This window comes from Phyllobates terribilis, unplaced genomic scaffold, assembly GCF_046119375.1.
Source record: "Phyllobates terribilis strain yellow unplaced genomic scaffold, ASM4611937v1 Scaffold_5__5_contigs__length_657084704, whole genome shotgun sequence".
NCBI classification, from domain to species: Eukaryota; Metazoa; Chordata; class Amphibia; order Anura; family Dendrobatidae; genus Phyllobates; species Phyllobates terribilis.
This window is the reverse complement of record NW_027362765.1, coordinates 95,860,797-95,927,623: the sequence shown is the minus strand read 5'-3', so window position 1 is coordinate 95,927,623 and position 66,827 is coordinate 95,860,797. Positions and strand designations below refer to the sequence as shown.

General features: G+C 44.4%; 1 protein-coding gene across 1 annotated transcript; it reads right to left on the bottom strand.

Annotated features, from left to right (window-relative positions):
- Positions 1 to 30,513: 30,513 nt before the first annotated feature.
- Positions 30,514 to 51,424, bottom strand: GPRC5C (G protein-coupled receptor class C group 5 member C). Its single transcript, XM_073682558.1, has 5 exons — positions 51,249 to 51,424; positions 42,390 to 43,416; positions 40,825 to 40,919; positions 40,113 to 40,244; positions 30,514 to 33,250 (listed from the first exon to the last, which is right to left on the bottom strand). Exons 2-5 carry the CDS (start codon positions 43,411 to 43,413, stop codon positions 33,221 to 33,223), a joined length of 1,281 nt encoding a protein of 426 aa, XP_073538659.1. The 5' UTR covers positions 43,414 to 43,416; positions 51,249 to 51,424; the 3' UTR covers positions 30,514 to 33,220.
- Between the last annotated feature and the right edge of the window lie 15,403 nt (positions 51,425 to 66,827).

Genomic DNA, 66,827 nt, shown 5'->3' with positions numbered 1-66,827 from the left:
CCTAGTCTATGCAGCTATTGTGTCTGACTACATACATAAAAATAGGCTGGCGAGAGCCCCGTCAATTATGCTTGCTGTCAGTGAATGGAAACATTCGCTGAGGTTTGATATCAGACTTAAAGGGATTGTCCAGTCTATAATGACAAGTCTGTGGCTTGACGTTTTAGACCGGACAACCCCTTTAATACCGGTGAAGCTTGGCTGGTCTGGGCGGTCATCCAGGGGCCAAAAGTCAGGACTCCTCAATGATACAACATCCTCAGGAAATTGCAGTAAATGACCACAACTTGGACTGTAGGAAACAATGGCGTCATAGGAGGCCGAACTAAACAGTCTGGACTTGGACTGACACCTTTTTTACCATTTCAGCTCAGCTTTATGGATTTTTTTGCCCATTTGATGAAAACAATCCTGTTTCCATTCACTGACATCATGCAGAGATGTTGAGACACAATACATATTTATCAACTCCCTGCTGAAGTGCTGGCTGTGAAATCTGCTTATTAAATGGGTCGCTGTGACACTGGGGAAAATAGGAGTCAACCTGCTTAATGGAAATTAACTGGAAAATCTACTTAAAAGATGAATTTCCCTTACAAAAAAAGTGGTTTCCCACATGCAAAATATTTTTGCCAGTCATGATACCCGTGTCTGGGCCCTCTGCCAGTTTACAGAATACAGACCGAATAATGATTCATTTTAATCAGCGCTGTGTAGTACCACATTTCTCCTGAAGTGGCAACTGCAGTTCGACCCATGATGACAGCCAATCACTAAGGGTTTCTGCTCCTGGACATGTGGCGACCCTTCAATGCCCTTATTAGAAAAGGGGTCTTGTACAAGCCCTTTGGTTAGAAGGGTTCCCCAACTATAAACAGATCAAAACTGATTGGGGAGACCTGTCGTCAAGGGTTCAATTTCTCCACAGCACCATCACAGAATAAACCGAGAATTGCAGTGTTCCCATTGAAATCAATGGAGTTAGTGTAATCTACAGCTGTAGATGTTGTGTGTTTACAAGGGAATTGCTATTCATGCAGTTACCTCATATATTTAAGTTGTATTTATTAACTGCATGTATAATTAATCCCATATTTGTATGTTAGATGACTATATTGACTCGTGCTGCGACATAGTCAGCAATATAGACTCCGTTTCCGTATGTGCTGCAGCCCCCTTCATCTTAGAGGGAAAGATTGTGCATTCAACTTCTTAAATAAAAGCCCCTATTGATCAGAGGACCTAAGAAGAAACAAGACGTTGTTTGGGTGGGAACACGGTATAGATGATTTCTTTACGTTGCTGAGTGAGAGCTGATTGAGTAGGAGGAAGTCGTTGATTTTATCGTTTCCTAGGGGGTGTATGTGTATATAAAATTTTTTTTTATAAATATATATTTTTTATACCGACCCAGAAAAAGTGCAAAATTATTTGTCAACCTCAAGATCTTTAATTGGAAAACATGAAATATCGTAACTGTGTAGTCTACTATGGATGCTCCAGATTCAGCCTCGCTTCAGTTTCTGGTTCAGGAAGCCATATAAGATCTAATGTGACTGCTTTTATGTCACCCAGTCACTTAGGCTGTTTTCACAAGCAGCTTTTTTACTTTGATTTTTCCGCAGCCAATATCTGTTTTCTTGGCAGTAAAAACACTGCATTTAAAATGCCAGTTTTCATTATTTAAGTGGCGTTTTTAGCAACGTTTTTGCCACTTTTTACATAGCTTTTTTCTGGTGTGCAGTACATGTGATTTGCTTATAGTACATGTTTAATATTTAGTTTTCTTCACCAAAAATGCCACGAAAACTACCATTGCGTTTTTTTTGTTGCAGCGTTTTTTTCCCCCATAGCTTTCTATGGATGAAAAAACTGCTGAAAGAATTGACATGTTGCAGATTTCAAAACACTGGAGTTTTCCAATTCAGTCCGGATAAAAAAAAACAAAAAACAAGCATGTGCATGAGATTTCTGAAGGTAGTGTAAAAAGTTTTTAATTGGCATGAAAAAAAATCCGCAAATAAATGCAATGTTTGAACATAGTCTTAGAGATTTCTCAGCTTTCCTCTTTTAGCTCTTCCGGCTGTCAATCACAAAGTTGAAACCTTCCTTCTTTGCTAAAGACCCCCATGTATAGCGGGACAGCCGCTGATACGTGGCTTGTGGTGAGATGAGCGCCAACCTAGCAGTTACCCAGAGCCGCCACAAGGGGAGATCACTGCATACAAATTTGTACGGACCCCATTGAGTTCAAAAGTGTCTGCTGGGTGGTCCAAGAAAGTCTTTGTCCTGATTAATTCTTTTTTTAAGCCCACCCATTGATTGAGGTAGAGGTAAAAAGCAGTGCCGAGAGTTACCCCATGTGGTCAGAGTATTTATTATTTGCTCGCACATCTATTTGTTCCAAACTAATTTCTAAGACAATGGAACGGCACATGCTAAAATTGCAACACACTGCGCATGTGCCAGGCAATAATGGCTACTCTTCTAGCACAAAGACCAAACACAATGCGCATGATCTGACTAATATTGATTATTCTACTAACAGGCGCAAATGCTGCGCACACCCCAGAATATATTGGTTACTTTGGTAATTCGAGCAAATAGTGCACATGCGCTGGAGAGTATTGGCTATTTTCCTAACACAAGCGCAATCATTATTTGCATGCTCTGCTCAATAACGATTACTCTGTTAACACTAAAGAAAACACTGTACCCCCACTGGCCAATATTGGTTATACTCTTAACACAAGAGCAAACACTCTGTGCATGCGCCGGCCGGTAATAGTTACTCTGTTAGCACTGTGGTCAAACAATCCGCGAATGTGCAAGCAAATAACAATTGCTCTTCTAGTACAGAGTCAAACAGTCAGCGCTTGCACCGGCCAATATTGGTTATTCTCCTAATACAAGGGCAATTTGTGCATGTGCCAGCCAATATTGGTTACCCTGCTAGTACAAGAGACAAACATACTGTGCATGGTCTGGTCACTAGTCATATCTCTACTCACAAACATACTGTGCATGGTCTGGTCACTAGTCATATCTCTACTCACAAACATACTGTGCATGGTCTGGTCACTAGTCATATCTCTACTCACAAACATACTGTGCATGGTCTGGTCACTAGTCGTAACTCTACTCTCAAACATACTGTGCATGGTCTGGTCACTAGTCGTAACTACTCACAAACATACTGTGCATGGTCTGGTCACTAGTCGTAACTCTACTCACAAACATACTGTGCATGATCTGGTCACTAGTCGTAACTCTACTCACAAACAGTCCTGCTCTGCGCATGTGTTTGCCAATGTTTGTTGCTCTCTGCACATGCGCCAGAGAATATTGCTTACTATGCGACTGTGGTGTGACTTGAAGCTTGCTGTCAAAAATGCAAAATTCCCAACAGGTACTCCAACCATCAAGGGTCTTTAATAGTATTGGTCTCTCATATGGGTCCAACTAAACTTTTTGGACCCCTTAGGCTCTCGGGTTTGGGTGCAACTGCAGTTCCTGTGCCTCTACTCGTTCTGTTTATGCATTGTTTTTTTTAGCTTTAACATGCAAGCACAAGATTTGATGCCATGTTGGGTGACACATCAATCAGGTCACTGCTTACAGTAGGGGTGGGACCCATTATGTGTTTTACACGTGCATGGCTTCTAACGATCTTGATTAAATCTGTACTTGCAGAGTGGGAATCAGAGCCATGTACCAGTTACTGTATGTGTACACAAAACATTTGCATAAAGTTCTGTATCTCTAGTGTACTTTATTCTTGGCTCAGGGTCCTGCACCTGTTCTGCTTTTTCCATTCTGCAATCTCAACTCCAAATGTATTCATCTATTTTATTTTAACCACGATAAGGGGAATTTGTGTGATAATTTTTGGACATTTATATGACACATTTATAAGGCACTACTGACAAGGAGCTGAATTATAAATAATGGTGAACCAGATATTACACTTCCCTTTTAGTGAAGTGACTTATTGGAAAAGGTCTCATTTAATAAATGTGTCGTGGGTACCACATCCATTCTGCTGCGCAAAATCTGATACTGCCAGGTAAGGTGGAGAATCATCACGTTATCGAGTAAATATAATATAAATATCCCAGACATTAGACAGCAACAGAAAAATTTGTGCAAAATTTTTACACTATATTGTAATCTCACCTCTATCTAATATACGGTATATTATCTATCCAAAAGTCCAAAAAATGGAGGCTGCACTCCAAATTTTTAGGGTAGAAAAATATTTTTAAATTAGCCAACGCGGCTACGTTTCAGTTCAAAATGATGGAGCTTTTCTCAAGCAATTGATAGGAAAATGGATTTTATTTCGTCCTTGTGATGACTTGCTTGAAAAAGGCTCCATTATTTTGATCCTTTGTCACATGGGCTAATAAAAATCTATTTTTTGTACTATCTAACTTTGGAGTGCTGCCTCCATTTTGGAGGATTTTTATGTATGTAGAGGTTTTTGGAAGTTTTGTACCCACTTATGCTTGAAAGCGTACGGCTTAGGTTTATCTACTCTATCTATATTTTGGCGCTTTCAGTCCCAGTTGTGAAAGAGTTAGTTTGTTGACGCTGGATTAACTTGTCAGACAGGATTTAGGGTGATGTTTGTAGGAAAAATCCACTATGGGTCTGAGTAAACTAAGAGTAAAGTGTTGGTTTTGTTCCTTAAGTGTTGACAGGTCCATGTCATCACCTAAAGAAACTGGCTTTAAGTTCCAGGTGTGAGGTATCGGGTGGCATTACCACATTGTGCCAGGGGGTAAGGCTATTGGAGGCCAAATACTGGAAATCACTATCATTGTGGAGATAGTCCTGTCCCTTGAGAATGACCCTCTCATCAATTGTTGAGATACGTGGGTGGTCACTTGTCAGATCAGATCCAAGCACTTCCTAATAGGGTACATCTGTCAGCACCATTGTCTTCTTTAAATTAAAGCATTTTCACAGGTATTCTGGGCTCAATTGTGCCGAATGTTAGTTGCCCTTTAGAGCTCCTGGGCCTTGATGCAAAATCTGTATCTGGGTCTTCACCGATCATAATAATGGTGATCTAAAAGAGCGGGCAAATCTACAACGCTGCACTCTCTTGAAAACATACACATGACGTAATTTTCGAGTGGATTCCGCCTGGTACTGTACCTGCCTGAAAGAGCGCTGAACAAACACCAAAAACAATGAATATATATACACAACAATCTCAAAACGACCTGCTGTGCATAAGTTCCGTCTTTTGTAACTTCTATTAATCGCTTCTGTCTTTGAAAGCCGCGAAATGGCTAAAAGAAGTAACCGGTCCATTATTCTGGTGGCTACTCTACTGCTTGGAAGCTGCCACTATATTATATATGTAATTAAAAAAAAATGCCAGTGGCAAAAGACGTCCGAAAATACATCAGAACGCTTCAGTAAAACGCCTTCTTCAAAAACAATGCGGTTACGCAGGTGTCTAAAAGGTGCTGTGTGCACCTACCCAAAGGGGTCCGGTTTGGGGTCTGTACTTGTATAGGGCAGCTGATGTGAGTTCTGTATTTGGGTGGTCAGGTCTAGGGTTGATATTTATTCAAGACGTCTGTATTTATTTAGGGATTCTGGCCTAAGGTCTGTGGTCTTGTCTGGGATCTCAGCCTTGGGGATCTGGTCTCTTATTCATTTGGGGGGTCCGGTCCAGTATCTTCTATTTTTAAATGGATCAAATATGGGGTCTGTATTTATTGTATTCACAGAAGAGAGTATGTCTGTATTAGTTTCGCGTGTCTCTTAATTGGTCGGGTCGGGTCTGGGGTCTATTTATTTAGCCAGTATTGTCGAAGTACTATATTTATTTAAAGGGTCTAGTCTGAGGTCTTTATTAATTTAAGGGGGAGTGATATGGGGTATAGATATATTTAGGGGGGTCTGGTTCTGTGGCTCTGTTTTAGTGTAGTGAATTTTTCTGTGTAGTCTATATTTTTCTTTAAAGGGTTTTGTATAAATTTAGGAGATCTTGTCTGTATTCGTTCTAGTCTGGGGACTGCATTCATTTTGGCTGTGATAAAGGGACATATTTCACTTTGTTATTCTAGCGTTGTGGATTGAGGGTCTGTCCTATGTAAATGGGTGGGACATAAGGAAAAACATTTTACCAACGCCCTATAGACACTCTGCTTTAAATACTTTTATGGGTTCCAGTATATTGCACCCCCTTTAGCTGTACCTTACCTTTTTGGGGCCAAGCAAGGGGCCGGTCAACCCCAGTCCACCTCTTCTAATGATTGAATGTGGTGACTTCTTTTACCTCCAGCAAGGAGTCATGGGAGTAAGGATGCAGGAGATACATGTGCTATTTTTTGGCCCATTTCACTGGCACTTTTGGTGCCCACTAGCAAACATATGCATTGAAACTCATCTAAAATCCTATGAACATTTGATGTGTATAGGCCTAGTATTGAGGACCCCATGACCATTACAGTCCCATGACCACGTGGTCTGTCTCCTCAGCAGAAAGACATGTAAATAAGCTCATACAGTCAGCGCAGATATGTGAGGAATGCTGCAGCTCTCGTATGTGTGGCGTCATGGGTATATATTTGCTTCACCTGGTGATCTAGAACAAAAGACGTTCTGTGTGACTTGGGGCCAAGGAATGCTCGAGGCCCAACCCCAGAAGCCTGGTAGATGTGTATCTGGCTCCACTCAATCTTGGCAGAATGATCGCTGTCACTCTATATATTGGTTGTGTGAAAAGTATTTCCCCCTGAGATACTCTGAGACATTCAAGCATTTGGGCCAAGTCATCTCCATAGAAGGAAAGAGGTTCCATGCATTATTAGGCTAAAGTTTTATCCCTGTGTCATCCATTTGGAGTCATTACAAGGCATCTGGGTTGTTTCTTTACACTTTTGACCCCTTAGTTCCCACCTATGAATATTTAATGTGTACGGCCTGCTAAGATGTTCATGAGATCCTCCATGGTGGCAACCAGAATTGCAACTTAAAGCAAATCAATGAAAAATCGGAACCAGAGCTAGTGCCATTGAATTGTTTCTATACACGTTTAATCTCATAAGAACCACTACAAATATCTACTGTGTATGGCCTCCATGGTGCCAATCAGAAGCACAATTTGAAGCTCCTAGGCCTCAATGCAAAATCTGAACCAGAGACCCCACCTACCACATGCCATTGAGTGGTTTCTATCCACATTTGACTCAATAGGATCCACCTACAAATATCTAACGTCAACTAAAATGTTCATGAGGTCCTCTATGGTGGCAACCTATGTCCCAATACAAAATGTGTACAAACAGCCCCCACATACCATGTGCCAATTATAAAACTGGTGTCTTCTTATAGGGTGGGTACCTGGGCCTAGCTGCCTCTGTTACCACCTCAAGCCCTATAGATAGTCCTCTGTGTCCATCTCTTGATTCACGAAAATGTCAGAGATGTGAATGAGTGTAATATGGTTTTGGATTAGTCAATGATCAGTAGCAAGATATGTATAATGTGACAGGGGCCATCTATACCTCCATTGGATTGGTGTAGATTAACTTGGAGGGGGGAATCTAAGAAAGCCCTTTAAAGGGGTTGTCCACACCCAATATACTGATGACCCATCCATAGGATAAGTCATCAATATTAGATCGGTGGTGGATCAACACTTTCACGATCAGTTGATATTTGCTCCAATAACGGCTGAATATAAGCATTGTACACAGCAGAACACCTACGGATATACCTAAGTGTCCATGTTACAGGGGTTGTCACGGGGAAACAAATTCAGAATCTTTCCCTACAGGAAACTTCCGGTGACGAGACAGATATTTTATAATCCATAGGCAGGTGTGAAGGCAGCCTCCGGTATGAAGGAGACCATTGTTCTGCTCTGCACTTGTGGCCTGCTGTGCTGTGAGTCACATATCTTCTGGCAGTGGCATGGTTAAACTGCAGCTAGGTTCCTGGTTGTGTTTGGACTTGTTGTCAGCTTTCCCTTCAAGAAGCAGTTTTACAGAATTAATTGGCCCCCAGGCTGCAGAGAATAAGCTTCATTATAGTGGGTGGGGTCCCCAGAGCAGCGCTCCTCAGGGAGTCATGTGTCTTCATTAGAGGAGAGCCTGTTAAGTGCTATAAACAAACACACAAGGCAAATATGGAAACATTGGAAAGATCTCAAGAGTGAGAGGAATGAGCATTCATGGCGTCAACACCCCCATACAATTAAGGTGCCCCTACACCTTCATTAGCTGTCTGCTGAATGCTATTCTTCCCATCCCCCATGTACACTTTCCTCTGTTTCCAGTGGAAAGGCGGGAATAAATATTCCAAATATTTCAGGCAGTAGAGTTAGTACGAATTGATTCTGAGGACCTGGTCCATCAGCCACGTTAGTAATATGTGGCCGCTGGACAGGAGCCCTAAGAACTGCCTCTTACATGATGGCATCCTTTGCTCTTTTTCTGATTAGCCGGCCTGGCGCTGGTGCGACATCACATCTGACATTGCGCCAGGCTGGCTAATCGACAGAGGAACCGTGGATGTCTTCATATAAGAGGCTATTTATTCTCAGGGCTTCTATGCAGTGGCCACAAATTACTGAAGTGGTCGATAGCCCGGTTCCTGTGAATCAATTCACACCAACTCTATATGGTAGTGATTTATCTCCCATAAGAACAAAAGGATTGGGCATTAAAATTCAACATGTCCAATCCTTCTTTACCGCGACATAATCTGTTGGGTAAGAGTATTCAGGCCCCAATACACGAACCATAGTCTTCTGGTTCCTCCAAAATCAGCAGGTTTAAGGAAGTTCAATCTAGTATGCATGGAGGCTTTATGATGTGGACCGCCATACTGGATGGGAGGAGAATCTGAAAACTACTCTCAGGGCTGGCACCAGGACCATTTACAGAGCCCAACCCCACATCATCTGTTGGGTTGGAGTCCAGGGGCTAGTCCTGTCAAAACTGACCAGTTTAGCCGTCTTTGCCCTATGGTGTAGGGCACTTTTAGTTTTGGTGTAATTGAATGCCATTTTTCCTTTTTCTCATTGGAAACACGGGGCAGGTGGTGTTCAGTGAAGTGATGTGTATTTTTTTGGCAATGCTCCTAACCCTCAGTTCTGAAGTGGTCAATGATTTCACCTTGAGGACTGATGCACATAGAATTACCCTCCAGACTCGAATAATCAATATTAACACTTGTCAATAGATCAAAATATTCCGGATGTAAGATCCTTTCACCAGAAACCCATTGTTGTACCTCATGGACTTGTATAGTTGGCCCAGGTTCATTCTACCTTGATGTTCCTCATAGCGTGATTAAAAGCAGACACAAAATCAGGGGAGAAAATTAGGATAAAAAAATGTCCAACTTTGTCAGTACAGCACCAAACATAAGCTCATAAACTGATATATCAGCCCTGGAGGGTCCATGTCCCAAAATGCAACTCTTATTGGCCTGGTGGTGCCTCCATGTCTCGTGTAATAAAGGATTGGGCATGGTTAATTTCACCATATCCAATTCTCCTTTCTACCGATATCTTCTGTTGCGAGAGAACGGGAGCTCCATACACAATGGATGGTCAGTTGGCCCCTCTAAAATCAGTGAGTTCAACCATTCATCTAATGTTAAAGGTCACATTAGGTCCTTATGAGGAATGACAGCAAATGCATGTGAGTGGTCAGGGACTATAGAGGGATAATCATCAAATTGTTCAGAACTAGAGTGCCCCATAATAGAGTTGGCAACAGAGATGCCATGTAACAGTTTGTTCCCCATAATACAGACAGTCACACTGCCTCCATTCTAGGATCAGGCAGCGTGCCCATATAAAAAAAAATGGCCTACCAAAATGCCAATATAACAAAGCCTGCTACATGGTTACCATTACAGGACCTGTCACAGAGCCCATATAAACGAGCCATCCCACAACAGTGCCCCTAGAACCAAACTTATCCATTGGTTCCACTATGTGATCAGCCACAGTGCCATTAAAGAAGGGTTGGCTTACAGCAGTGCCCTATAATTCTAACTCATTGCTTCCATTCCAGCGGCAGTCATAGTGCTTATATACAAGAGTGCCCTGATGATAGAGCCTTTATACAACAGTGCTACAATAATAGAGCCATTATACAAGAGTGACCTAATTATACAGCTGTTTTACAATAGTGCTCCAATAATAGAGCTATTATACAAGAGTGCCCCAACAATAGAGCCAATATACAAGAGTGCCCCAATGCGAGCCTTTATACAAGAGTGCCCTAATTATACAGCTGTTTTATAATAGTGCCCCAATGATAGAGACTTATACAATAGTGCCCCTCTAATAAAGCTGTTATACAACAGTTTCCCAATGATAGAGCTGTTATACTACAGTTCCCCAATGATAGAGCTGTTTTACAATAGTGTTCCAATAATTGAGCCGTTATACAACAGTGCCCTAACTGTACAGCTGTTTTACACTAGTGTCCCAATGATACAGACTTATACAATAGTGCCCCTATGATAAAGCTGTTATACAACAGTTCCCCAATGATAGAGCCGTTATACTACAGTGCCATAATTATAGAGCTGTTTTACAATAGTGCCCCAATGACATAGACTTGTACAATAGTACCCCTATGATAGGGGCACTGTTATATAATGGCTCTATTAAAATACTTGTAACATTTCTTTCATTGCAGTGCCAGCCACAGTACCTCTATATAAGAGAGTCATCAGCAACAGTGCCCCCATAAAACAGCTTATAACATTATCATTACAGCACGGACCACTGTGCCCCTATAACAGAACCTATCATTGGCCATGGTGCCTCTATATAAGAGCTGGCCCCTCACAGTGTTCTTATAACAGAGCCTGCCATTATCCATAGTGGTCCTACGTAAGAGCAAGGTTGCAACAGTGCCCCTATGAAAATTGGAATATTTCCCCATACTATCCATCTTATCTTTCACCTGTCTGCTCCCTGCATTAAAACATATGAAAGCCTTTGCAGAGGAGCTTGCTTAACTACCTCTTAGAAGGCATGTGGGCTGTTATGTGGCCATACCGTTCCGCTGTTTCTATGATTTCTATGATGGCTATTGACTTTGTAGGGATGGCCAATGAGGGCTTATGGCTGGAGTACCCTTTTAACAGATTTGAAGAGGGTAAGGGGAAAAGTGAAGTTAAGTGTCTGTGTGTATTGGCATGTAGAGAAGTGACTGGGTGACCAAAGATAACGATCCATAGCCTCCAACATGGATGTCAGTAGTTGTTCATGGAATTTTTATTTTTACTCAGGGTGGAGGGACACTTTAAGAAACTTGTTTGAGTCCCTTCAAAGCCGAGTTTGTTTTCGTAACCCAATCTTTTTATCACGTAAGATGGAGATAAAGAATATTATGGACTGAAGACACTCAGCAGCCGAGACTGGTGAGCCGAGGCTGTATCTCTGGTGGATGATACCGCGGAGTTGAATTCAAGCTTACTAAGCTTTGTTCTGTAATACAATGCAAAAATCAATGACCTTTCCCTCCTCCATCTCAGCGTCAAGGACAAATCTGGGATGTGAGGGGGCCGCCGACAACTGTGAGAAGTTAATAAAACCAATGTTTTGTATTAAGCCACAAAATCAGAAAATAGTCAGGAAATTTAACTTTATGAGTGGTCAGGTTCTATTCTATACCTTTAGGCCACATTCACACGTTCAGTATTCGGTCAGTATTTTACGTCCATATTTGTAAGCCAAAACCAGGAGTGGAACAGTTAGAGGAAAAGTAACAGACAACCGTAGAGCCTATATAAGACTGAAAAACACAGTGACCCATAACAGACTCCGGTGTCCGGTACTGTGTATACTGGCCAGGACGAGCTATCTCCAGCTCCAGTCGCTGGCTCCTTGCTCCTTCATGTCCTACTTGACTCCTCACACTGAACTTAGACTCAGACTGACTAACCCCGCCTCCAGATCCAGTTATAAAGGGCATGATCCTCCCCTTTCTGGTCTGGGGCAGGAGGTGTTGCATGTAATGTGTTCCTGACCAGGAAACTCCTGTTTTGCTCCCAGACATGGTATTACTACCACTGTGGCAACCAGACCCTCTGGGGTGCCACACAAGCGCTTTCCAAGCGATTTTAGCATCACTTGGAAAGTGCTTGACAACTTGGTCACACTATATAAATCCATGCAAACGGCATGGATTTATATAGTGTGACCGAAAGAATGGTAAAAAATAAAAAATAAATATATACTTACCTTCTGATGGCCCCCGGTGTCTTTGTCTCAGTTTGTCGGCAGCTCGCGGTAGACTAAAGGACCTGCCGACGTCCGCGGTCGCGTGACCCGTCACATGACTAAATGACGTCACCGCAGGTCCTTGAGTCCACCGCGAGCTGCCGGCAAGCCGAGACAAGCAGACCAGGGGCCATCAGAAGGTAAGTATATATTTATTTTTTTATTTTATTCTTTTTTTTTTACAGGTTCTATGGTACCCGGGTTCGGAGGAGAGTCTCCTCTTCTCCAAAGCCGGGTACCATCCGCACATTGAAACGCATGGAATCCGCATGTACAGATGCAGTGATGCGGATTCCATGCATTCCAATGCAAGTCAATGGCGGCGAAAATGACGCGCTTCCGCAAAATAATTGGTAGTGCTGCGGATTTTTCCGCAATGATAACCCGCAGCGGAAATTTCCGCAGCATGTGCACAGCACATGCGGATTATCATTGGGGAACATTGCAGACCTTCTACCAAGGAATTGCTGCTGCGGAAAAGCTTAAAAAATGCATAGTGGGCACACAGACTTACAGACCACCATAGAGCCTACATAAGACTGTGTCCCCATAACACAGCAAGTAAAAAAAAAGAGACATAACCTTAGCCCCTATATAAGTGTAAATAGCAAGGCCAATCAAAATAAACTAAAAAGATAACCCACTATAGAGCCTATACAAGAGTAAGCCACAAAGTGTCACCATATCTGAGCCAGTAAACTTAAAACAAGAAAGAACTATAAATACTACATACCGTAAGTCTTTCGGCCACAGTGCCCCCATAACAGTGGCAGCCACAGTTCTCCCATAAAATGGGGGCAATCATTACAAAGATAACCACATTTCCTCTATCAGTACCTCCTATTCTAGTAACCCTATAATAGAATCAGCTATGATTTCCATATAATACTGACAACCACAGTGCCCCTATAACAGTGACAACTGCATTGCAACCAACAGCCGAAGAGTGTAATTGCTACAAAAAGCCCATAATTTAGTTCTCACATAACACAACTAGCCAAAGTGCAATACATTAGTGTCTATCAAAGGTCCCCCGTAACAGAGCTAGACAAGTTGTAAGTGTAACATTGATGTCCACAGTGTACCCATAACAGTGCATATCATAGTACCTCCATATCAGTGCCTGTTCCAATAAACCTATAACAAAACCAGCTATGGTTCCTATTTCATATTTACAACCACAGTACCTCCATAACTGAGCCAGCAGCCAAAGTGCCTTTATGCATAAGCGACTACTACAATAAGCTCATAATATAGTCAACTATAGTGCCTGTAAAGCTGTTATAGAGCCTCACATAGAACGAGTTATAGTGCCCTATCTTAATGCCTTCCACAGTTACCCCATAACAGAGCTGGATGTGTAACACTAACAGTAACAACAATCCAGAGAAATAGAACCAGTGACTATGGTGGCAGCTAATTTCATGCAGAGTCTCCTTTTACTCCTTAACACTTGTAACTAAGAGCGTAACTATTGCAACCACCACTGGGCCCATGCAGGAGGGCAGCCTGCTGACATTAGAGCCTAAATCAGCGGGATGCTGAAATGTATTGTGGCACAGAGACCCGCCAGCTCCCTGCACTTGCAATACACGCCACCAGCCAGCTGACATGGGGAGGGGGGGCATCAAGGGTGGCGCATGGCAGTGAAGTCATGCATCGTGGCGGGCAAGCCGAAGTCAGCTGCCAGCTCCAGCGTCCGCTATAGAAGAGGACGTAGCACGACATGGGTGTGGAGGAAAGTGAGAATAATTGTTTATTTTTTTAAAAATGTGTTGGAGAAGAACAAGGAACACAGGGGGTCCAGGATGGGGACATTATACCAGGAAGAGGCTCAGAATGGGGGAAATTATACCAGGAAGGGGAACATTATACCAAGAAGGGGCTCAGGATGGGGAACATTATACCAACAAGGGGCTCAGAATGGGGAACATTATACCAGGAAGGGACCCAGGATGGGGGACATTATACCAGGAAGGGGTCAAGGATAGGGGACATTACTATAGGAAGGGGGCAGGATGAGGGACATTATTATAGGAACGGGCCAAGGATGAGGGACATTATGCCAGGAATGGGCCAGGATGGGATACATTATTATAGGAAGAGGCTCAGGATGGTGAACATTATACCAGGAAGGGGCCAGGATGAGGGACATTATACCAGTAAGGGGCCCAGGTTGTGGGACATTATAACAGGAAGGGGCTCAGGATGGGGGAAGTTATACCAGGAAGGGGCCCAGAATGGGGGACACTATATCAGGAAGGGGTCAAGCATAGGGGATATTATTATAGGAAGGCGGCAGGATTAGGGACATTATACTAGGAAGGAGCCCAGAATGGGAGACATTATACCAGTAAGGAGCACAGGTTGGGGGACATTATAGCAGAAGGGGCTCAGGATGGGGAACATTATACCAGGATGGGGCTCAGAATGGGCGACAATATGCCAGGAAGGGGTCAAGGATAGGAGACATTATTATAGGAAGGGGGCAGGATGGGGTACATTATTATAGGCAGAGGCTCAAGATGGGAACATTATACCAGGAAGAGTCTCAGCATGGGGAACATTATACCAGGAAAGTGCCCAGGATGGGGGACATAATTATATGGGGGGTGAACACATGTCTTTATAGAATCTAGAACGGTACATAAGCCCATACATCAACAACATGCAGATGGGGACCAGACTCAAATTTTGCACCAGGGCCCATCGGACTATAGTTACGCCGCTGCTTGTGACGTAGTATGCAGGTCTACACCTTGCCCCAGTCTTATACCAATGTAAAAATGTTGGAAGGAAATTAGAGCGCAAAATAGGTCTTTAATTGATAAAACCAGTGTCTATAAGAAAGGTTTTAAACTCACCTTTATAGGTTGCCTCCTGCAACCTTATGTATGCTCATACCAGCAGCTGCACACCGCAGATCAAAGGACCAAAGGAAAAAGACAAGTGGCTTTCAAAGAGTTTTCCTGCGCTGCTGGTACACCACGTGGAGAGAACATCTCAGGAATCCAGAGTTTCCATTAAGGATTTTATTTCTGTTTGTCACACTGTTAAAATAGCCCCAGTCTTGACTCTTAGCAGATGAATATTTAATATTTTCCTGTGACTTGAAGGGTCACCATTAAAGCCTCAAACAATTCGGGAGGAAAAGTTGAAACCTGACGGAAACTAGAAATAATTGGAAAACCCTCCCAAGAACCAGGAATGGAGAAGTTCTGAAACATTTATTCCATTCTGGAGTCATGAAAGTGGACGAGGAAGAGGCATTGTGGGGGCATTTAGAGGGAGAGGCCTAAGAAAATGGAATGTCTGAAAATTCCATTGGTATCCATCCGGAAGGGCATGCTGAAACGTTGGCAATTATGCCCTTCAATGGTTTGGTGATGATGAGGCATCTGGGCTCTGTGCCACCTCTTCTTGAAGGGGTGTTCCCATCTACAACAAATTCACATACTATATTTTGGGGATGTAAGTGGACTTGGAAACCTTCCAAACATCTTCAGAAAACCACCAAAACCTCCCAAAAATCTCAAAAGTAGAGCTTCTAGAATAATTTCTTCCGTTAACAAAGCGTGAAGGTGGACGAGGAAAAGGCAAGAAGAAGGAAGTGTGGACGGGAAGTGGCCTGAGAAAGGGGCATGTCCTTGAAAAAATGCATTCGAATGGTTGAGGTGGAGGGCATCAGTAATGTCTCCACTGAACTTTATGCCAACTTGACACCTCTCCTGTCACTTGGTCAAAAGTGGCCAGTTTTAATTCCCGTTATTTCATTTTTTTTAAATTTATTATTTTAAAATCCGCCATACAGTTTTATAGATATGGGCCTTTTTATTTAGAGCTAAGTCTATGGTCTTTACCAAGAGGGCGTGTCTTTAATCAGCTCTGTATAATTATCCTGTGAGCCACACCCCCTTAAAAAAAAACAAAAACATAAAACCAGCACTTAATAAAAAGGCCCATATGTCTAAAACAGTATGGCGGATTTAGAAAAAAAAAAAAAAAGAAATACTCAGGAGAGCAGCAGGAATAATAGAGAGCAAAAACTGGTCACATTTGATCTGGTGACGGGTCCTCTTTAAAGGGATATTTCTATCTATGACACATGGAAAATGTAGGACTTTAATAAGATTCAACCTGATTCTTGGCCTGTGAAAGGGGGTTTATTTAAGGAAAAGCAACGGTGAAAAAAAAAAAATCAAACACACTTCCACCGTTCAGGAGGAGGATGTCTTACGGCTCCCTTATTTGTTTTGACAAGGATGGAGAGGTCAGCCGAGGGCTGAATAATTTATATAGGGGCGATATATTTCAGGATGTTTGTGTACCTATGCGTGGAGCTGTGGAGGGATTTATATCCTAACAGGAAGAGATGATGTCCTGGGGATAAATCTCAGATCCTTCATGTGTTTAGTCGTCTGTTTGCCCTGTGATATTAATAGGTACCCATAAATATTAAGGGGGCTCGTGTGGGCACAATTGCTAATTTTGGCTGAATTAGTTCACACAACTACAGCCCAGCACTTGTTCCCTACTTAAAATTTTGTAAGGCTGGAAGAGGAGAACGGAGGAGAAATAAACAACAATAAGACGTTGTCTAGAGAGGACCTCAGTTTAATAAGCAGGAGCTCCAAATCCATTCATTGGAGTAGGTGTCATGCAATAACGGATTTCTCCTGTAGTGGCCGCTGCATTTTACTTTGCAAAAATCTGATTAATAAGGCAAAATGAGATATGGACATAGGCCTAAATCAGTCTTTATTTACCCTCATTCACTGCCCTTTCAGTCTTGAGCTGAATAATTTAAGTAATTTGAGACAGGCTGATTGCTTGAAATGGCCTTATCTTTTCTCCATCTAAGTTTGCCTTGTTAATTAGATTTTTCAGGAAATAAAATTCTTCCAAGAGGATTTGTATTCCACTGAGTAGGGACGAAATAGGTAACAGTATCTTTATACCTCCTAACTTTTGCAGAAGAAAAACAGGGACCAATTTTGACCACGCCCCAAGCCACATCCATTTACCATTTCTTAAAAAAAAAAACCTGCAGTTTTTTACATTCATTTTTTTAGGCTCTACAGAGAAACCTCTAGGGAAAAAACCCCACAAAAACGCATGATTCAGCAGCGTCTTTAGAGGCACTGAGGGTGGAGATTTCATGAAATCACATCCACTTTGCTTGGACTGTTAAACACAGCAGAATTTCTGTGCAATAAAAGCAGCAGAAAAACCACAGCGTTTACGCTAAGTGTGAACACGGCCTAAATGTCCGAGCAAAGTGGATGTGATTCCATGAAATTTCCTGCCCTCGGTGCGTCTAAAGACGCTGTTGTACTGTGCAGTATTGGTTCTATGTGGAGCCTGAAAAAAAGCATGTAAAATGAAAAATGCTGTTGCATTATTTAGTGTAGAATTAAAGCTTTTCTGTACTATTAAAAAAGCATTAAAAACGCGGCTTCACATCTGCACCAAAAAAGCATGAAATAAGGGAAAACACATAAAAGAAACACGGTAAACACGCAATAATCGGAGAAGATTGTTATTGCCTGGTGTGGTGCGAACACCTGCAGAAAAAAGCGGTAGAAAAAGCGCAGCATTTATGCTATGTGTGAACACGGCATCAGCGTTGCATTTTTATTACATTTTTATGGGTTTAATGGAGGAAAAAAACGTCATTTTTTTTTATTCCATTTACCGATCACCATAAATAATCTCATCACTGTGTTGTGCGGGTTGTTACTATTAGTGGTACACCAAATATGTCCATGTTATTTGCTGATTTGTGATGTTTAGCAAATTTTTTTAAAAAAAGCATATTAAAAATGACATTATTGTAATTGTTTTAATTATTTTTTAGCAATTTTATAGGAAGAAAAAAATCTGACTTTTATTCTCTCTGTAGAATACAGCTATATAGAAATACACCACTAAGTACAGTGTATCTCTATGTATCAGTGTAATCTACCTGTGGATTCATAGCCTGCAAAGCAGCTTCAATTATACAAAATCCTCCCATTGATGCCAGTGCAGGCTGGGCCTCTGTGCTTTAGCTGCTGTCTGCAATGGTGCATGTTGTGGGTTAGATTCCCTGGGAGACCAAATTACAAGAAAAGAAGAAAATTGTTTAATTAATGTGTGTGCAGAGAGATCCCACCCCAAGGGTCGGCAGCTGTCTGCACACACTCTCCTCCCCGAGGATGAGGACATCGAACAGAGAGAATCGAGTATTGAATGTTGGGACAAAGCTCTGATATAACGGGACTAGCCCCTCAAATTGGGACAGTCCCGCTGAATCTGGGAAGGTTTTGAGCTATGGTCTTGGTCCCCAAGGGTTTTAAGTTAGCTCCCACCATAGAAGCTGTCAGATGGAAAGTCATTTGTTTACTTCCCCCCTATCATCCCCTTCTTGAATTGTACATTTCCCCCATTCCTCTTTAGCTGATTGTCTCTGCTCTGGACCATCTCTTTATGTCTGCAGTTTCTCTCCTGGTTCCATCCCTCACAGTAGGGACCTGTCACAACCCAATGAACTATCAAACAGCTTACTGGATTTGTAAAAATAAAAGGCAAAGAATTGCTTTTTTGTGTGGGGGGGGGGGTTCCCTTAATGGTACCTTAGGCAGTTGCCTACTGTGCCTACCACATTGGTAACATTGGCTTAATATCTTATTATGTGTGACTTGCAATGGCCCATTTATATGAGCTGTCAGCAGCCATTCAGCTACATAAAAGCCTACCGATGGTTGTTTATTGGCCTGTTTAGATAGGCCCACCTGAATTTTATGATCGATAATATTTTCATTTTGTTCACATAGAATATCATCGTCATCAGAAGCACAGGTCCTGTTAATTACAGGAAGGTATCCTGCTGAGAATGATGCTTTTAATGCTGCCATGAAGCATTTTGCTCGTTTGGCGGGTGGTTCTGGCATGATTACATAAGATGAATCAGTGAACGGACATTCTATAAAGTTCATGATTATTAGCTCCTCTAAATAAGCCTTAAAGGGGTCATCCAATACCTATAATGCCTTTTATAAATATCTAACTTTAAGTACTATAGACGTGCAGCTGCTATGCCTGGTATTGTTTTTACAATGGCTGATCTAATTACTAGGAAGCTGCATTAGTGCAGTTTAGCACAAAGTTAGTGCTGAAGATAACCAGATAAAACAGCAAAAATCCAGTGTACTTCTCTACTGAGATAAGAAGGATATGTCACCAGGTGTAGTCCTGCTGTAGAAAGGTCCCTATACTAGACAGCTCTGCTCCACAACAACATAGGGATTTGTGATGACAACATCATCTATAGGGGGTAGCATTATAGTAATTATATTCTTGTACATAGGAGCAGTATTATAGTAGTTATATTCTTGTACATAGGAGCAGTATTATAGTAGTTATATTCTAGTACATAGTAGCAGTATTATAGTAGTTATATTCTTCTACATAGGGGCAGTATTATAGTAGTTATATTCTTCTACATAGGGGCAGTATTATAGTAGTTATATTCTTCTACATAGAGACAGTATTATTGTAGTTATATTCTAGTACATAGGAGCAGTATTATAGTAGTTATATTCTTCTACATAGGGGCAGTATTATAGTAGTTATATTCTTCTACATAGGGGCAGTATTATAGTAGTTATATTCTTCTACATAGAGACAGTATTATTGTAGTTATATTCTAGTACATAGGAGCAGTATTATAGTAGTTATATTCTTCTACATAGGGGCAGTATTATAGTAGTTATATTCTTCTACATAGGGGCAGTATTATAGTAGTTATATTCTTCTACATAGGGGCAGTATTATAGTAGTTATATTCTTCTACATAGGGACAGTATAATAGTACTTAAAGTCTTGTACATAGGAGGCAGTATTATAGTAGTTATTATTATTATTATTATTTATTATTATAGCGCCATTTATTCCATGGCGCTTTACATGTGAAAAAGGGGTATAATACAAGAACAATTACAATAATCTTGAACACAATGTGACAGCGACTAGAACAGGAGGAGCGAGGACCCTGCCCGCGAGGGCTCACAATCTACGAGATATATTCTTGTACATAGGGGGCAGTATTATAATAGTTATATTCTTGTACATAAGGGCAGTATTATAGTAGTTATATTTTTACATAGGAGGCAGCATTATAGTAGTTATATTCTTGTATATAGCGGGCAGTATTATAGTAGTTATATTCTTGTACATGGGAGCACTATTATAGTAGATATACAGGGTGGGTCATTTATATGGATACACCTATATTAAATGGGAAATGTTTGTGGCACATTAGTATATGGGAGGGGGGAAACTTTTCCAGATGGGTGGTGACCATGGCGGCCATTTTGAAGTCGGCCATTTTGGATCCAACTTTATTTTTTTCAATGGGAAAAGGGTCATGTGACACATCAAACTTAGAGAATTTCATAAAAAAACAATGGTGTGCTTGGTTTTAACGGAACTTTATTCTTTCATGAGTTTTTTACAAGTTTATGACCACTTATAAAATGTGTTCAAAGTGCTGCCCATTGTGTTGGATTGTCAATGCAACCCTCTTCTCCCACTCTTGACACACTGATAGCAACACTGCAGAAGAAATGCACAGGCTTCCAGTATTCGTTGTTTCAGATGCTGCTCATTTCGTATCTTGATGGTATGGTGTGGTATATGGGGTACAAAGATAGTGGGGCCATTCTTCATCTACGGAAACCTCAATGCCACTGGATATCTGAAATTGCTACATGATGATGTGTTGCCCTCTTTATGCACTGAAGCTGGCACGTTCACTGAATTTTTCCAACAAGATGGTGCACCACCACATTATGGGTGTCAGGTCTGAGCATTCCTACATGAACAGTTTCCTGGAAAGTGGATTGGTCGTCGTGGGCCAGTTGAATGGCCACCAAGGTCTCCCAATCTGACCCCCTTAGACTTTTATCTTTGGGGTCATCTGAAGGCAATTGTCTATCCGTTGTTTCAGATGCTGCACATCTCGTAACCTCACAGCATAGACAATGTATTTTATACATTAGAGCAGAGAATTTCTTTACACACTTGAGTTACACTATTCTAATAGACTGCTCAATCTGCTCTGGGGCCTTTGGTAAATGATTAATATTAATAATCAGACCTTTCCTGGGATCTGTTATGATTTGGACTTTGGACAAAATTTATAATGTACAAATGTCATATTACTGTGGACTGAATGGGACTGGACAGTGTATTTCAAGGTTTAGTGCTCTTTAACATATCTTCAACTAGACCTTAAAATTAAGCTCTCTGATTCCAACGTCAAATAAAGCTGATGGCCAAGCCATGTTGGACTAGTTGATATTGGCTAATAGCGAGTTCTGGAGTCTATAGATTGCTGGCCAGCATGATCCCGACCAACGTCTATGATGCCGAGTTGTTTCTTGTTCTTGTTTCCATGACTAGGGAACCTACTGTGATTACGCCACATACAGTTATGGCCGAAAGTGTTGGCACCCTTGAAATTGTTCCAGAAAATGAAGTATTTCTCCCATAAAATTATTTAAATTACACATTTTGCTATACACATGTATATTTCCTTTGGAATAACATAAAATAATGCAAATTGGACATAATTCCATACAAAACCACAAAAATGGGTTGGACAAAATTGTTGGCACCCTCAACTTAATATTTGGTTGCAGACCCTTTGGAGTAAATAACTGCAATCAATTGCTTCCTATACCCATCAACAAGCTTCTTACACCTCTCAACTGGAATTTTGGACCACTCTTCTTTTGCAAACTGCTCCAGGTCTCTCATATTTGAAGGGTGCCTTCTCCCAACAGCAATTTTAAGACCTCTCCACATGTGTTCAATGGGATTTAGATCTTGAGTCATTGCTGGCCACTTCAGCGCTTTGTTTCCATCCATTTCTGGGTGCTTCTTGAAGTATGTTTGGTGTCATTGTCCTGCTGGAAGACCCATGACCTAGCACAGAAACCCATCTTTCAGACATTGGGCTCTACATTGCAACCCAAAATCCTTTGGTAATATTCAGATTTCACGATGCATTGCACACAGCCAAGGCACCTAGTGCCAAAGGCAGCAGAACAACTTAAAAACATCCTTGAACTTCCACCATATTTACCTTTAGGTACTGTGTTCTTTTCTTTGTAGGCCTCATTCCGTTTTTGGTAAACAGTAGAATGATGTACTTTACCAAAAAGCTCTATCTTGGTCTCATGTGTCAACTAGACACTTTACCAGAAGGATTTTGGCAAACTACAAAATAGCTTTTTTATGTCTCTGTGTCAGTAGTGGGGTTCTCCTGGGTCTCCTGCCATAGCGTTTTATTTTATTCAAATGTTGACGGATAGCCTGCAGGACTGCTTGAATTTCTTTGGAACTTGATTAGCATTGCTTATCCAACATCCAGACTATCCTGCGATGCAACCTTTCATCAATTTTTCTCTGCCATCCATGTCCTGGGAGATTAGCTACAGTGCCATAGGTTGTAATTTTTTTTATTATGTTGCACACCATGGCCAAAGGAACATCAAGATCTCTGGAGATGGACTTGTAACCTTGAGATTGTTGATATTGGTTCTCAAGTCCTCAGACAATTCTCTTCTCCGCTTTCTGTTATTCATGCTTAGTGTGGCACACACCGACACACAATGCAAAGATTGAGGTAACTTCTCCCCTTTTTAGCTGGTTTCAGGTGTGATTTTCATATTGCCCCCACCTGTTACTTGCCACAGGTGAGTTTGAACAAGTTGTTTATTTACAATTTTGTCGTTCCCATTTTTGAGGTTTAGTGTGAAATTATGTCCAATTTGCCTTTTTTCTATTTTTTTTTCGTGTTGTTCCAATACACATAAAGGAAATAAATGTGTATAACAAAACATGCAATAATTTTCTGGAAGAAATACTTCATTTTCTGGAACAATTTCAAGAGTGCCAACACTTTCGGCCATAACTGTATGTCCTAATGGCATTTGGTATCTGCTCTTTATCAGTGGTGGCACCAGTTGCTCATTCAATTATCCCTTCTTGTGTCTTACTTTCCAGACTTCTCTCCTGCTGCACCTACACTTTGGAATGCTTTCTTTCTTTGATACTTTGACATGCTTGATAACTAATCTTTTCTCTGAAGCTAATGTCCCATAATATTATCACAGCTACACCCACAATTGTAAACACTGTATGCCAAGAAAAACTTTCATCTTCTGCAAAGATTTGGTGTGGTCCTCTTTAACCACAAACAAAACCATAACAAGCTTTCCTTCAATACGCCCTGGCAGAACACCAATTACATAGAGGGGCTGATATTTTTTCTGCTTGTAAAGTTCCAGTAAACCTACGTTAACCACATGTCAGTGCCTAAATGGTGGGATTCGCACTAGTTGTGCCTATACAGCTGTTCAAGAACCATAGTATTACCCAACAAATAGTGTCAACCATATATCTACCAACTGTCCCAAATGTTGCAACACAGTCCCCTGATCCAGGCCATAAAATAATGGGTTTTTCATCATGAGTAGTAAACTGCAGGCGTGCCTTTTTTCTTGGCCATGAACCCAATCTAAGACACTTAATCACAAGTAGTTCAAAATTGCCCTTAATCACACCCCAAAGAAAAGCAGACTAGACCCCATAAATACAGACTTGGACTCTTCAACTAATACAAACCACAGACTAGACCAGATAAGACTATTTAATGAAAAACAGACCACATATCAGACCCCCTAAGTAGAGATGCACACTATTCCCCCCTAAGCAAATAAAGACCCCCTCAAATAAATTCAAATCCAGACCCGCTAAACAAATACAGACTTCAGACCAGAACCCTTAAATTAATACAGACACCAGACCAGACACCCTATATAACAATCATATACCAGTCCCTCAAATTACAGAACCAGACTAGACCCCCTAAACAAATACAGACCCAGAGTAGATCTCTTAAATACAGACCAAGTGCCTTAAAACAAATAAAGACATCAGACTTGATCTCCTTAATAAAGACTCAGATCAGATTTACAAAGTAAAATCTCAGACCAGACCCCTGAACAAATACAGATCCCAAACCAGTCCCCCTAAAAACATAGACCCAGACCAGATATACTAAATAAAAACCCTTTTCAAGGAATAGAGAGCTCATGACGCGCCCCCTGGGCCTGTGCTGCTGCTGCTGTGCAGGGGGAATACCCGGAGCCGGATCGCTGGGGGTTGTAGTTCTCCGTGGCGGTGACCCGGTCCGTGCCCAGGGTGGTCAAACCAGTGGCAGTCTAAATGTTGTAATAAGTGTCCGACTACGCCACCCGTGGATTGCGGTCAGTGGGGACCGCCGCTGCGCTGCCGACCGCTGAGGCTGATGTTGGTTGCGCAGCCGAGTATGGGATAACTCCCCACGGGAGAAGTATTGCCTCAGGGCAGCTAATGTGAGAGATGATGGGAGTGATGGTGTGAGTGTCCCAGTACTAATGGTGCTGGTGCGGCAAGGAATCACAGAGACGTGTGGTGCAGTTCAGGGTCTTTACTGATGGTACAAGGCAGACCCTCCCGGGAGTACTGGCTAGTATAAGGGGCCTGGTCAGTCTGCGAGCAAGCAGGAGTTCCCCTGGCCAGGTGGAGTTGTAGGCCTCCCCGTTAATCTGCACTCTTCCTGGCTACCTTGCTGTCAGCGGTTACAAGTAGCCCACGTCCCTGAGTATACCGTGTGGTGCTCACCCGTATGGCTGGTGACTTGGGGCCTTCTGTTAGCCTCCGCTCCTGGATGGCGGCGCTGGTCCCTTCTCTGTGACTGAGCCTCCGGGCTTCTATGGCCAGAGGACCTGGAATCCCCTGCCGGCTGGTTTCTGCTGCTGGGTGTATATCAGTCCCCACAGCCTCGGTCTCCTGTGTCCGGCTTTAGTATCTTCGTCCAGGGCGAACTCTGCTCAGCTCCAGCCCCTGGACTTCTGCTACTGCTCCTACAGAGCTCCTGATCTTGCTTTCCCTGTGTCTGGAACTGTCTGCAGCTCCACTCTGACTCTGACTCTGTCTGCTCTAATCCCGCCCCAGACCCAGTTTAAAAGGGCAGATTCCTCCCCTCCCAGGTCTGGGCGGACCATGTTGCATGTTTAGGGATCCTGACCAGAGAAACCTCCCACTTGCTCTCAGACATAATATCTCTATTACTGTGGCAACCAGACCCCTGGGGTGTCACACTCACACCAGACCTCCCAAATACAGCCCCCACACCAGACCCAGACCAAACACCATAAGCAAATCTAGACTTCAGATCCGAACACTGCAGACTACATTGACCGAGGCATGATGGCATTGTGTGTGGTGGCACCTGAGATTTATTAGGATTACCGGAACAAGGCTTTATAGGGGTCATGGAGCCTGGAGAACCTGAGTACCCGTCCAGAAGTTTGGGAGTCTCTTGTATATTCTGAGAGAGTAGCCTTGCACCCTTGAGGAGATTGCGCCCTTCTATCTCCAAATTGGGTCACAGTCTGCGAATGGTACCACCAGAGGTGAAGTTCCTGCCCAGCCTCACAGATTATAGAAATCCCATATCGTGGGACATCGTCACATATGGCATCACGTGAAGTCACCGGAGACAACATGCAGAGACTGTTGGTGTCATTTTTGCAGAGAAGCCCAAAGCTTCCGGCTCAGTACATGTTCTTCAAGTCTAAAAACAAATTCTCCATTGTGCAGGCTGCCAAGCAGCGGCCTCCCTCGGGCACTGCGCTTCCTCCATACTATATGCTGTTTTTACAACTGTAGGCTCTTAATAACCTATAAAGCTAAATTACTCACTGAAACGCAACCATCTCCTTTGAAGTGTGGCCTCATCTCTCTTGGGCAATTCCTCCTCCTTGTGTAGACACGTTCCTTCCATCATAAAGAGGACTTGCTTTAATACTCAGGTATTTAATAAGGTGAACTCTGGTTGGGAGCCAATTCATGTATTAGGGAATTGCCTCTCAAGCATGTTTTTATGGGTTATTATAGCTCCTTACTGGGAAGAAGTGATTTCAAATTTAACCTAAAGGTTTATAAAAAATAAATCTAGCTCCCCAATGATGGCACTATGGGTGCTGGCAGCAGTTCTCGGGGTCTGTGTGAATGGCCCATTGATGGGTTTAGGAGGGGGTGCATTATATAAGGGAATTATACCTAATACAATTCCGTACTTGCCAAAATTCCCAGAAAAGCTGGCAAACCTCCCAAATACCAACTCTCTAAATTCCTGCAGTCCTTTTCACTCCTGGGTAAAGCTGCTGAAAATGTCCTGGTGCCAGGGGCAATGCCCGGGAGCGAAGAGGATTACAGACTACAGGAACAATCTGAAGTGAGTGAATGCTGAGCTTGATCTGGGCTCTGTATAAGTTTAGGGGGGCTGTATTCGTTTATGAAGTCTGGTGTTCAGTCTTTATTAGTTTAGAGTGTCTAGTCTGGGGACTGAATTAGTTTAGTGTTTCTGGTTTTGAGTCTCTATTTGTTTAGAGGGCATGGTTAGGGGTCTGTAGAAGTTTATATGGACTGGCCTGGGGTCTGTATTAGTTTAGGTGGTCGGGTCTAATGTATGTATTAGTTGAGGGGTTCTGGTGTCTGTATTAGTTTAGAGGGTCTGGTTTGGGGTCTATAATAGTTTCCTGGGTCTGGTCTTGTTTGGTGTCTGTAGAAATTTATAGGGTATGGCCTAGGGCTGTATTAGTTTATAGGATCTGGTCTGGGGTCTGCAGAGGTTTATAGAGTCTGGCCTGGGGTCTGTAGAAGTTTATATGGTCTGGACTGAGGTCTTGTATTAGTTTAGGTGGTCTGGTCTATTGTATGCATTAGTTGAGGGGTTCTGGTGCCTGTATGTGCCCACGATGCAGAAATGCTGCATATTTTTTACGCTTCTCCTTGGCAGGTAAAACGCATGCGTTTTTTACATGTGTTTTTCCCGCCAGGTAGAAGCGTTTGTCAAGCGTCTTTGCATGCGGGTTATCAAGCGCTTTTCCAAGTGATTCTAGCATCACTTGGAAAGTGCTTGACAACTTGTTCACACTATATAAATCCATGCAACCGGCATGGATTTATAGTAGTGTGACCAAGTTAGTTAAAAAAAAAAGAATAAGAATGGTAAAAAATAAAGTTTATACTCACCTTCCGTTGTCCTCCAGGTGTTATCTCCGCTGCGTCCGGTGTGTTGGGCGGCTCGAGCTGTTGTGAAGGACCTGCGGTGACGTCATTGAGCCATGTGATGGGTCACATGACTAAGTGACGTCATGGCAGGTCCTTCACAACAGCGCGAGCATTGCAAGAGACCGGACGGAGCAGACAAAACACCGGGAGGACATCAGAAGGTGAGTATAAACTTTATTTTTTACAGGTACTATGGTACCCATGTCTGGAGGTGAGTCTCCTCTCCTCCAGACTTGGGTACCATCCGCACATAAAAACGCATAATATCCGTGTGTACAAATGTACTGACACGCATATTATGCGTTTCAATGCAAGTCAATGGCGGCGATTATGCTGCGTGTCCGCAAAATTAATGGACATGCTGCGGATTTTTGAGCGCAGCATGGGCATTGACATTGCGGCTCGTCATTGGGGACCATGGGGGGGCGGATTACCAAGCGTTTCCCAAGCGTTTATGCTGCGGAAATTCTTGGAAAACGCATAGTGGGCACACAGCCTATTAGTTTAGGGGGTCTGGCCTGGGGTCAGTATTAGTTTAAAAGACCTGGTCTGGGGTCTGTAGAAGTTTATATGGTCTGGTCTAACGTATGTATTTGTTAGGGGGTCTAGTCTGGAGTTCTTTAGACTTTTAAAGACCCTGGCCTGGGGTCTGTATTAGTTTATAGGATCTGGTTTGGGGTCTGTATTAGTTAGATTGTCTTGTATGGGGTCATTATTAGTTTACTCAGTCTGGTGTTTGTAGAAATTTACAGGGTCTAACTTGGGGTCTGTAACATTTTAGGGGATCTGGTCGTGAGTATATATTTCTTTAGAGGGTTTGTGGTCTTTATCTGTTTTGGGGTCTAGCCCATACTTACCATCTCTCACAAAACACCCAGCCAGGAGACATCCTGGACTTCCGGAAGAGTCAGACCATGTCAAAACTTCCTGAAACTTGTGATTCTTGGATGTTTTTTTAATCCAGTGAGGCAGAAAACCGCACACCTAGAGGCGGTGAGTGAGGCCAGGTTATGGGGCATGGAGAGTTGTGCCATGGAGCCATAATAGGGCACTTAGTGCAGTGGCTTTTACAGACCACCTATCTAGAAGCTACATATACTGCTCACTTATGGGCATTGTTCATTACAAGAGACAGTTGATACACAGCAACGAATATTTACTGCCATCAGAGATCTAGAAAATGGTCCTATAAAAACAGTGACCCTAAAATCTACCAATTTGAAAAATAAAAATCACCCACATGGACTCTGATGACAGCATCATTCTCTAAATGACCACTGTTTGCGGGCCACTGTCACATCACTTGGAGGGTTGGAGAATTTATGGCTAAGGCTTGGGAAGAACAAATAATTTGCTTCAATGAAAACACACAGAAGCGTATTTGCAAAATGGAAAATTGCCCCACGTCGTCCCAATCTGACGTCCGAACGGAAAAATTCCTCTTCTCGTGTTTGTCAGACATTGTTTTTAATCAAATAAAGTAATAAATTTGGCCAAGTAAAAACATGTCTGCTTTCCTACAAAAAAAGTGACATCCCTAACCACAGGTTGTGATTGGGATTTCAGCTAGGCTCTAGTTAAGTGAATGGGGCAGAGTTTCAATACCAGGCATAACCTGTGCACAGGGGTAGCGCTGTTTTGGAAAAAAAAACAGCCATGTTTTTGTAATCTAGGACATCCCCTTTAAGGCAGCCGTTGATTTCTAGTGTTACAACCCTATTGATTATTTACAATTCCCTCGCTATAATCAATATGGAAGGGTGCTGTGGCCCATGATAGCGAGTCACCTTATAACTACACTATTGCTATATCTGACTAAACTCCTAGTATTGTACTCTAATGACAAGTCCTGGAAGGAGATTAAGAGAATTAAAGGAATAATGGAAGTTTACACAATAGCAAATTCTAACAATAAAGTATTGCCTCTGCTGTGCAATATTGTACGAAGGCTATAAACCCCCATATACTGAATAACCTTAGGTCACAGTTATAACCTATTGTGTTATGCAAGGGCCATAAACTTCTAGGAGGAATGGATGAATGGATTTATAGAAGGTTTTAGTTCACAATGGCTGTTTACTATGTTGACACAAGATACTGCATTGTAGAAGTACTTCTGTATCTTAAAGAAGTCACTTGCCATAAATACGTTTGTTTTTTTTACGGGGGTGTAAATGCCGCTGTCTAATATGGGCATACAGGTGATAGAAATGTGAATCTATACCTACCTGTATGACTCATATTAGAGGTCTTGTTGCTGTGTAATGGCTTTTTATTCTTTCCAGTTTTTGACGCTTGCAGGCCAGGTGATAGGAAGAAATCCCCACCTCCTGTTTGAATGATAATTTTTCCCCCCTCCCCTGCACGTCACAGTGCCCTGTGACGTGCAGTTCCCGTGGCCAGATCCTTCGCCAGCGCAATTTACCTTGTACGCAAGGCGCGCTTTATCCTCCCGTCTATGCTCAGGTACTGTATGTTGTGTGCAGGCAAGTCACTGTGACGTGCAGGGGAGTGGGGAAAAATTATAATTCAAACAGTAGGTGGGGATTTCTTCCTGTCCCCCGGCCTGCAAGCGTCAAAAACTGGAAAGAATAAAAAGCCATTACACTGCAACAAGACCTCGAATATGAGGCATACAGGTAAGTATAGATTCACATTTCTATCACCTGTATGCCCATATTAGAGGTCTGAGAAGTGCCAGGGGGTGACAGATTCCCTTCAAGACCGGCACCAAGGACCACCTGGAATCCCCACACCAGATGCCCACTTTGGGTGTGGTTTTGTTAAGCCCCAAACCACTTTTATGGGACTATCCTGTCAAAATAGGGACTATTAGAAAGTTTTCAGGTACACCCCACCAACATGACGATACTGCTTCTGACAAACCACAAGGCCACATTTTAAGAATCTGTCAGTGGTGCAGTATTAGGCTTTAGGCCGGTAATAGCATAGAAAAACGATATTAAAACACATTTTACAGTGAAAACTAAGCATACAGAACATAATTAATGAAATAATGAAACCCCCGCAACAAACATTTAAAAAACTAAAATTCAACCACAAAATATTTTTAGTTAAATTTATTCACAAATAATTACAATATAACAAAAAAATTTAATTTAAATATTCACTTTTTTTTTCTTTAATTAACCGGAAGCATAACCTCAGCTATGAAGCCATGAGAAGTCAGGTTTTTTTTTTCCTTGGTTGATTTTAGTATAATAACATTGAAGGAACAGGCGCAAACGTAGTGACTGAAGATCACGGAATTGCCCCCATAGCGAAAACACTCACACCAACATCCATTCACTTATCACTTTCATACGCAAAAAAAAGTGTAAAAATAACACTCTATACAGAACGTCAGGTAAGTAAAATATACATAAAAATTGTTGTTGTTTTTTTTAATTTTTTTTTTTTTCACTTTTTTTCCCCATATCTACTCCAGAAATACGCAGTGAAATAAATGGACTTTCAGTTGTTTTCAAGGCACTGGTATATATTCAGTAGCAGTACGGCAGCAGACATTATTGCCACAGGGCTGAGAAGAGTACGAGGCCTCACGAACCAAAAGAGCCAAAGAGTCTTCTTGTTGTCCATAGCAACCAATCAGTGACCGCCATTTTCCAGTGCAGTTTAGAAAATTAAAGTTAATTCTGGTTGCTATAAGCAACAAGACCTCTAGCAGTCCTGATAAATGAGGCCTGTTGAAATGGCGGTCTCCAACTTGAGGCTCCATAGCTGTTGTGAGACTACAACTCCCAGCAGAGACTTAACAATGGGGTCTCAAGCGCAGGCTTTGATCTATTGGGTCCTCTTCATCTCTGGGCGGCACCACACAGATAGTGCCAATGCCGACCAGCGGCAACCAGATGTGAAGAGCACCTGGAAGTGAGAAGCAGTAAGGGCTTGTGCACATTGTGGGGACAATATACTGTGTGGGGGACTGTGGGGGAATCATACTGTGTGTGGAGGCATCATACTCTGTGTGGGGGCATCATACTGTGCGTGGGGGACTGTGAGGCCATCATACCGGATGGGAGTAACTGTGGAGTTCATGAAAGTGGTACCATACTGTGTGGGAACAAAAATGGGCCTCGATAGAAGAATATTTCTGTACCTACGTACATAAAGGTATGGGTGTGTGTAGTATGTGTCCCTATTTCTTATTTTTCAAAGTTGGGAGGTATGGAACACCTAATATATGTACATTTTTTGCTACCAGTATGTAATAAAATGTATTTTATATAAATAAAAAAGGGTTTTTTTTTGCATTTTTTATGGGGAATTTATGTTTTATTACTTTTTTGCAGATGTTTTATAAAAGTTTTTATTTATTTTTTACATAATTTGTCTCCCAACAGATCGCTGAGGAACATTTTATTTCTTTTATTGTTGATGTTTTTCCACTGTAACTGGGGCTTCCATAGGAGCCCCAGTTACAGGGGTAAACAGCCCTCTGCTATGTCAGGTGTCACTGGCAGAGGTGATCTGGGTCTGCTAAGATCATGTGACCACCAGGTCCTACAGATGCATCAGAAAGGTTAATGCTTCTGTTCTCTACATAGCGCTTACCGGGTGAAACGTAGCTGCAAAGGAGAAGACTGGGGACAGAACCTGCTCCTGCTAGTTTGCAGGAGCTAAGACCCTGCAACATAAAGCACCACAAATTTACAGCATTTGGTCTTTATATAGTTAATTTTTGGGGCCTGGTCTGGGTTCTGGATTCCTTTGAGGGCATTGTCTGCACATTATATTCCCAGAAGCACTTATGAGGACACGGTAAATCTCTGGGAGCATTAGTGGCTGCACTGTAAATCTCTGAGGGTACATGTGGCAGCACCATATCTCTGGGGATACATATGGTGGCGTCATATCTCTGGGAACACAGGTGGTGGCACCCTATATCTCTCTAGGGGCACTTGTGGCGGCCTCCCATATCTCTCTGGGGGCACATGTGGCTGCACCCCATATCTCTCTGGGGGCACATGTGGCAGCACCCCATATCTCTAGGGGGGGCACATGTGGCAGCACCCTATATCCCTGGGGTCACTTGTGCTGGCAATGTATTTCTCTGGTGGCACTGTGTATCTCTCTGGGGCACATCTGACAGCACCCTATATCTCTGGGGGCACATGTGGCAGCATTCTATATCTCTGGGGGTGCACATGTGGCGGCACCCTATATCTCTGGAGGAACACGTGTAGCGGCACCCTATATCTCTGGAGGAACATGTGGCGGCACCCTATATCTCTGGGGGCACATGTGATGGCAAGGTATGTCTCTTGGGCACAGAAGTATGATGATGCTCAATTGTCAGACCAAGCTGGGAGTTGTAGGTTAACAACAAGTGGAGAGCCACAAGATGGAGAGCACTGCATTATACTATCCACTTACAAAGTACCTGTAGAAGCAGCCATTTTGCCAGCGTGAGAATTGAGTCTATCAATACACTAGAAAACTAGTGACATCATTGTGACCTGAGCATAAAATGGCCGCCTCCATGATGAACCTTCAAAAAGGACTGTGCAAACAACGCATTGAACTGCACGTGGTTATGTTATGTAACGCCACGTTCACCTGTAATTGATCAGTTTGACCTTGCAATGACCTTTCACCCCCTTTCCCCTACATTAATTTCCAAAATTATGCTTTCCACCCTCAATGGTGCCAGTGTCAGCGGTGTGACAAGTCTCCCCTTTAGTCACTATACTGGATGGTACATGAAGGCAGGGAGGGGACTCCAGCTCTGGAGACTGTAGAAATTGGACTTCACCATTGACTGTAGGGGGAAGAATTTGCCTAAAATAGAAATAAAAAAAAAATTCAGTCTTAAGTGAGAATCGCAAGACATTTTAAACCCCATCCCCTTCTACTTGAGAATGCCCCTCCTCCAAATATTATAGAAAATCTAATATGGTGCAAAAGCCCACCAAGTTCACACAGTGACCCCACCTGCAGAATAGTGAGTGCAGCTCTGGAGTATAATACAGGATGTAACTCAGGATCAGTACAGGATAAGTAATGTAATATATATATATATATACACAGTGACTGCACCAGCAGAATAGTGAGTGCAGCTCTGATCAGCTGTGGCTCACTGTGGTGATTGTGGGTCTGGTGGCTGCAGATCCTGCTGTGCACTCCTGAGCTCTGAGAACCAACACCTCTCCACCTGGGCATCTGCTCTCTCTCTCCTATCCAGGGTGGGAGTGGGTTTCCTAGGATGAGTGATGGAGCCAAGTCCCAGGCTTCTGCTTCCCGAACCAGGCCGGCGGGGAGCAGGAGAAACCAGCAACCAGCCTGCACATCGGAGGACTCGGGGGTGAGACGCCCCACCAGGAGTCGCAGCAATGTGGCTCCTACTCCCCTCGGGACTGCGGAGACTCCTGGAAGCCGCAAGGCTTCCAGCATGGAGGGTAAGCCTGACAGCGTGCAACATGGCGCTCCTTCCAGAGGAAAGCTGAGTGCTCACGGAGGTGAGGCCGACCTCACTGAGGAAGGTTGGGCGATTCAAAGTCCCCGAGAGTCTGTGTCCACCTATGCCTCCCAGGTCATGAGCAGTCTCCGTGAGTACGAAGATGCAAGTAAGCTCGTCAGGAGGCTCCGTGAGGAGCTGCGCTGCACAAGCACCAGACCTGCAGGTGCCTCCAAACCGAGGAAGACTAAACTCCAGGCAGAGGTGAAGAGGCTAACAACTGAGATTAATGTGCTTGAACAAAGGAAAGCTGTCATCAGAGAGCAGAGCGTTCCTTTTAAGGAAAAACTGATAAATGAAGACAGATTCAGAGAAATGTCTGATAGCAGATATGGCTGCAGCCTGAGAGCAAGTGGATGAAAAGAGTGATGATGACCAGCAGAAAGCCCCACCTGGCAGCCTGCAAAGTCACCCGCAGGCCACGTGAAGCGAGCTCCCTGCAGGACAGGCGACAATTACATCCGGTCGCAGTTTTGCCGGCTCTGGGGAAGACAGTGACAGCAGCGGCCAGGGAGGGGCACTAATGGGGGAAATAAAGCTCCTGGAGTCCCCAGTGTGCCTCCAGAACTTCCATCTTGGTGACAATCTACCAGAAGAGGCACCTGGGGGCCAGAAAAAGGATAAGAACAAGCCAAAGCTGCAGGAAGTGGTAAGCTATGTATATGCCCCCCTCCCTGTACCCCCTGAGTTGGCTGCTGGGTCAGCTCGCTGTATAAGCCCCGTTGCCCAGCCCAGGTTCTGCTGTGGATCCGGTGCAAAGGCACGGGGATATTACACAGTGTGGTAGTGAGGTGCAGAGCTCTGTCTCTGCTTGTAGTAGCGGGGACGCAGCAGGAGGTGCATCAGCCGAGAGGCTGCACAGTGATGGCGGCCCGGCGGCGGGCGTTCGGTCAGGCCACGATGCTGTGGTGCGCTCCTAAGTGGGAGAGAGGAGTAGCCCGGTGTTGAGGGCAGCTCCGGTAGCCTCGGCGCCTCTGAATGCTGTTGCCGCTGATCACTTAGTTGAGGAGCGGCGGCAGTGTGAGGGAGCTGTCGGGGCTGAGCGTTCCGGTCCTCCCAAAGTGGTATTTTGTGTTGGTGCCGCTGGTCAGGAAGATCCTGATGCTAAAGATCAGCGGTGCCTCACAACAGCTAAAGATCAGCGACGCATCGCTACAAATGCAAAACAGCGGAAATTACCGACTGATGATGTGCAGGGCACACATAAGACCAGGGGTGAGGTCGCCTTCAGTTCTATGGAGGTGACCGAGCCCCTTGTGCCGGATGATGATGAGGTCAAAATGTCATCCACCATTGTTACTGGTCCAGCAGGAATGAATGTGGTGATGGGTGTGAATGAGGCCAATTCATTGTCTAGTGGTGTGGTTGCTGGTTTGGTGGAGGGGGAGATGGAGATGAGTAATGGTGATGCTGTTGGGACTGTTGCCCCCCCCCGGTGGTGGCAACGCCTGTCCAGAGTTACACCAGTGTCACCTCCGGGGCAAACAGGTCATCCTCCTCCTCTTTGTGTCCAGGCTTTGAGGACGGCATGTTGAAACGGCGCCTTTTGGAGGCTCTAAAGAAGGGGGAAAGATCACTAATGGTAGAGGGTCGAGAGGTTGATCTATCCTTCTGGATAGAGAGGCATGGCCTCGGGGCCTTCCGAGAGCAAAAAGGGGGGGATACAGTGTGGTCCCTCCCAACAGCCGGGCCAGGCAGTGTGCGTAGGAATGTGATCTGTCTTCGGTGGAGGGGCAGTGATACATGTCCTCCAAGGTCTAAAGTTGTGGAGCTCCTGCTGAGGATGGTCTTCAAGGCGATTGACATCTACGCCTTGATACATCCCTATTCCACGCCTGAGTTTGATGTCAGCTTTGTTCGGCCAGAGGAGCTTGAGCTCTTTGGGACGAATTATGAGTTGGCAAAAAATGAGCCCGGCTGGCGAGACTTTGCTGTTCAGGCAGTGTCTCGCCAAAACCAAATCAAGAAAGTGACCGTGATGACGCGTAACGAGTCGCTTTCTTGTTATGACATGACGTGGCTTGGTCGGTATGGAGAGGTGGTGGAGATGCCAAAGAAAAACCGCAACGAGTTTGGTATCTGGTGAGGGGCCTGGACGTTTACGGTAAAACTTAAGCGTTCAGGTGGTAAGGTTGCCCACATTCCATCATCTGCCTTCCTGGTTAGGGATCATATCCTGGTCTTCTACCAGGGGCAACCGAAGCTCTGTCACAGGTGCGGCGACCCCACACACTTCAGTGGGGGTGTCGGTAATCTTGCTACATCTTGTGTGCAGATAAGGTGCCAAGGTTCGCTAATGCAGTCGAGACCCCGGTGGGAGAAAGCCAAGAGGCCGATTCTGCTGGGGAGGGGACTAGCAGGGGTGGGTGAGCTGAGGGGCCAGGGAAGAAAAGCAATAAAAAGACGCCTGCCCAGGCTGAGGCATCTAGACAAGTGCAGACAGGAGAGGGAGCGGGGAGAGCCCTGGGCTACTGGGGCAGCCCCTGTCCTGGATGCCAGTCTTGCTGCTGAGGCCCAGAGGGATGATGAGTTGGATGAGGAGGTCAGGAGGATCCACAGGGAGGAAACTGCCTCTGTCTCAGAATCCTCCCATTATGAAAGTATGGAGGAGGATAATAAGCGGTGGCTAGAGGACAAGCGTAAACTCGGCACCAAAAAGAAGAGAAAGACCAAGGTATCTAAGGAAGGTAAAACTGACTCCCCTCTGGTTGGTCTTTCTAACCGGTTCCAAGCCCTTGAGACCATCTCTTCCTCTGAGGAGGAGGCCGAGAGGTTCCGGCTTCGGCGGAGCTTACAGGGGGCACCGAGTCTCCTTCCCCTGGGGATGCAGGGTCCTTGGGATCCTGGAAGTCGTCAGATCCTTCTACTCGCACCTCTTGGGGAAGAGGGATCTGGATTGTGAATGAGATGTCGGCTTTTCTGGCTGAAGCCGTCCCCGAACCAGGGGTAGACCCCTCTCTTGGCGGTTTGACAGAGATGATCAGGGAAGAGGAAGTTAAGTTGGCGATTGAAGGGCTTGCCCTAAAGAAATCTCCTGGTCCAGATGGCTTAACATCTGAATTCTATAAGACCTTTAAGGACGCCTGGGTTCCCCTCTTGACTGAGGTATTCAATGAGTGTCTTTCCTGAGGCACTCCGCCGAAGTCAATGAGGAGGTGTGCCCTGATCATCTTGTCAAAGGGCAAGGACCCATCTTGCATTGAGAACTGGTGTCCCATAGTGCTTCTCAATGCAGACAGGAAGGTTTTGGCAAAGGTGCTGTTTAATCGGCTGGTGAAATTTGCGCCCCGGCTCCTTTCGGGAGCCCAGAATTGCTCTGTTCCAGGCCGCAGTACAATTAGTGCTGTACTCTGTGTCCGAGAGGTGGTGGAGCAGGGTAGGGCTGGCCAATGGAAGGGGTACATGCTGTCATTGGACCAGGCAAAAGATTTTGATCGGGTTAATTATTAGTACCTCTGGTCTGTCCTTCTGAAGTATGGCCTGCCGGGGGGGGGGGGGGGTGTGTTGATTGGCTTAAGACCTTGTTCGCTGGGTCAGAGAGTTTCCAGCTTGTGAACGGTTGGATTGGCAGCTCTTTTGAGGTTGGGTGTGGTGTTCGCCAGGGTTGTCCCTTGAGCCCGCTGCTGTACATGTTTGCGATTGACCCACTTAGGAGGGTGGAGCGTGGACCGTTGGCTGGGATGGGGATGGACTGGGCAGCACCAGAAACCACTCTGAGAGTTTTTGTTCCCTCTGATGGGGAGGCAGAATGGCTGATGTCATAGGTAAATCGCTACTCGGAGGCATCCGGGTCTAAGATCAACCGGGATAAGTGTGAGAGTCTCCGGCTGGTAGGAGGAGATCCTGGTTTTGATCTCCCGGACACCCTTCCAGGACCCAAAGTCTCTGCAAAAGTTCTTGGCATCGAATTTGGCCAGGGGGATTACCCCAAACAAAATTGGGACAGCAGGCTAGAGGTCATCACTCATAAGGTGAACCAATGGAAGGGTTCGTCTTTGACCCTAAGGGAAAGGATAAACCTGATCAAAACTTACCTGCTCCCTGTGCAGATCTATCTGGGCAGTGTGTGCATCTTGCCGGAGCCTCGCTGGACTCGGGTCTACAGTTTGTTCTTCCAACTGTTATGGGGGAATAGACTGAACCTGGTCAAGAGGGAGGTTACTTACCGTACTAGGAGGGTTGGGTATGGTCAACCCTGTGGTATTCCTTGTGAATACCTTCATTAAGATCAATATTGCAAACTTCTGGAAAGAGAGGGCTCCTCCGTGGGTATTCTCTTGTAGGGGATGGTTTCAGTCTTTCTTCCAGGAATGGGAGACAGGAGGGCAAGTGAAGGATCTACGCATACTGCATGGACATCTCCCTCCTTACGCTACCGTGGTTCTGAAGGTAATTCGCCGGTGGGGTCTGGGAATGTGGGAGGTCAGGACTCTGCCAAGGAAGCTCCTTGACAAAGGGGTTCTGTTGACCCATTTTCAGAGGCCTCTGGCACTCAGGGATTGCCCAAGTCAGGATCTTGGGGTGGGTCTGCATCTTTTGAATTCTATGAGGATCCCCTCAAAGTTTTGGGACTTGGCTTGGCGCTGCTTCCATGGGAAACTGTGTGTGAGAGACAATCTGAAGTGTAGGAGCTCTGAGGACAGGAACTGTCCTCAGGAGCATTGTGTTACCATGCTGGAAAGCATGGACCACTTCCTGCTTTGTTGTCCCTTTAACACAGAGGTGTACAAGAGGGTGGGCGCCTCCATTGATTGGCCCCGCCTGGCCGGTCTCTCTTATGCGGAATGGGCCAATGGAGCATTTGGAGACCTGGGTGGTCGGGACCGCTGCACCTTATTTCTAGTTAGCACAGTGGTTAGGTATCACACATGGACCAGACAGTGCTTAGCATCGACGCAACGGAAAATCCTCCCAATGGATGATGTGTTTAGGACCATACTGGGTGACCTGGTGAAGGTGCGTTCTCTGGAGTATGAGAGACTGGGCACACAAAGGGCCGCTCTTCTCTGGAGGGGCTTTTCTTTTTTAATCAATTTTTATTAAACATAACAAAACTTGGAACAGATATTACATGACAATACTCGTTTTACAATATTACAGTAAGTTCCCCCCTCTTCCCTTACCCACCCACCCCCATGGAGACCTTTCTTTCTTTCTTTCGTTTTTTTTTTTTATTTTATTCCCCCCTTCTTTCCTCTCACTTTCTTCCCTACTTTACTCATTTTCTTTCCTTCCCCTACTCCCTTTCCTTCTCTTCCCCTTTTCTTCTTTCTTTCTTCCCTTTCCACTCCGCCATGCAGTTTACCAAGAGTTTTACTCTACAGTAGTATCTATAGGTGTACTCTAATTAATCCTATCCAACCATGGCTGCCATAATTTATGGAAGTATTCCTGCTTAGGGGCTTTTCTTTTAGTGTGCCCTAGTCTGGTCGTCTCCTCTCCTGGTGGTGGGCTGCTGCTGACACCATAGATTTTTGTTTTGTTTTGATCAGTAGACAGTGATGTAGGGCTGCAGGCGCTGAACTTGGGTTTTGTCAGTTGTGGTTATTGTATTGTTTGTTTCTGTATATATTGTATATATGGGTTTGGGTGTAGGTGTTAGGTTGGGTGGAGGGAAAAGGGGGGAGGTGGGTTCATCTTGTGGGACACTGGTTATTTGGGTGAAAAACTGGCACTGCCTGATCTGGCCTATGGACGTTGGACATGGACTGAGGCATGAGGCGCAGGACCAGCTCTCAGGTCAGTGCCGGGGAGGGACTGGTGGGCTCGAGTGTGGGGTGTTTTGTTTAGTCTTGTATATATTTGTATAGTAAGTATTTATTTTATATTAATTAAAAAAAAAAAAGTTTGTATATATTTGTCAGCTATTGTTTATTTTGTTTATGTTTATTTATTTAACAAAATATTATTGTTTGTGGTTATTATTTTCTTTGGTAACCGGACCATAAGTCTGTAGTGTAGGTAGTTATTATTGTGTATATATGTATAATATGTGTGTGAGGAGAGAGGGAGCGGCTGGACCAGTTTCATTACATTGTTTATTTTGTGGTTGTTAATTTTGTTATGTTTCTGTTATTATTATTGTTATGTTTTTCTTTTTTTTATAATAAAAGATCTACAGGACGTATTTTAGGATTGGTAGGACATAAGTAATGTATGTAGAAATTCACTGGAACGGGTAGTTACCTGTCCATTATTGGCAGTGTGCCGGTTCTGTGCGGCGTATGCGTCCTCGGCCCTCAGTGTGGAGTTTCCGCTGGCAGCAGGGTGAGTGTTGGCAGTAGCTCTGGGGATGATTACATCATATGGAAGTTCTGTCTGTGGCAGAAAGAAAGAAGTAAAGTATGAGTCGTGCAGTGGAAGCTTATCAGTTAATTACCAGAATAATGGAAATTAAAAGGCCCCATGCGATAGCCTGACCTTCCAGAGACCCAATGCACCTCCTGGCCCCTATTATCCTACTTGTTTGTAATATTTGCCAGTTTCAGGTTCAGATACATTTGGGCTGAATATTGATTCTCTAAAAAAAAAGCGGAAGCCATTGCAAGAATTGCTCACTATGCTGTTCTTTTTTTTTTTTTTTTTTATTAAGGTGGTAATTTCCCCCTTTAATTGGCGCATATATCCAAGCACTATGTGCATGCAGAGGTCTGTGATAGGCATGGTATACGTGATGAAGGCAGCGCGCACAACCGCTGCTTATATACCACTTTCTTGGAAACTAGCCAACGAGAAGTCCGGAACGACTCGGGTTACAGCCCCTTTAATTGCGTCGTATGACTTTAAGAATCAGTGTCTGTTTTGGATGAGTACCCGGGATACTATGAATAGCTCCAGTGTAGCTAATATCTGGGTGAAGGAGCCCCTGGGCAGCCGCAGGCTCGCACTTGGCACTTACCGGATTTTTATTCATTAGTGCCATCTCTGTGGGCTGGTATACGCTGCTCCTGATCTGTCCATTGTACCCGCTGTATGGAGATACGGGCCGCTTGGCTGGCAACAGAAAAACACAGATAGGAGTTCAGGATCGGCAAAAAACGGAGCATATTCCAGTTATATACTAGGACTTATAAGGAAAAGTATACGATTTTCTACATCTGCTACTCTATTTGTGCCCCTACGACAACACTTCCTGTTTCTGCACTGTTGCAGTTCTGCATTTTCATGAGAGCAGTGAAGAATCAGAATGCAGCCTTTTTTTTTAGTACTGAAAAACTAAAGGAAAAAGAAATGTGGTTGCCAAGAGGGGCCAGCATCCCTCCGACAGCACTGAGATGCCAGGACCGTAGAGAAATGTCATAGGGACACTATACAGGTAAAAAAAAAGAAAATGGAAGGAAGGAAGGAATCTGACTAGTAGATAAAAAGGGCAGGATAATCAATATATTATTAATATAACTCAGAGCTCTCCAGAATTCTAGGTCAATAAGTGTTGTCATGGGGACACAAGCACAAAAGTTTCTTTAAAAAAAAAAAAGAACAGAAGAGGAAGCATTGATCACTCCTGTTAGAGACAGGTGCCAGGTGCATAACACAGTCAGCACCCACCATGTATGAAATGGTCTCAGCTCACTCCATATATAGGCACCTCATGTCTACGTCACATGTCAGGAAGGGTTTGTCCTAACTTTTGCACAGGATAGGTGGCAACTTGTTGATTTCTGATGGTCCTACAACTGAGGCCCCCAGCGATCCTGAGAATGGGGCAATGACCACTCAAGTGAGCCACCGCTCCATTCATTGTCTATGGGACTGCCGGAGATAGCTAATCACTGTACTTGGCTATCTCCAGGAGACTCAGACTATTAATGGAGGCCACAGCTCCATTAAAACAGGCCCTTGATAGTCCCCTTGTTGAAGGAGATGGAGGTCCCAGTTGTGCGGTGGAAATAAGTTAACACGTGTCTGAAGGACAGATGATAACTTACTGATTGGCAGGGTTTGACCATTGGGACCCATACGAACCTCTGGCCCCCACGTTCAACACGTTATCACCTATCCTGTGGATAGATGATAACTTGTTTTCACCAGACAACCCCTTTAAGGTCCACGAGGCAAAGAGGCTATTTTACTTCTACAAAGTGGTAAAGGTCTTTTAAGTCCACAAGATGGTGGAGACTTTTTACAACCACAATGTGGTGGAAATACTTAAGGTCCACGAGTTCAGGAATCGGGTAAAGGTGCTTTAGGCCCACAATATAGTGGAGGCTTTCTAGGCCCAAATGATGGTGGAGGTCATTTAAGCTCACTACATGGTGGAGGCCGGTTTCCCTCCGATTCCCTCTGGGTACCCAGTAAAAAAAATGTTATGGGATGTAAGTGGGACATATGAGAAGATATGGAGAACCCTTTAGCTCCCTCACAGACCTAGGAGGAGTGGTGGAACTAAATTTTCTCCACCCCACTTGACCACTGAGGTGTGGATGAAATCTATACTAGGGAAAATCAACCATTGGTGCTTACCGGACTGTGGCTCGTCCATAGAGAATGCTTTATTTTCGACATACATGCTCTGGGAAGTTTGCTCCTTGAGGATAGTTTCATAACCAACCCCTCTTGGAGGGTAGAGTTCTTCTTCAAAGGTCTGTTCTAGACTTGGCTTGGTCAACTGCGAGATCTCAGGGATGATATAGAGGAACAGAAAGGCCCAGGCATTTGATACCAGAGCAATGGCCAAGGTTGGGTCATCCCAATAGAGCGATTTTAGAAGTGTAGCATTTCCGTAGACGTACATAACAATCCACACAATCCAAATGCAAGCAGATAGGAAAAGTGTGAGTATAATGAAGACTGCGTGCTTCTTCCAGTGACCATATCTTCCACACAAGGCTGGCCAGGCGGTCGCAAATCCAGCAACAATGAGAAACATGACGTATATCAACGCCATGACAAAGTCCTGGTTGTCAATGGCGCATGGTTGTCCCACAGTACTGCTGGTCCGTACGATAGTGATAATCAGCCACTCCGTATTGATAATCACCTCTACCAGTGATAGGGCAATGGCTATGCCAAAAATCCACCAACCATTTGGCCCGGTGTTTTTCCTGACCAAGTAGTTGAGGTTGGCTGCGTGGACCCACAAGCAGGAGAAGCAGATGGCAAAGAAGAGACCAAAGAGGAACCTTCGAGATGCACAAGTGGAGAAGTCTTTCTTGACCACCATGTCAAACACAAGACAAAAAAGTCCAATTGTGCCAAGAAGGAAAAACACTTGAGTTCCCACCATGCTCTTCTTCCTCTTGTCCTGAATGAAGGGGGTGCTAGCAACCAAGACGACGGTAAGGATGAAGGAAGACACAATGCCCGCACTTGTTATCGCTTGTAGAACAATACCCCACGCAACCGACAGGTCACATAAGTTATAGTAGATAGAGTTCAATCCTTCTCCACAGCCCGTAGGTGCGGTTTGGGCCTTGGCCACACTAAAGAAGATGGACAAAAGCCATGTAGATGCCAAGATGGTCCGGAAACCGCTGAGAAAGGCCATTTTCTAAGAAACAAAAAAATTTAAAGAATAAATATGTCTCAAAATACCATCTATACATATTTGGTTAAAAAAATGTTCCAAAAACAGTGCCACACCTGACTAGAGGTTGTGTCTGGTAATGCAGTTTACCACGATTTATTTCAATGTACCTGAAGTGCAATACCAGACACAACCTGTAGTCAGATGTAGCGCTGTTTTTGGAATAAAGCAGTCATATTTTTTTAATTATTGACAACCCCTTTGGATTATTTACAGACTGGAGCTTCAACTTTAAAGACTATTTCTAGGAAATGTCATAAATAGCGATCTAATGGTAACCTGAATGTCTATGGGTCATGCCCTGGTTGTGGGGACCCCAAGGGTTATTTTTTGTACTGCCTGCCCCGATCCTTCCAGAAATGCCCACTTTGGGGAACAATAACAAAAGCTACTACTGGCAAGCTATAAAATATTATGGGGTGACTGATTGCATCACTAACACCTGTAGAGCCTAGTGCATTCTAGAGCAGAATGCTGGGGATAGTAGTTCCCCACGAGACGGCAATCACAAGATTCAGTGGAGCTGACAGTAACAGATGACTTATGTTTCCATCAAGATAACAGACTGTTCACACAACATCCACCTTATCACATGCTGATGATTGCAAACATATTGTTCCCCATCTGGCAGTCACACTTCGCTCATGTAAAAAGTAACCCTTTAAGTCCCCAGAGCTTTTCAATGGTTCAATGGTTGTCTTCAGGGTGTGAAAAGAATTATCTGTGGCTGAGACTAACACATGGCTGCACATTACTGAGGCTGATCAACAAATCTGTAACTAAGAACATAAACAATAACCAGCGAGTTAGTAAAGAAGTACACATACATGTAAAGCGTGGATATCAATGGGTTACATTTAGCCAAAAGCTCCCACAGAATGGAAACCTGGTCCTTTGGCCGATAAGAACATAAAAAAATAAAGATTTGTCTAAAGTGGACAATTCCTTTAAGTCATGCTAGTAATATGGGTCGGACTGCGACAACCTTTTGGATAGTTTGATTTCTACTTACATTTTCCACCTAATTGATGCCTTTAAGTCGGGTAGGATGAAGGCTTGAAGTGAGTGGTAAATAAATGAGCCCAAAATAAACTTAGAGATGGGAACCCACAAATTAGGGAGGATGGTGTTTGACATAAAGCTTGGCCAGGAGACCATTTTGCACGTTAGTTACCACAAGGATCTCTCAGGGTGTCCTCTGGCGGATGTTGTTTTGCCATCAAGCTCCTTGCATTCCTGCAACCTGATGAAATCTATAAGTCTGAATGCTGGGGGATTCTTTGGCATTAGGCTGTAGGGTCTTCTGTCTCAAAGGGTTGGGGAAATAGTCATCCTGAAGGCCAACAAAGGAGACTTGTCTCCGCCTTCCAAATTTACAATCATCATCACTGCATATTTAAGCCCCACGCTGGATGACAGTGAAATGGCCAAACTAATTACGACCACCTTATTTTGGGAGAGGTCTACCACCTTTCAAGCTTTGGATTTGCTTAGACCGTTCCCTAAAATTTGGGACAGTCCCAGCAATTGTGGGACTGGTGGCAACTATGGCCTTCTAATAGACAAATCCGGAATTTTGAGCTCCGCTGGATATCTGCTGAGGCAGTTGCCAGACTGGTCAAACCAAACTTTAGCGAGTGGCAGACACTTGTTTCTGTCTCGCCGGAGCCCCTTCCTCTTCTGCCCTGGTACCGAATTCCATCCACACTTGAGTACTTTCGTAGTAGGGCCTCCTATACAATCACCAATACAATAATTATGGGAATTTTATGGAGAGAGTTGCTGAGTGTTTTCCTGTATATTTCAGGAAGCGGCAAAAGGGGTCATGTAATACAAGCGTTCGCCTGCGGAATGTACAAGGAAGCTCCACTCGGAAGAAAGGGAAGAGAGAAGACGTAACAGCTTCCCGGAATAAAGGAACATGGGAAACTGAAGGCATGTCACCTCAAACAAATTTTGTGCGAGGAACTGTGAATGATACAGAAATATACCATAAACACTTTATTCTATGCCAGCTATAAATACACTCAGACAGTTACCAACACCCCCAAGATGACCTCACATACCACCCACAATAATGTCATATGGGTGGTCACTGTTATGTTTGGGCATCTGCCTATCTAGATTTGAGCTTACAGGTCTCATTTATTAAAGAATTCAATTAAGTTGCTACTAATTGCTGGATAATTTTTTGGGTGAAGTTCCCCTTTAAGCTCCGCCCCAAATTTATATTTTTCTACTCTATTTACAAACAACCAATCATTTTGTTATACAATTATGTTACATTATGAATAGAATGAAAGCATAAAAATATTAGCACAAATCTGCCAGGTGCCTCCTGGTAGAGTATTACATGAGGACAATATTTAGCGGAATAGTGTCCAGCGTTCAGGTAGCTAGGCAAGCGTCTAATGATCGGGCATTTGTCATGTTCTCGGCAAGCTGTTACCTAGGAGGCAGATTTTATCTCAGGTGATACATTTAGATTATTACAACTCCACCCATCTTCTATTTGTGCTTCCCTCAATTGTCTCATGCCCCATAGAATTGTGCTGCCCGTGGCACAGCTGGCATTCTGGCCTTGCCCTGCGGTCTGTCCATGCGTGTAAAGGTTCAGAATGAGCCAAAACAGTATGCAATAGAGTTTTATTTCCATTTTAAATCTACATACAATGTATTGTAGATTTATTTAAATAGGACCTGTCACTTGTCATAAAAACGTACATTTTGCACATGGTGTAAATGCCGTCATTCTCCCGAATCCGGCGTTGTTTTTCTTTTGTCCCTGGTCCTCTCAGGTCCTGAGATATGAACTCCTCTTCCCTTTATATAAATCTAGTTTTTTATACCCAAGTGGGTCTTGAGGACCACACCCAGTTAGCTTGAAAAAAAAAAACCCCTAGATTTACATACAGGGAAGAAAGGGTCATATCTCAGGAATGGAGAAGAGCAGGAACAAACCAAAAACATAACCTTGTTCAGGAGATCAGCGGAAATTACGCCAAGTTAAAAAAAATATATATTTATGGCAAGTGACAGGTTCTCCTTAAAGGGGAAATGCAGCTTTATAAAAGGGAGGGGCAACTTTACAGTCTCTAATTTTTCATACCTATATTCCAAATTATGCCCCAGTGTCAGTGAACACTTCTTCACCAACATTCAAAATACAGTAAGGTTCATCAGATGTCACCTTCTGACTTCAGACATTTGCAGTGTGGTCATAGAGACTGGATTAGTGATGAACGAGCATGCTCGGGTGTTTTCCGAGTATCTTCAGCGTGCTCGGGTGTTATGTTTCAGTCACTTCATGCACATGATTTGCGACTGTTTGACAGCTTTAATACATGTGAGGGATGCCTAAGAAAAGGAAGTGACTGAAACATAACACCTGAGCACGCTGAAGATACTTGGAAAACACCCGAGCATGCTTGTCGAAAGGGTTAACAGAACATACCTCGCTCATCACTAGACTGGATGCATCCAAATCCACATCTACATCCATTTTCACACATATCTGATAATTTTAACACCCAGCTTTCGTAAATATCAACCAATTAAAACCAGGTTAGATGTAGATATTGATGGGTATGGTGACTCCATGGAGAAGTCTAGAAAATTGGATTAAAAGACAACAAAAAAAGTTGTAATCATTGCCACACAGGCATTCCCAGATACATATCAGTGCTGAGATATATGCATGTTTGGTGTGCTATGCAAAAAAAAGTTAGATGTAGATATTGATGTGTTTGGTGACTCAATGAAAAGTATAAAAAAAAGTTGTAATGGCAGCTAATATGATTGCCATCCAGGCAATGCAATGCAATGCTCATACATGTTAGTTGTACTATTCAAGACAGGTTAGATATTGATATTGATAGAGATGGTGACTTTGAGAAATCTAGAAAACTGGGGTAACAACCTTTACAAGAGTTCTAATGGCCACCCAAGCTTTCCAAGAGTATACGGTAAACGTTTGTGGCTTTCTTCAAGTCTGTCAGGATGTAAATATTGATGGAGTTGGTGAATACTTGAGAAGTGTAGAATTTCGTGGTAATAACCCCTACATGAGTTGTATTTACAGCTGTACTTATTGTCATCCAGCTTTCCTGGAAACAGATCAGATCAATATTCCCACATATACTGAATGGTGGCAATATTCAAGCCAGGTAGGATGTAGATATTAATGGTGAATCTTTAAGAAGTCAAAGAAAAAAACAAGTTAACAACCTTCATAAAACTTGTAAAGGCTGCTATACTGATTGACACCCAACTTCACTATCAAGTATGTGGCACCAGGAATGATATAGATATTGATGCAGATGGTGATTCCTTGAGAAGTCTAGATAAATAGGGGACAACCACTACAGGAGCTGTAATAGTAACTTTACGAATTAGCACCCACATTTCACAGAAACAGATTTAGATTTTATATATAAAAAATGTATATAGGACTATGAAGGGCATGGAGGATGTAGATATTGATGCAGATGGTGAATCCTTATGAAGTCTAGATAAATGGGGGAATAACCACTACAAGAGCTGTCATAGTAACTTTACGAATTTGCATCCAGATTTCCCAGAAACAGATCTACGGTATGTTTTATACATAAAAAAACGTATATAGGACTATGAAAGACAGGGATGATGTAGATACTGATGTAGATGGTGACTCCTTGTGAAGTGTAGAAAAATAAGTATAAATACCACTACAAATGGCAGCTATACCCAGTGGCACCAAACTTTCCTAAAATTCAAGCTAGATAGGATATAAACTGTGACCTTAAAAGGAAGCCATAAAAGATCAGCAGCTCAGCTGGAACTGGCCATAGAGGAGGCCCTTCCTTTGGTGGGAAAAGCAAACAGGTTTAATTTGCTGACAGTCAGTAATTAGTATTGGCCCAAGCTATAGAAACCAGGAAGGATGTGACAGGTAAAAGCAAAGTCCCTGCTCACCATTGTTTATCTATATAATGAGTGCACAAAGGAAGATTTACATACAATTGTGAGGATGATACTGCTCTGGTCATCACCTTTTATCCATGTTAAATCCCCCAGGGGTCCAATTTACACCAATTAGAGGCTTCTTATTCTATTCCACACCCCATGCAATGAAGGAGAAGAGTCCCCAGATACATCAGATCATCTGGGGGAATCATGACAGGATCCAACAACATCAATCTTTAATCCATGGGCATTGGGCAAACGCCATGGGGCTTCCACCACCCTCCTCTAGATGTGTCGCAGCAGCTACAAGTCTCCGATACGAAAAAAATAAATAATAATAATACAGATTCACAGGTATCAGACTACACCGCTTTTTGTTTTTTGTAGTCTGTAACCATGGAAACACATAGGTCTACACAGGAGCTGTATCACAAAACCGGTAGTTGTCTTTAAGTGATTTTTTTTGTTTTGAAATCATTGAAACTATAAAAATAAAATGTTCTTTTAATCCGCTATCCAAGTGTGAAGCTGCACCGGTAACATTTTATTTTTAGGATCGAAGAAACTTTCTAAAGGTGATTTGATAATCCAGAATGTTTGATAGACTGGCAAGATCTCATAAAGCTGGATAACACAGCCTTCTAGATAGGATTTTTTTTTTGTTATTTAGCATACCCACGTATGAGGTCACCCAAGCACAAACCAACCTGCATATGTACAGCTGGTGCCCGGGGCCATATTCAGACTAGTAGGATGCGCACAGGTTGATACGGGGGAGGGGTGGGGGGCTGTTGACTATAAACAACATGACCAAAAACATAAACAAGGATTAAGTGAATTTAGAAGTTACTGGGTTTTTTTTTACCCTAGAAAGTCAAATACGGTGTTTTTTTCACTTTTATGGGCTCTCCTGATTGAAGAAGCCCCCACCCATCATGAAGATCAGGCTTCTAAATAGACATCAAACAGCTTCTAATGTATTGTCCCTGGAGATAAGCAGATGTGCCCGTATACAGAAGGGCATTTCACAGGCATTGATTATTGGGCACAGAGTTAGCACATCCATCCCTCCATCTCCTATCATCAGACTGGGCATCTACTTCTCCCTTCCGCCTACTACAACCCCCCACTTCCTAATCAGGGCCAGTGCCAGGTGCTTCAGAGGAGAGCAGTCATTTTAAAATACACTGCAATATCACAGTATTATACAAGTCCCCTAGGGAAACTAATAAAAAAATACTGTGATATATATATATATATATATATTTTTACATTTTTTTTTACCTCACCGCTTTTCTCCCAGAACGTAAATAAAATCTAAAAAGAAAAAAAATGACCACATTTGGTATCGCTGTGCGCATCACTGTCCGAACTAATTAAATACCATTGTGTTTATTCCATACAATGGATGTCAAGACAGAATAAAGACATTACATGGCAGAACCAATGGTTTATGGCCACTTTACCTCACAAAAAGAGATCAGAAAGTCGTATAGACTCCAAAATAGTGATGGTAAAAAATACAGCAAAAAACGCGCAAAAAAAAGTTATAGCTCTTGGAAGACGAGGAGGAAATATCGAAAGCAAAGTCCCAAGGGTTTACATGTACCAGGAGCCGGCCCTGTTCCTAATACACATGTATCAGAGTGGGCACATCCAGGGATTAGAGTGGGCACCCCCGCCCGTCCCCCTCCTAGGTGTAGGTCCTGCCTTATTCTCGCTCCACATTCAGGCTAAATACTTATTCCACCTCTGTGGAAAATTCTCCACCGGTAGCGGACCTCGCTTGCTTGTAAAGGGGTCTGCTGGGAATATGGGATGTGCACCAAACACTATAGCTCTGTGCTTCCCAAGACATTATATTTACAGAATGACCCTGCCTGCTTAACCCCTTCCCAGCCACACATCCCCCATATATGAATATACTGCCTGCTTAACCCCTTCCCCTCCACACATCCAACTATATTGCCTGCTTATCCCCATATATGAATATACCGCCTGCTTAACCCCTTCCCAGCCACACAATACTGCCTGCCTAAACGATTCCCTCTAAGTGCACTTCTGCCACCTGCTTTGCCCTCTTTTCTACAAACACTGCCAAAATAATGTTATTTTAATCTCTTCTATTCATTGCCGAAAATAAAATACATTGCCCTCCCTAAGATAAAAAAAAAAATTGTATAAAGGACTTCTTTACACATCCATCTACCGAGGTCTGCTTTCACACATTTTGTTTGGTTTTTTTTTGTTGCCACAATCGAGGCAAACCCCCCCCCACAATTTTTAATATAATTTCTGCCATTGTTATGGTGAAGCCCAGGTCCAGAACGGAAAAAATAGAAATTTATGTAAAACATGAAAAAGGACCTAAAAAAATGTTGCATTATTTCGAAAGTTGTGCCAAAAAGTTACAGTTTTTCAGAAAACTCCCCATCCCCCCCACCAAAAAAAAGCACTGTGTTTACAATGTGTGAACAACACAACCTAAAAAAAAAAATTACTTTGGGGGAGACAGGCAAAAAGAATTAACCCTTTCCTGAACAATTACAAATGCGACACATACGTAATCCGTTCCTTTCCAATGCATACCCAGTAATGCATGCTCCTCTACAGTAGTCCTGCATGTGGCGGCGAAAACAGGTATGATTAACCCATTGCTTCCCACTGGATGAGACTTGCATAATATGTATGTATAGTCATTGCTTTTGCAATAATGCATGCCTAGCCTATTCTCCATAATGGTCCAGCAAGCAGAGTTACAATACACCACAGACAAAAACAAAAAATGCACATTTCACTCAGTCCAAAGTAATCCATAGGAAAGTGGTAATGATGGCACACATTGCTCTTACCTGTTACTTTTGGGGGAGATCTCCAGCAGGTGTGGAGCACAAGGAGGACTTTCTTCCAGAGTCAGGAGGGAGCAGAGCAGTCCTCTGCTGGGCACACACAGGGCTTCTGCTGTCTAATCTGCCAGCTCCTCTGACTTCTCCACTCCTCCTCCTCCTCCTGAGGTTGCACAAGCTTCCTGACATCAGAGTGACATCATGATGACTCCCCTCAGGACCTTCCAGGTACACAGCCACTCCTTGCTCCCTGACATTAACCCCACATAGTGGAAGGCCAGAAGCACACACCCATGACAAGTTTCAGAAGGTTTTAACCCTTTCCTCTAACTTTTCTTCTATAAAGGTTTCAGAGATAGTCTGTGTTAGCTGCCTTCTTATTAGAACATTTTAATCATTTTGGGGGTTTAGAGACCCTGTATAAGTGTTTGAATATAAAAAATGATTGTATATTATGGACAACCCCTTAAAATACCTTTAAGACATAGAAGTAGGCTATATCATGACTTACGGACAACCTCTGGACCCCACTAATTCCTATAAAGAAGGGGACTAAGAGCTATTGTAGTAACCACTCCTCTGTTCTAGGTGACGCACCCCCTGGGCCATGTTCAGGGGATACCCGGAGCCGGATCTGGATAGGGGTAGTAGTCCTTGTGGCGGTGACCCGGTCCGTGCCCAGGGTGTCAAACTAAGTGGCAGTCTATGGCAGTAGATGTTAACTTGGATGTCGACTACGCCACCCGTTGAGTGCGGCTTTGCAGCCGCCGCTGCAGAACAGTCCGCTGAGGCCGGTGGTATGGGTGCAGCGATGATGGTATAACCCCCAACGGGAGGGGTATGGCCTCAGGGCAGCAGGTGAAGATGTTGGGGGTTGTGACGGTCAGTAAGAAGAGTCAGAGTCAGGAGATGCAGTTTCAGGGGTTTTACTCACAAGTGTTCTCTCAGTCACTCTGGCCTTGAGTGACCACCCGAGCCGTGCTGCGTCCACCAGGTCCTGGACTCGGCTAACCCCCAGGCAGTTCTGAAGCGTGGTCCTGAGCTCCCTTCTCTCTCTCTGTCTCTGGCCGTTCCCACCAGGGATCCACCTTTGGCCGGCTCCCTCGGGTCTCTTAGTGGTCAAACCTCCTCTGGGTTCCCTGACCCTATGCTTGGTGTGCCTTTCTGGTGGATTTGGTGAGGGTCGTGGCAAATCTTGACCACGACCTCCGGTTCCTGGCTGAGGATAAGTGGCCTCCACCAGTTCGGGTTCCGGTACCCGTGTCCGCCAACCCTTCACCCTTTCTGGTCTGTTTCTGGGTTCTTGGGGTTCCCTCTGTCTTTCTCTCTGGGTCCCTCTTATTCCTCTCTCTGCAGGCCTTTGCTCTGGAGCTGGGCCCAGCCGGAGCCACAGCTCCCTGTCAGCCCTCCTGGCTGAGCTCTTCTCCTCCTGCCTGAACTGAACCCTGTCCTAAGATGGTGCCCACCTTATATACCTCCCTCTATGTGTGAGCCCAGGTGACTAGCACCCAATGAGCTCCTAGCTTTACCCAGACTACTCCCCCTATCTGCCCCTACACTACTGGGATGTTCCACCCCCCTCCCACTCCAGCCAGGGACAGACGCTGTCGTACCTGCACATATACTGGTGGGAGTACCGTAGTTCTGTCCCCCGGAAATGGGATGTATGTAGTGCATGCAGCCTACTGAGCTCAGTCCCACACTCCATCCTTACCCGGGAGTGGAATACCACACCTCTGGGTCGAGGTGCAATACCCCTGTAGCAGCCGAATCCTCAGGGTGCTACATTCCCCCCTGGTAAATCACAGCACGTCCTCGGGCTGTAAAAGAGCAAAAACATAAAACATACAAGCTTTTTAAAGTGCACTTCATATAAAATATATAAACAGTAACCTTCAATCATCCCTTTATGGGAGGTACTTCTCTTTTAAAATGTTACGGACACATCATAAAATAATATTAACTCTTTCATCATAATAAAACTTTTCATATAAAACATTTTTGACCTCTGGCCACTTGTGCAAATTGTGACCAGGTAAGTGCCACAGTCTCTGGTAGAAAAAACAGTTTCCTATAAAACCGGTAGGGGGCACTTTAGGAAGCGCAACTATTTACAAGGGATATGGCCGCTCTCAGTCCTCGGCCAGTGGGAAAAGGGGATGGCTGCTCACAGTCCTCAGCCTGTGGGGAGATGGGACACACTGGAACAGTTCACTGGTCCCAACGGGGACTATATGTTACTGGCAACAGTTATTGTACCTTCACGGGTAACTATTTACAGTGCTCCTACTGTACATCAGTGGCGACGTCCTCCAGCTCCTTCCTCCGTGTACCCTTCAGACCCGTCCGGGTCCTCTTGCTCCTCCTGACACCTCAGCTCTTTCTCTGTCAGTCGGTGTACATGAAGGGCATAGGGTCCTTTGGCACATTGGTGCCGGGTGAAGGTGACCTCATCACCCAGGTAAAGGTCACGACCTCTGTGTCCCTCCGGTAGGTGGGACTCGACATCTCTTCTGATCACGAAGACGTCGCCGGGGGTGTGATGATCTCTGATGAAGCCCCAACCGTGCTGCAGTTGGAATTTGATTACAGTCCCGGTGGCACGGGGACCGTGGGCTGCACGGGGGTTCCTTCGGGTCCGGCTCTTTTGTTCTGCACTCTTTACTTGCAGCCGCTCCTCGCGGACCCGTCTCTCTCTCCGTTCTCGCTCAAAGACTTTCAACTGCTGGCGGCAGCACTCCGCACGCTCAGTTGCAGCCGCCCGGGTCTCTTGAGTGAACCCGATGAGGTCTCCTCCTGCGGGGTCCCACTCAAACTGCGCCTCCTCTAACGAGAGCGGGGTCATCTTGACGGGTGCCGGAACCGGGATTAGGGGCTCATCCAGGGGTCTTTCTTTCCGGAGTCGGGGATGGTGGTACTCCGGTGGCCACGCAAAGGGCTGCCCATCCGGGCAAGTGTGCTGGGCAAACAAGTCTTCACCCAGGTGCGGCACAGTGGAAGTTGAGGGCGCGGTGGTGGCAGCGGCGCCCGGGATCACTAGGCCTTGCAACCAGGCTTGGGGTACCCTGAAGGTAAAGGGCACCGTGAAGACGGCGGCGCCCGGGGGCACTCGGCCTTGCGACCAGGCCGGTGGCGTCTCCTGCTTGGCCGCGCTCAGGGTTGAGGCGCGTGACGTCACAGGGGGCGTGGTCGCGGCTCCTACTTGGGGCCTAGTCTGGAGCGGTAGCGGTGCGGCAACGGGCACGATCAGTGGGACTTCGGGCTCTGCGACGGGGAGCGGGGGTAGGCTTACGGTGGCTGGGCTCGGGGTAGTAACGTCCCCTTTACTTGCCTCCGTCTCTTCAGCTCCCTCTGCGGCGTCGTCTCCGGCCTCCGTCCCTTCTGCATCCTCTTCAGGGGCAGGCGTGCTCCTCGTTGCGGGTGGTGTGCTCCGCTGGCGGGTTCCAGCCTGCTGGGCCATCTCCCTGCTCCACTCCATCAGCGTTTCTCGCTGCACTTGGGCCATCCTCCGTGCGAGGCCCTCCAGCGCGGTCTGTGCACGCTCCCGGTCTCGGGGAAGCTGTGCCAGGATCTCCACCAGGTCTTGTGGAGTGGTAGCTTGCATCAGGCTCCTGACCACAGGGTCGGTGCTGCCTGCCTCTCCCTCCATCTCCGGGTACGGCTCCTCCAGACTTCTCCAAGCTGCTCCCATCTTCTCTCTTTTGTTCTGTCTCCGCCCCCATTGAGGGCGGTCCTCGGGCAACTTGGTGATTGTCAGTTCCAGGGGCAGACCCCCCACGCTGATGGACATCTCAATCATTGCAGTCTCTGCTGGTGGGGGCGGTCTTCGTTTTTGGCGCCATTCTTGGTCCTGGCCCACGATGGGAGGTCGTCTCTTACCACCCTCTGGCACGCCCATAATGGCGTCCGCTCTGCCAGGGCGGGAAATCTTCTCAGATGGCGGGAACCGCTTCCCAGTGGCGGGAAACACTGCAGATGGCGGGAAAAGACTGCAGATGACGGGCAAATGGCGGGAACCGATCCGAGATGGCGTCCGATGGCGGGGACCCTCCGGAACCGGCGGGAGACTTCTTTTTGAGGTAAATGCGAACTTTTCTTCAGGCACGCAGTACCCGATGGTTGCGGGCACGTGATCCTGCCGACTACGCCAAAGTTGACGCACCCCCTGGGCCATGTTCAGGGGATACCCGGAGCCGGATCTGGATAGGGGTAGTAGTCCTTGTGGCGGTGACCCGGTCCGTGCCCAGGGTGTCAAACTAAGTGGCAGTCTATGGCAGTAGATGTTAACTTGGATGTCGACTACGCCACCCGTTGAGTGCGGCTTTGCAGCCGCCGCTGCAGAACAGTCCGCTGAGGCCGGTGGTATGGGTGCAGCGATGATGGTATAACCCCCAACGGGAGGGGTATGGCCTCAGGGCAGCAGGTGAAGATGATGGGGGTTGTGACGGTCAGTAAGAAGAGTCAGTCAGGAGATGCAGTTTCAGGGGTTTTACTCACAAGTGTTCTCTCAGTCACTCTGGCCTTGAGTGACCACCCGAGCCGTGCTGCGTCCACCAGGTCCTGGACTCTGCTAACCCCCAGGCAGTTCTGAAGCGTGGTCCTGAGCTCCCTTCTCTCTCTCTGTCTCTGGCCGTTCCCACCAGGGATCCACCTTTGGCCGGCTCCCTCGGGTCTCTTAGTGGTCAAACCTCCTCTGGGTTCCCTGACCCTATGCTTGGTGTGCCTTTCTGGTGGATTTGGTGAGGGTCGTGGCAAATCTTGACCACGACCTCCGGTTCCTGGCTGAGGATAAGTGGCCTCCACCAGTTCGGGTTCCGGTACCCGTGTCCGCCAACCCTTCACCCTTTCTGGTCTGTTTCTGGGTTCTTGGGGTTCCCTCTGTCTTTCTCTCTGGGTCCCTCTTATTCCTCTCTCTGCAGGCCTTTGCTCTGGAGCTGGGCCCAGCCAGAGCCACAGCTCCCTGTCAGCCCTCCTGGCTGAGCTCTTCTCCTCTTCTCCTCCTGCCTGAACTGAACCCTGTCCTAAGATGGTGCCCACCTTATATACCTCCCTCTATGTGTGAGCCCAGGTGACTAGCACCCAATGAGCTCCTAGCTTTACCCAGACTACTCCCCCTATCTGCCCCTACACTACTGGGATGTTCCACCCCCCTCCCACTCCAGCCAGGGACAGACGCTGTCGTACCTGCACATATACTGGTGGGAGTACCGTAGTTCTGTCCCCCGGAAATGGGATGTATGTAGTGCATGCAGCCTACTGAGCTCAGTCCCACACTCCATCCTTACCCGGGAGTGGAATACCACACCTCTGGGTCGAGGTGCAATACCCCTGTAGCAGCCGAATCCTCAGGGTGCTACATAGGGATAGATGGGGATACCAGATTTGCAATATATTACTATGATGTCAATCTACACTGGTATCAACTTTTTCCCTCATGACAAACATGCAAGGTATGCCAACTAGATATTCCAATTCTCCAGAAGGGGGCCCAGGAGTCCACTCCTCACCAGAGGGTTCATGGTTCCATTTTAGGGATAAGTGGGGGTCCTGGTTGGGGCACCAGAGAGATTTTTTGGCCCCATTCTAGTGATAGATGGGGGTTGCAGCCATCAGGATACTAGATGGTCTGTAGTCTCTTTCTAGTGATGGGTTGGGGTCCTAGCAGTCAAGACACCACATGGTCCATGACCCCATTCTAATCAGAGCTGGTGATCCCAGCAGTTGGGACACCATATGGTTTGCTGCCCCATTCTAGCCGATGGGTTGGGGTCCCAGGTGTCAGGACATCACATTGTCTATGACCCTATTCTAGTCAGAGGTGGTGATCCCAGCTGTTGGGACACCATATGGTCTGCAGCCCCTTTCTAGCGATGGGTTGGTGTCGCAGCAGTCAGGACATCACATAGTCCATGACCCCAATCTAGTCACAGGTGGCGGTCCCACCAGTCGGGACACTAGATGACCTGTAGCCCCTTTCTAGTGATGGGTTGGGGCCCCAGCAGTCAGGACATCAGATGGTCCATGACCTCAATCTAGTCAGATATGGTGGTTTCAGCTGCCAGGACAACAGAGACAACAGAGGATCTGTGGTCCCTTTCTAGGGATAGTTGGGAGTCCGAGAATTCGGGACACTAGAGGGTATGTAGCCGCTTTTTTTTACATAGTTGGGGTCACAGCAGTTTTGACACTAGAGGGTCCATGACAATTACTTAATTGTCTCAGCTATCAGGACACCAGATGATCTATGACCCCATTCTAGTTAGAGTTGGGGATACCAACAATCAGGACACCAGAAGGTGTTTACCTCCTTTCTAATGATGGGTTGGCATCACAGCAGTAAGAACACCAGAAGATTTGTGGTGCCTCTCTAGGGATAGGTGGGAGTCCCAGCAGTCGGGACCACAGAAGATTCATGTCCCTTTTCTAGAGCTAGATTAGGGTTGCAGCTGTTTATGCATCAGAGGATCCGTTACCTCATTCTAGGGATAGGTGGGAGTCCTAGCAGTTGGGCCACCAGAGGACCTGTGGCCTTATTCTAGAGATAGGCGAGGGTCCTAGCACACAGTGCATCAGAGACTCCAAGGTCCTATTTTAGGGATAGATGTGGGTCGTAGTAGTCAGTGCATCAGAGACTCTTTGGTACTATGTTAGGGATAGATGGGGTCCTAGCAGTCCAGACACCAGAGGGTTCATTGACCCATTTTAGCAATAGATTGGGGTTGGGACAGTAGACCATGGCTCCATTCTAGGTATAGGTAGAGGGTCCCTACTGACAGATCACACACCACAGGGTCAGTGGCCCCATTCTAGGGATAGGTGGGGAACCCAGCCATTGGGACAACGGAGGGTTCATGGCCTCATTCTAAGCATTCTGTTATTTCTCTGGACCAAGCTAAATTCTGGACTTGAGGGTGCGTTGACAACCTGTCCTAGGAATTGTGAAGGTTGTGTATCTGTTTCATGGAGGCAGGCAGTGGTAATACAATACATAGTAAATAGCAGGAAGGTCCAGGAACCAAATTTTCCATTGCAAATTTTTTTTATGACAACGTCTATGATAAGACACATAATACGGGGTTAATCACGGACGCTGAGGCAAAGCAGTGGAAGTCAGACTTTGCATTTGGTGTTGTTGTTATGTGAGCCTGTTCATGATTTGGTTATAATGTTTATTGTACCGACCTCATATATCTGATATAATTGTATACATAGGGATATATAAGGATATCATATAGAGATCAGCGGCGCCACATAGCCGCTGCTCAGCAATCCTCTGGGGCTGAGTGGTGGTACCTCTGCAAACAATACATTAGGGAATGTTGCTGGATACCGAGGACCCAATTCAACATTGTGTTTCTCTGATTTTCTGGAGTAATTTGCTCCCTTTAACGGCTTTAGTACTTGTGCCTTATTCTCTAGACGTTTTGCGCCACTTTATAACTTGTCTTTCTTTATTTTCTTTTATATATCTTTTATTTATATATTTTTTCATTTTCCCTCGACAACATTGCTTAGTCGGATGTTTTCGACAGATTCATGAAATGCGACTTTTACCAAATGGCGCATTTTCTTGGCGCATCTCACTCTAGTCCCTGCCTGGAGTAAGGTGTCAAGAGGAGTTTTCAAAATTGTCGCATTCTTTTTTAAAGGATTTTCGAATAATGGTGCTAAAAAAGTCGCAAAAACTGGTTAACGACAAAAAAAGAGTATTTTTGATTTTGTACCAAATTTAATGAATTGCATGAGCCATTTTTAAGAATTTGGCTCAAAAACAAAAGTAAAACTTGGGCCTATTCCTACGTATCAGATTATTATGGAAGTTTAATTACTATGAAATATTTTTTTCCTGTTTTCTTTTGTCTAGGCCTGGGTGCGTCATGTGGTCTGATGCGTTTTGTAGTCTGAAAGATACGCTATATATACAGTTATGGAACACCTGTTTACATGGGTGGATCCATTTTCATTGTCAATCCCACCCACAACATTTACTATTTAAGAAAGTATCCCACACCAAGCTGTCAGGTACAGTTCAGGGGTTCCTACCGAAACACATAAGCATTATTTTTTCTTTTAACATGTTCACATTCTTCCAATGTTATTATCCTATATAATTAAAGGCTGCATTTTAACTACTTACCTTCGGTGCTGGAGAACATCCCCTTTTGGACCATTGAGCACTAAATAAAATACCCTTTTCACTTTAGTTTTCAAGATTCCCACTTCTTTGTTATGACACTATTGCTTCTTTCCTGTATTGGATGAATGGATAGATACTGTAGATAGAAACAGTGCATTGAAAAAGTATTCCTTCCCCATGAACTTTTCCACATGTTTTCTCTTTACACCCACAAACTTAAATATATTTTATTGGGATTTTGCGTGAATTACCAACCCAAAGTAGCAAGTATCTGTGAAGTGTACACGGTTTTATAAATATTTAAAAAATTTAAATCTGAAAATTGTGATGTGAATTTGTATTCAGCCCTATGAGTCAGTACTTTGTAGGACCACCTTTGGCTGTAATTACTGCTGCAAGTCTTTTGGGGTCTGTCTCTACCAGCTTTGCACATCTAGAGGTGACATTTTTGCCCATTCTTCTTTGCACACTTACTCTAGCTCAGTGAGATTGGATTGAGGCATCTGTGAACAGTAATTTTCAAGTCTTGGCACAGATTCTCACTGGGATTTAGACTGTGACGTTCATACACATGAATACGCTTTGATCTAAACCACCCATTGTAGCTCTAGCAGTAGGTTTAGGGTCATTGTGCTGCTGGAAAGTGAACCTACGCCCCAGTCTCAAGTCTTTTGCAGCTTCTAACAGGATTTTCTTCAGTATTGCTCCGTATTTAGCGCGATCCATCTTCCCATAAACTCTTACTAGCTTCCCTGTTCCTGGTTAACTAAAGCCTCCCCACAGCATGATGCTACCACCATCATGTGTGACGGTGGGGATGGTGTTTTCAGGGTGATGTGCAGTTTTATTTATACGCCACACATAGCATTTTGCATTCAGCCCAAAATGTTCTACTTTGGTCTCATCTCACCAGCGCACTTTCTTCCACATGCTCGCTGTGTCCCCTACGTGGCTTTATGCAAAATACAAATGGGGCTTCTTATAGCCTGCTTTCATAAATGGCTATCTTCTTTACACTCTTTCATAAAACCCAGATTTGTGAAGAATATGACTAATAGTTGTACTCTGGACAGATTCGCCCACCTGAGCTGTGGATCTCTGCAGCTCCTCCACAGTGACCATAGGCCTCTTGGCTGCTTCTCTAATTAGTGCTCTCCTTGCTTGGAATGTCAGCTCAGGTGGATGTTCATGTCTTGGTAGGTTTGCAGGTGTGCCATACTCCTTCCATTTTTGGATCATGGATTGAACAGTGCTCTGTTAGATGTTCAGAGCTTAGGATAATTTTTGTAACTTAACCCTGCTTTACTCTTCTCCTCAACTTTATCCCTGATATGTCAGGTGTGTTCCTTTGTTTTCATGATGCTGTTTGATCCCTAATGTTCTCTCACAAACCTGTCACGGGTATGTCAGGTGTAATAGACTGCCACTCTGGATCTGGCTGTAGAAGGTCACTGTGCTTGGCATTACAGACGCCTTCTTAATCCTTCTTCCTTTAGGACCCAGCGGCAACATCCCTCCTGCTGCTTATTGATACACCCTTGGCTGGGAGTTAAATACACTCAGTTTGCTCCAGGGAATCGCCGGTGATACTTCTATGTACCTTTGTGCAGGCTTGGAGCACTAGCAGTCGGCTAGCTTGTTCTCTGGTGCCCTTGGAGGACAGTTGGCGTTAGTCCTCTGGGGTCTGCTCAAGCTAAGTTTATCCCCTTTGTATGTTTACCTTGTTGTCTTTAGTTTGTAATGGGGCCTGACCAGTGCTCACCCCTCCCCTCCCTATCTAGCGCCAAGCTCTAGGGACATCCAGGGCTTAGGATCCTGTTTGGCTATAGGTGTGGAACTTATAAAGGGACTTTAAGGTAGGCTATGTGCTATTAGATCTGCCTAGGGGTCTCCACTCCCTCATTCCCTAGTGTTTGGGCTTCCTGCCCCTCTTCCCTTCGTGTTGCACTTAGTCTTTCCCACACCTTGCGTGACAAAACCTCTGAGGCATGCACAGAACAGCTGTAGTTATACTGAGAATAAATTATACACAGGTGGACTCAATTTGCTAATTATGTGACTTCTGGAGGCAATTGGTCACTCAGGATTTTATTTAGGGGTATCAGACTACAGGGGGCTGAATACAAATGCACGTTACAATTTTCAGCTTTAGATTTAAAAAAATGTAGAAAACTATGGATCATTTCCTTTACACTTCACAAATACAAGCTACTTTGTAACATAGTAACATAGTTTTTAAGGTTGAAGGAAGACTAAGTCCATCTAGTTCAACCCATAGCCTAACATGTTGATCCAGAGGAAGGCAAAAAAAACATGTGGCAAACACTAAGCTCCACATTGGGGAAAAAAATCCTTCCTGACTCCATACGACAATCAGACTAGTTCCCAGGATCAACTCCCTATCAAGGAATCTAGTATACAGTGCTGGCCAAAAGTATTGGCACCCCTGCCATTCTGTCAGATAATACTCAGTTTCTTCCTGGAAATGATTGCAATCACAAATTCTTTGGTATTATTCTCTTCATTTAATTTGCTTGCAAGGAAAAAAACACAAAAGAGAATGAAGCAAAAATCAAATCATTGATCATTTCACACAAAACTCCAAAAAGGGCCGGACAAAAGTATTGGCACCCTCAGCCTAATACTTGGTTGCACAACCTTTAGCCAAAATAACTGCGAACAACTGCTTCCGGTAACCATTAATGAGTTTCTTACAATGCTCTGCTGGAATTGTAGACCATTCTTCTTTGGCAAACTGCTCCAGGTCCCTGATATTTGAAAGGTGCCTTCTCCATTTTGAGATCTCTCCACAGGTGTTCTATGGGATTCAGGTCTGGACTCATTGCTGGCCACCTTAGAAGTCTCCAGTGCTTTCTCTCAAACCATTTTATAGTGCTTTTGGAAGTGTGTTTTGGGTCATTGTCCTGCTGGAAGACCCATGACCTCTGAGGGAGACCCAGCTTTCTCACACTGGGCCCTACATTATGCTGCAAAATTTGTTGGTAGTCTTGAGACTTCATAATGCCATGCATACGGTCAAGCAGTCCAGTGCCAGAGGCAGCAAAGCAACCCCAAAACATCAGGGAACCTCCACCATGTTTGACTGTAGGGACCGTGTTCTTTTCTTTGAATGCCTCTTTTTTTTTGCTGTACACTCTATGTTGATGCTTTTTCCCAAAAAGCTCTACTTTTGTCTCATCTGACCAGAGAACATTCTTCCAAAACGTTTTAGGCTTTCTCAGGTAAGTTTTGGCAAACTCCAGCCTGGCTTTTTTATGTCTCGGGGTAAGAAGTGGGGTCTTCCTGGGTATCCTACCATACAGTCCCTTTTCATTCAGACGCTGACGGATAGTATGGGTTGACACTGTTGTACCCTCGGACTTGAACTTGCTTGGATGTTAGTCGAGGTTCTTTATCCACCATCCGCACAATCTTGCGTTGAAATCTCTCGTCAATTTTTCTTTTCCGTCCACATCTAGGGCGGTTAGCCACAGTGCCATGGGCTTTAAACTTCTTGATGACACTGCGCACGGAAGACACAGAAACATTCAGGTCTTTGGTGATGGACTTGTAGCCTTGAGATTGCTCATTCTTCCTCGCAATTTGGTTTCTCAAGTCCTCAGACAGTTCTTTGGTCTTCTTTATTTTCTCCATGCTCAAGGACAGAGGTTGAGTCAACTTTAATCCATGTTAACTGGCTGCGAGTGTGATTTAGTTATTGCCAACACCTGTTAGGTGCCACAGGTAAGTTACAGGTGCTGTTAATTACATGAATTAGAGGAGCATCACATGATTTTTCAAACAGTGCCAATACTTTTGTCCACCCCCTTTTTTAGGTTTGGTGTGGAATTATATCCAATTTGGCTTTAGGACAATTCGTTTTGTGTTTTTTCATTGAAGACAAAATAAATGAAGAGAATAATACCAAAGAATTTGTGATTGCAATCATTTTCAGGAAGAAACTGAGTATTATCTGACAGAATTGCAGGGGTGCCAATACTTTTGGCCAGCACTGTATATAACCTGTAATATTATACTTTTCAAGAAAGGCATCCATGCCCTTCTTAAATTTTAATAGTGAATCAGTCATTACAACATCATGCGGCAGAGAGTTCCATAGTCTCACTGCTCTTACAGTAAAGAATCCCCGTCTGTGATTATGATTAAACCTTCTTGTGTTGGTATATCACATAAAATCCCAATAAAAATACATGTAAGTTTTTGGGTGTAACATGAAAAAATGTGTAAAAGTTCATGGGGTATGAATAGCTTTTCAAGGCACTGTATATAGATATGAGGCTTAAGAAAGGCTTCTTGTTTTCAGAGTTGAAATCTAAAATTTTTCTTTTGAAATTTTCATTGGAGTGCTGTCTAATTCCGGGAACATGGATAGATAGTGAGCAGCTCTGCATTGTAAATATTGGGGACTCTGCTCTATCTTGTACACTTTGCACACATCTTTTTTTCCTCGCCTTCTACATCTCTCTTCTTTTCTGGAGACCCTTTCTTTATCTGTTCAGATCTTTACTAGTTTCCTCTGAGGTGATGAGGGCGGTTTATGAGGTGGATTAGGGAGTAGGGGCTGTGCCTCGGGGGGCTTCTGAGTAACTGCAGAGCGTCGCATCTTCCTTGGGAAAATAATTCTGTTTGACTGTAATGTAAAGTGTATGGATTGTGTGGAATGCTCTTTTCTTCATGCCCAGAGGAACTCTCTACAGGTGGTGGCTGGTCAGAGGGGGCGTTGAGTAACCGTCAAGCTCCCCGAGGGCTTATAACCCAGGTTTACCGCAGCCTACAATGTCTGCTCTGATTATATACAGGAATACAAGATCATCCCTACATATCAATTGCAAACTAATATTGTGACTGTCCATCAAGATCGGAGTCCCTGAGTCATAAAAGATGGTTCCCTCTCTGGTGGACTCTGCCCATCTGTGTATGACATAGTCAGTCTAGACCAGGGGTGGGAAATTAATTTTCCCGAGGGGCCACATGAGAGACTGTGACTGTTGTGGAGGCCGTACCAATAGGCTGAAATTAATTCTGCTGAATATTAATATTAACATATTAATTATAATTATTTAAATTAATATGAATTGTATAACTTAATATTGAGCAGAATTAAGTATACTGACTTCCCCCTATATACTGTATGAGCCTGCACACAGCCCCCTATATACTGTATGAGCCTGCACACAGCCCCCCATATACCGTATGAGTCCACACATAGCCCCCTATATACAGTATGAGCCCCCACATAGCTTCCTACATTCAGTATTTGTCCCTACATATAATTTTTTTATTTCTATAGTGCCAACATAGCCTCCTATATACTGCATGAGCCCCCACATAGCCTCCTATATACAGTATGAACCCCCACATAGACTCCTATATGCAGCGTGAGCCCTACATAGCCTCCTATATACAGCATGAGCATCACATAGCCTCTCTACATACAGCGCGAGCCCCACATAGCCTCCCTACATACAGCATGAGCACCACATAGCCTCCCTACATACAGTTTGAGCCCCACATAGCCTCTGACATACAGCATGTGCCACACATAGCCTCACTTTATACAGTGTGAGCCCCACATAGCCTCCATATACAGTCATGGTCAAAAGTGTTGGCACCCTTGAAATTGTTCCAGAAAATTAATTATTTCTCCCAGAAATGTATTGCAATTACACATGTTTTGTTATACACGTGTTTATTTCCTTTGTATGTATAGGAACAACACAAAAAAAAGGCAAATTGGACATAATTTCACACATAACCCCAAAAATAGTCCGGTCAAAATTGTTGGCACCTTTCCAAAATTGTGGGTAAACAACTTTGTTTCAAGCACATTCTCACTCACCTGTGGCAAGTAACAGGTGTGGGCAATATGAAAATCACACCTGAAACCAGATAAAAAGGGGAGAAGTTCACTCAATCTTTGCATGGTGTGTCTGTGTGTGCCACATTAAGCATGGAGAACAGAAAGAGGAGAAGAGAACTGTCTGAAGACTTGGGAGCCAAAATTGTTGAACAATATCAACAATCTCAAGGTTACAAGTCCGTCTCCAGAGATCTTGATGTTCCTTTGTCTATGGTGTGCAACATAATCAAGAAGTTTACTACCCATGGCACTGGAGCAAATCTCCCTGGACATGGACAGCAGAGAAAAATTGATGACAGGTTGCAACCCAGTATGGTCTGGATAAGCAACCCCAATTAAGTTCCAAAGAAATTCAAACTGTCCTATGGTCTCAGGGTGAATCAGTGTCAGCGCGAACTATCCATCGACATTTGAATGAAATGAAATGCTATGGCATGAGACCCAGGAGGAATTCACTGCTGACACATAGACCTAAAAAAACTAGGCTGTAGTTTGCCAAAATGTATGTAAGCCAAGTTCCTTCTGGGAAAGTGTCTTGTGGACAGATGAGACCAAGATAGAGCTTTTTGGTAAAGCACATCATTCTACTGTTTACCGAAAATAGAATGAGACCTACAAAGAAAAGTACACAGTACCTACAGTCAAATATGGTGGAGGTTCAGAGATATTTTGGGGTTGTTTTTCTGTCTCTGGCACTGGGTGATTTGACTGTGTGCAAGGCATCATGAAATCTGAAGATTACCAACGGATTTTGGGTCGCAATGTAGTGCCCAGTGTCAGAAAGCAGGGTTTGCGTTCTAGGTCATGGATCTTCCAGTATGACAATGACCCCAAACATACTTCAAGAAACACCCAGAAATAGATGGAAACAAAGTGCTGAAGAGTTCTGATGTGGCCAGCAATGAGTCCGGATCTGAATCGCATTGCACATCTGTGGAAAGATCTTAAAATTGCTGTTGGGAGAAGGTGCTTTCAAATATGAGAGACCTGGAGCAGTTTGCAAAAGAAAAGTGCTCCAAAATTCCAGGTGTAAGAAGCTTGTTGAGGGGTATAGAAAGTGATTGATTGCAGTTATTTATTCCACAGGGTGTGCAACCAAGTATTAAGTTGAGGGTGTCAACAATTTTGACCAGCTCATTTTTGGAGTTTGGCGTGAAATTATGTCCAATTTGCCTTTTTTTCGTTGTATTTTTTGTGTTGTTCTAATGCACACAAAGGAAATAAACATGTGTAATTGCATTCATTTTATGGGAGAAATACTTCATTTTCTGGAACAATTTCAAGGGTGTCAACACTTTTGGCCATGACTGTATTCAGTGTGAGCCCCACATAGCCTCCATATATACAGTGTGAGCCCCATATAGCCTCCTACATACAGTGTGAGACCCTTCTAAATACATACAAATATCTCATACACATGAAAAAAACAACAACACATACTCACCTCTCTTCTGTTCCCCTAGTGCTCTGCTCATGTCTTCTGTGCACTGAATCTCAGCAACACCACGATAAAATGACATCATCATGTCTGCTGTTTCACACGCTGATTGGTGGAAGATGGAGGCGG

Bases quoted from the DNA above. Each gene is read 5' to 3' on its own strand.
- GPRC5C (XM_073682558.1), bottom strand. From the start codon at position 43,413: ATGGCCTTTCTCAGCGGTTTCCGGACCATCTTGGCATCTACATGGCTT. The intron at 40,920-42,389 runs GTAAGCACCAAT...TTCTGTTGCCAG, and splicing joins TATGGACGAGCCACAGTCCG to CCAAGCGGCCCGTATCTCCA. The intron at 40,245-40,824 runs GTAAGTGCCAAG...TTTCTGCCACAG, and splicing joins CACTAATGAATAAAAATCCG to ACAGAACTTCCATATGATGT.